Source organism: Hevea brasiliensis, chromosome 10 (genome assembly GCF_030052815.1).
Source record: "Hevea brasiliensis isolate MT/VB/25A 57/8 chromosome 10, ASM3005281v1, whole genome shotgun sequence".
Classification (NCBI taxonomy): domain Eukaryota; kingdom Viridiplantae; phylum Streptophyta; class Magnoliopsida; order Malpighiales; family Euphorbiaceae; genus Hevea; species Hevea brasiliensis.
The window spans coordinates 53,729,892-53,801,980 of record NC_079502.1 but is presented as its reverse complement, the minus strand read 5'-3'; positions in this window follow the sequence as shown (position 1 = coordinate 53,801,980).

Here is a 72,089-nt window from a genome sequence, read left to right as displayed (position 1 = left end):
CCATCGGTTCAAGAATCACCTAAATCCGAGTTTCCTAGAGAGAGTTATAGCCCTTCAAACATTACTGCTCAATGGTAATTCTGCAGAATCACAGGTACAGTAACTCAACTTTGTTCAATGATTTGAATGGGTTAATGGCATAATTTGGGTTGGTGTTCTTCATGAAAGTTTTAGATCAATATCATATCTAATTTCTGGTAAAATTGCAGGTCATTTTGACCTTCCTAACTCGAGTTATGATCGAATGAACAGTAACTATTCATTTGGTCAGTCTAGTGCAGTGGCAGCCTGCTCTCATTTCACTTTGGTCAATTGGTTCACCCAGTTTTGGTCAGTTTTTGGGCATGGTTCCTTAATGAAAATTGTGCCCTTTTATGTCTATTTTCATCCCCAATTGGTGGCATATCAATTGGGCTTGTAAAATTCCCGTTTTGGTCCTTCAAAATAGGTTTGGTCATGCTGCCAGCAGCATGACCATTTGACCTACGAATTTGGTTTTCATTCCAACAATTCCCACACATCTCTTTTGGTCATTATTGACCATTTTTCATCTCATAATAGACCAAAGTCATCATTTAAGAATTTCTCCAAAATTTGGTTCACAAACCCTAGCCTCCTAACCCTAATCTCACTTAATTGTTTCATTTAACCAATTCAATGCCTATATACATGCTTCTTTAACTCTATCAAGCTCATATACACCTTAAAGTCCATCAAATTCATGCACACACATCAAACCCTAGCTAGCATAAATTCAGCTTTGATCCCTCACAATTATTTTTGTTTCATTTTAAGTTACTTTCTAAGTTAATTAAACTAAGAACATAGAAATTTAGTAAAAGAATTCAAATTTATATACTAACCTTTGTTTGATTTTCCAATCACTAATTTTCTTCTCTTTTTTCTTCTTTCTTGCTTCTTCAATCTCCTCTTCTAGTAGCCCAACCAAAGCTTAATCATAATTTAGTAGAATTTTTGGGGAATTTATAGGGTTGATTCAAGCTTTGAAAGCTTGAATTTCATGGTTATGGAGAAAACAAAAGAGAAAAGAGAGAGAGAGGAGAGATACACGGTTTTGAAGAAGAAGAATGATTTTTTTTTCTTTTCTTTTATGTTTTTATCCCTTTTTGAAGACCAAAATTCCCAAATTAATAAAATAATTTAATTAATCTTTTATGACATCATTCAAGATGTCATCACCTTTGACTTTTTTAACTTCTTTCTTTTCTTTTTTTTTTCTATTTATTTTTTTCTATTAGTTCTTTAATTCAATTCTCGATTCTGAAATTTTATTTTCTCTGATTTTATTTGACAGTTAGGTCAGGAGTCAGCTCTCGAGGTCAATTGACCAAATTGCCCTTCGCCGATTCAACCCGGTTTGCAAATAATCCAATATTTCTTTCGGCTTCCTGACCTAATTATTTGATTGGCTTAACAGTTCTTTTTCATGATTTTCTCTTTTCCACTGTGTTCATAAGGATCCTAAGGACCGCAACGTCTCTTTTTACGGTTCGAAATTTGAGTTTAAAACGACTTCGCAGTCATTCCCGAGGAGGTCACTCATCGCTGTGACTCTCGGCTCGTTTAACCTCTTATGTTCTGTTTTTCTTATTTATAGTTAACTAATTAAATATTACTAATTATTTGTGTTTATGGCTTCTCTAGTTGTCTTAAGTATGGTTCTAATCCCCTTAATTTTCCGGACCGACACCGGTCACCGGAACAGTGAAATATACTAGGCTATACAAATAGGGGTGTTACAAGATGGAAGGTTTAGATTTAAAGGACATGATCTGATGCCTGAGAATTGAAGGGAATCAAAATGGACGGCTGAGATCATATTTAGAATATTTGTCCTTTCTCTTTTCTAATCCAATGGTTCAAAATCTTCTTGTCAAGGGAGATCTGAGGGCCAAGAATAAAAGATGCCGGTCTTGTTGTCTTCTCTTTGATCCAAGGGCTTCGGGCTTGTCCTTACAAGTAAGATCAATGGTGGAGATTGAGATGTACAGGACTGTCATGACATGTCCTAGCACCTATCAGCTATGTGGGCGATTCTGCAAATGAGGTGTGCGGTGAAGATTTGATCTCGTCTGCAACGTTTTAACTACCTCGACTCTGATTATGACGACAGTTATTGGAAGTTGTCTCATTCTCTCTTCGCTTTCTGATCTCCCATCCCTTCCGATCTTCCTATTACGACCCTTTTTCGATCTCTCATGCCGGGCCCCTCTCTTGATCTCTCCCATTCCAGAACCTTCCCCTCTATCCGGGCTGATTCAGTCAAAGCATTTATTCCTTCTGTTACCGAGGCATCCGCTTCGATTTTCGCTAGTAATAAATGCTCAGACCCTCTATATATATATGCCTTCAACGGGGAATTTCTCCCACATTTCATTCCTTCCTATTTCCATTTCTCTCTTCTTCTGTTCTAGCTGCTCCGGCAATAATCCCGACCATGGCGACTGCTCTTAATCTTTTTTCGATTATTCACTTTGTTTAACAACTGAAAATTTATGACCCCGGTGACCAGAAAATCACGATAACCACATCTGATGACAGTGAGAAAGCCGGACTAATTTACCTATCAAGATCGAAAATATCGATCGTACCGATCTTGAGTCGGTCTACCGATATAATCGGAGAACCGATTTCGGGCGAGAAGATTGCTAATTTCCCTCTCAACATTGGTGACCACCCCTTTGAAGTTCATTTGGCTCCTCACCACATCAGGCGTCCTGACTGCGACTCGGTTCTGGTCGATGACATCGACAATGACTCCTCGTATTATCATGAGAGTCATAGTCACTCCATCTGAGCTGTACATCTATCTGATGCCTATGGCTGACTTTCTGATCAGACACATCTTTTGATTCAGCTACGAGACTAGGCTTTGACATAGGTCCTTACTAGGTAGAATGTACTGCTGATCTCTAGAGATCGCCCAAATGATGTAATCTGACCTTTAAAGGATGTAATCCGATCTCTTGAGATCACCCAAATGATGTAATATGACCTTTAAAGGATGTAATCCGATCTCTTGAGATTGCCCAAATGATGTAATCTGCTCTTTTGGAAATGAAATTTTATTTTGACAATTATCATTTTACTATTATTGCATTGGTTATTTTCTGATCTCTAATGTGCATATCCGATCTGATTCCTAACTGAATAGCCCTTAGCCGATCTGTAATTCTGAACATCTACCTTAATTCACCGATCTTTAACTAGCCGATCTCCCCTTATTTATTTATGGAGTTTCTGGAATGTTCTTGCAATGTGTCAGAAAAGCTGGCGAATTCTACTAACCGATGCATCGCTTGGGACACTGTGAGCATTGAATGCTCAGACGGGTATAAATAGGGGAAGGGTCAGCCAGTTTCTCCCTTATGTCATTTTCAGCACCTTGCGAGCGATTCCAAAATTCTCTCATTTCTTCAAGTTCTTCCGACACCGATCACACTCCGGTAAGGGTTTTGATCTTTCTCTTAGTTAAATTTCTCTCTTTTCTTTGAAAATGAGTGGCGCCGAGGGTTAGAGAGTGAGAGCCCCCCTTCCGTCCATGTCTCATGGTCGTCAGATGAAGTTGAAGTGGTCAGACTAAGCGGGCGATCTGAACCTCCTACGACCTTCATTTCAGCCTGTGGTCAAGCGGCACCCTCAAAACGAACGCATTCCTCAGGGAGAGAAAACCTTCCCGTGGACGAGTTGCCGTCAATCCTCCAAGAAACTAATTTGCAGTCGATTAGCCAAGAATACAACCTTCGGACCGACTCATACAAGCTTATCAGATGTCATGGCGATCTCTGAACCGATCACTTCTTTGAAGAAAATGATGTGATCATGATATATGAAGAGCAATTGAAAGCCGGGCTGCGGTTTCCTCTTGATAATTTTTTCAAGGACGTTCTGAAATTCCACCAAGTATGTATAGCCCAAGTACATCCGAACTCATGGCGAATTCTAGTGGCTTTCAGAGGCTTATGCCGAGCCAAGAAGCTCGAGCCCACAATAAAGGTTTTTGCCGAGTTACATAGACTTACTCGTCGAAAGGATGATGAGTATTGGTTTTTCCAAGCCAAACCGCACTGTGGGCTTTTTACCGATCTCCCTTCTTCACTAAAAAATTGGAAGAATCACTTCTTTATTCTGAGGAGTAAGATTCCGAACGGTTTTGAGGGTTTCCCACATAGCTGGCTGCATCTGGGCCCATTAATTCCGAAGCATATCACCCTGAGTGGGGAAGAAGGCGCAATGGTGATGGAGCTAAAGGATCAGGAGACCACTCAGAAGTTCTCCTGTTTAGATGCGGTGATGGCTGAACTGCACCATTGGATGATGTAGCTAGTTATCGGCGAAGAACATGGGCTTCAACTCTCTGACTTCGGCTTTGGTACTTTCTACATCTTTGATCTCTAGGCCTTAGTGAACTCACTGACTTTTCTTTGTGCAGGTATGGTGGGCAGCGAGGCTTCCAAAGAGAGTCGAAAGCGTAAGAGAGAGGTCTCCAAGAAAGTGCAGGAGATGAAGCGCGCCGAGGCCTCACAGACGCCAAGGCATGATTTAGAAGAGGTGCGGGGAGGCTCGTCCCGACCCTCGGGACCACCGATCCCTAAAATAGAAGTAGTCCGGTCTCCTCCTCAATAAGAAGAACCACCGCCTCCACCTACTCGTTCGAGTGTGGAAGGTGGTCCTTCCCAACCTACTATAAGAACCCTTTCCTGCGACGCCCAAGTCCTCATTCATTCCTTGGAGAAGAACCGATCTGTACGGGAGAATCCGGGTTTGGCAAAGGTTCTGGGAGCTTCCATATGCCTCCAGGAGGATGGGCACAGGCTGACCCAGGGCAACATTGATGATCTCCTGGCCCAGACAATGAGCTTGACCGTGGAGAGCTTAGTGAACTAGCATATCATCAGGGAAAAGGCTCATCATTTGAGGCAGGAGATCCAGAAGGCGGGCCAGGATGCAGCTTCCGCTCGAGCCTAACTTTCATCCGCCTGGGACTATATAGCTGAAATTGAGGGGCGGGTGAAATTCTATGAGGATAAATTGGCCGAGCAGGCTCATGCTCTTGAAGAAGTTCGGGCTCTCCGAGCTGCTGATGTCGCTCGCTTCACTGAAGAACTTAGAGCAAAAGAAGAAGAGGTAGTGACGAGGGAGGCCGATGCTTATGTGAATGCCTATGGGGATCTTTTGGCCGAGCTTAAGAGGCATTATCCTGAGGAGAACTTTTCTTGGATGGTGGACCTGGCTCCCCAAGACGAAGAGGAGAGCGAGGAGGAAGCTAAGGGAAATAGAGACGGTGAACGAAATGTAGAATAGGCTGGGGATGATCCTCCAACCGAATGACTTGTATTTTTATTTTGAAATGAAATGAAATTCTCTCTTCTGTCCAATGACTTGATGAGATCAGAAAATATCTAAGTTGTACAAGCGCCTAATTGTTTGAACATGTTAGAACATCAAACTTGAAAGCGATTATTAATCTATTTATGAGAGGTCAAAAAAACATTACAAGCAAGAGATCGGCCAAAGCCGACAACAAACACTGAACGGAACGTAGGATTATTAAAATTGGAAACCTGATTTGAACACTTAAGATCGAAAGCACCATTAAGCTGGATTAAAACCCTAACTTTATTAAATGATTATCCACAATATTTATAAAAGGGAGATCGAAAACGAGACTGGATGGCACGAAGACCTAATATTGGTTTGATTTCATTTGGCGAGAGATCAGAAACGTGATTGACTAGCAAGGAGACTTGATAATTGGTTTGAGAGATCGGTAATGAATTGAACGACATGGAGACTTGGTGTTGGGGATCGATTTCAAAGTCTACTGATTTTGGGGATCGGCCAAAATATGGTGTCAATAAGAGTTTTTGAGTCTGAAGCAGGAGGATAAGACCATAGTTGAGTATGAGAGGGAGTTCTCCTGCCTAAGCCACTATGCGGGGAGTCTACTTGCTACTAACAGGGATAGATACAAGAGGTTTGAATCTAGTTTGGGACCTAGCCTGAGATTGCAAGTAGTTGGGTTTTGGCATGAAAACTTCAGAACTAATCTCCTAATCACTTGAATTAGAAAGAATTGAGTTAGAAAGGACACTTTGGGGGAAAACTTCTAGTCAAGCTTCAAAGAGTGGTTTAGGAAAGAGAAAACACTTTGGGGGACTAGTACTTATAGATTTGGTAGAGGGAGATCCTCACAACAGAAGCCACCTCGATCTAATTAGCAGATGGTCAAGGGAGCAACCTCAGTTCGCACCTGTGAAACTTGTGGAAAGGTGCATGGAGGGGTATGTTATAGAGCTATTGGAGCTTGCTACAACTGCGGTGGTATGGGGCATTTTGCTAAGGATTGCACCAGTGCCCGCAAATTTGGGCGACCTACAACAACTGAAGGGTCAGTCCAAGGTTTCACCTCCAGGGGTTCACAGATAGTCAATAGAGGCAGAGGCAGAGGAAGGGGCAATACTTCTGGTAGTTAGGATACAATGAATCAACCAAATTAGAGTGGTGCACCAGCCAGGGTATACATTATGCGCGAGAGGGAAGAGGCCGAGACTTCAGACATAGTAGTTGGTATATTCTCCATTTTTAAGCAAAATGTTTATGTGCTGTTTGATCCTGGCTCTTCACATTCTTATGTTAGTGCTAGTATTATTTGCTTTGCTGCTGTTCCTTGCATGAAAATAGATTTTGAGGTGCTAGTGACTAGTCCTTTAGGACAAGAGGTTAGGGTTAATAGACTGTATAAGGATTGTCTGTTGGTGATTCAAGGACATACATTCCTATTTAATCTGATTGAAATGCGCTTCAGAGATTATGATATCAATTTGGCCATGGATTGGCTAGCCAGGCAATATGCCATGATTGACTGTAGACTGAAGACAATCACTTTTGGTCTTTCCAAGTATGTAGACTGTAACATCCTCACTTTAGCCTAATCGTACATTCTACTGTTCCGATAACTAATGCCTGTCCAGACAGCTAGAATGTCTGGAACTATATTTAGATTAACGTGAGGAGTCATAAATAACTCAAATAATGATAAGAAAAATTTAGAAAAAATTTTAGAAATAAAATACAACAAAATTAAATGAGCCGGTGCCCCAATGATGGGTGACCAAACGGAAAGTGACTGTAAAGACAGTTGTTGACCCTATAACCGTGGGAAAACCCTGTGAAATAATTTTTGAGACTCCAGTGAAGAGTTATTGAGCCTTCGATGGCCTTAGAAGGCCAGGAAAATGCTTATAGAATTTTATCAATTAGTACAAACAATTTTAGCTCATTAAGCTAAACAAAGGGCATTTTGGTCATTTTGCCTTCAGAGATAATTTTTGATAGACATGCCCATTTAAGTAAGTGAATTATATGACCTAAAATATGAATTAATATTGATGAGAAAATAATTAAAAATGAGTAAAAGAAATGAGAAAAGAATTGAAATTAAATTTGAATTAATACTTAAGCATTGATGTCATAAACATTAAAAATTAAAATTCTCCAATAAAGAAATTGCTAACCAATGGGAAATTGCCAAGCCTTTTTAAAAGGATAAAAACTAAATACAATGAGATAAAAGCAAAAAAAAAAAAAACAACCATCTTCTTCATCCCATTGTGGCCGAACCAAGAGAGAGAAAGAGAAGGCAGAGTTCCATCATTAATGCTCTTCCATAAGCTTATCAAACCTTGATTTTCTATCATAGAATCACCTACTTTCTTCACTAAATTTGATCCTCACACCTTAGAACACCTCTAGGAAGCAATTTGAAGGAGAAATAAAGGAGATTGACAAGCTAAAGTTTGGTTCCAAAGAGGTTAGTGTCCAATCCCTTACCTTTCTTTTGAAATTCATGTTTAGAGGCTTAAATTAGTTTTAGAAATTAAGAGATATTTGAATGAAGTTGATGAGTAGGGAAACCCCCAATTTCAGCAGCCATGTGAAGGTTAGGGTTTTGATGGTTTTCTTTAAATTAAATTGGTATATGAGCTGCCCTTGACATGAATTGCATGATTAGAACCTAAATTGTTGGTGAAATGCAAGAATTAAAAATTTGAGAATTTGGGGTTTGAGTAAAATTAGGGTTTTCATCATGTGATGGTTGATGAACATTTTAAAGGTAAATTAGTGACCATATAGTAAGGTTTAACCATAAAATGAGGCAATTTGTGGCATTGGATTGTGAGTTGGGTACGCTACCCTTTGTGATCAATTCTGGACCACTGGAGTCTAGTGTGGTTGGAGAGCCTTAATTGAACTTGTGTAGCTCCAATTGGTGTAAGGCCAATTGGAGGTGAAACTAAACACATATTGAATGCCCAGAAAACTAACTTAGGTTGCCCTAAAAATTGACCTAATCCTGGTAACACACATGCTGCCCTGAAAAAGTGACCAAATGAACAATGTTTGTTCAGATGGTCATAACTCAGTGTAGAAATGTCCAATTGACTTGAATTTTATATCAAAAAAAAGATTAGACAATTTAGAACAACTTTCATGAAGAACACCAAACCAAATTCTGATCATAACCTATTTGAATTGCTAACTAAAGTCAAGGTATCAAAACTGCCAGAACCATTTCTGGCCAGAAATTCTGTGTAGAAACTAATTTGGCCGGCCTTAAAGAAATTAGTATAACTTGAGCTAGAAAACTCCAAATGGAGTAATTCAGAAAGGAAATTAAAGAAGAGACAATAAGAAACAACTTTGAAGAAGAGAGTTTTATCAAATTTTTACTGTTGTAAGGTCCAATGGAACAGTAAACATGGACATCAAATTATGGAAATTTGAAATAAAACCTAGGAGGCTATGAATTGTGTTTGGCAATCAATGCCAACAAAAATAAAATTTAAAATGTGGTATTTTGATGAACTTAGAATTAACAAATCTATTAAATATGAAAAAGTTAATATTTGTGTGAAATAGTCTAATAAATAGTAACCTCTACACTACAAATATAAGTAATTACATAATTTATTTTATAAAATGTCCTAGTATGCCTAGAAAGATTGGGTTGGATAGGTTGGCATGCCAATAGGGTTCTGTTAGCAGTACTGCATATGGTTTCACACCATTCTGTGTTTTATGGCCTTTCGTGCCATTCTGTGATATAATAGCCTTTGGCTATTTTGATTGCGTTTACTATACTTGGCTTCGTGCCTAATAATTATTACAGCTTATTAGCTGTTCTGTTGCACACTGGGAGACACTTTGTGACCGATGGTGTGATGGCCAGAGGTACTTGTTACCCAGTGCCAGTTTACCCGTTTATCCAGTCTGGTCTGCTAGTATAGGTTACTTGGGCATTCAAAATAAATCTTAACAAATTTTAATCAAATAATTAACATAAAAGTACCAGATTAATAATACTACAAAAAATTACCAGAAACTCAGTCTACATAAAAATTAGCATATATTCTGCATATCCACTTTATTTTAGCTATTTTATTTTATATTGGCACCACTAAGCTATATTGCTTAGCGCGTTGCTGTTTGCAATGCGTAGGTACCGGAGACGCGGAGTGAGAACCCAGCAGACTCTAGACTGGGTGAGAGTCTGATTTGCTAGAGTCCAGTGTTACCTCACATCTGCAGTGCATTAGTAGGACACTAGGCTACATTTTGTATTTTGTATTTTATAAATTTTTTTAATTAGACTTTTATTTTTCCATGTACATTATAAACTCCTGTAATTATGTTTTGATATAATTATCTATAAATTGTGTTAATTAATAAAAATTTGAGTACTTCTTCATAAATTAAACATGTGTATTATATGAAACTGAAGGAATGAGATTTGGGTTGATATTTGGAGTTGTGTGGGTTAAGAAAAATTATTGGAGGTATTTTTAACAGGTTTTGAAGAACTATTTTTCCAAATTACAACCGACACTCTGCCGAATTTTCTATAAAATTTGCGAAAACTCCGAATTAAATAAAATTTCAATAAATGACATAAATGGCAAAAATTTCACTTAGTGACTTTTAATAATTATATTAAGAATTAATAAATTAATTTGGAATATGGAATAAGACAAGATAAGGTGCTTTGACACTCTGTGTGACATGCCTTGCTCGGCTACACTGTAGACGGATGAGGGGTGTCATATTTAGTAGTATTAGAGCACGGTTTAGGCATTTTTGGGTCTAGATAGAGTGCATACCATTGCATTGCATTTGTAAGTGTTGAGGTGACATTGATGCGATCTGTTATTTTTGGTTATTTTGATTAGGATACAGACCCTTCATCGCAAAGGGCAGTCGAGGAAGAGGTGGAGAGTCATGCTCCACCCACGGCTGAGACGGGTGGCAGGGGGGAACCTGCTCCACCAGCACTAGAGGTGCCTGCACAGCCTCCACATGCCATGTTTCAGTAAATGGCCGAGTTTTTTAGACAGATGGCTGGGGTTATGCCACCGCCACCACTTACACAATAGAAATCTCCCTTGGAAAAGCTTAGAAAATTTGGAGCTGTGGATTTCTTGGGTAAGAAAGAAGATGACCCAGTAGCAGCTGAGAACAGGTTAGACTGAACCATAAGGGTATTGAAGCAACTTCATTGCACCCCAGAGCAAAACCTGGAGGGTGTTGTGTCCCTACTCCAAGATGATGCCTACCAGTGGTGGGACAGGTTATCCAGTGAGGTGCAGCCATAGCAAATAAACTGGGACTTCTTCCTTGTGGAGTTCGGAAAGAAGTATATGGGCAATGTGTATTTAGAAGAGAGAAGAAGGGAATTCATCAGCCTGCGGCAGAGGCAGTTATTAGTGGCTAAGTATGAGAGACAATTCGTCAGATTAAGCCGCTATGGAAGGGAAATAGTCCCCAATGAGGCTGAGAGGTGTAGGAGGTTTGAGGAACGGTTGAACGACAATATCAAGATAATGATTACCACTTTGGGGATTACGGACCTCACAAAACTAGTTGAAACTGCATTAAAGTTTGAAAACGTCAAAATAAATGAGCAGAACAGAAGGGATAGACAGCAGAAAAGAGGCCAAGGGCAGACCAGTTCATCCTCTGCTCCCAATAAGAAGTTTAGAGGTCCAACTGCCCAGAGTTCAAGTCAGCCTCAAGGTCAGGGTCAATCCCAGGGGCCCAGATCACACTTCACACTGAGGAGAGGCCAGTCCACACCATCAATGGGTAACTCTCCAGGGACGGTGTTTAGGGGACCAGCCCCAGCAGTATCTTCTGTCTGTCCACACTGCCAGAGGTGGCATAAGGGGGAGTGTTGGCTAGTGACTGGTGCTTGCTTACGGTGTGGGTCTACAGAACATCATATCAGAAATTGTCCAAAGAGGACTGCTACAGCTGCCCCAGCACAAGCAGATAGGCCTGCCTCTGCACCTCAAAGGGGTAGAAGGTCTGGTAAATCTGAGATAGCTAGTACATCACAGAGGCCAGCATTAGAGTCTGCTGAGAGGCTAGAGGCAAGGATACCAACCAGAGCATATGCCATGAGAGCTTAGGAGGAGTAGGACGCTCCAAATGTCATTAGGGGTATGTTCTTCCTCTACAACTTGCCTGTGCATGCATTGGTGGATCCAGGATTTACCCACTTATTTATCTGCATCAAGCTACCTGTAGAAAGGGGAATCTCAGTAGAGGAAAGTGACCAAGAGATTCTGGTCACTAATCCACTAGGCCATAGTGTGGTAGTGAATAAGGCGTATAAAGGTTGCCCGTTGAGGATTTAGGGGAAAGAGTTCTCGGTAGACCTAATTGAACTACCTTTTCATGAATTTGACGTGATTTTGGGAATGGACTAGTTGTCACGTCATCAGGCAATAGTGGACTGTAGATTGAAAAGAATTACTTTGAAAACTCTTGAGGGTGATGAGATCACAGTTGTGGGGAAAAGGATGAATTTTCTGTCTAATGTCATTTCAGCCACTGCTGCAAGAAAATTGATGAGAAAAGGTTGTGAAGCCTACCTCGCACACCTGGTTAATACTAGGCAGGCTAAGCCAGACTTGTGTGACATACCCATAGTAAGAGACTTCCCTGATGTGTTCCCTGAAGAATTGCCTGGTTTGCCATCAGAAAGGGAAGCCAAATTTGCTATTGAGGTACTTCCGGGTACAACACCAATCTCCATTGCTCCTTATAGGATGGCACCTACTGAATTGAAGGAGTTGAAAATCCAGTTGTAGGAGTTACTAGATAAGGGGTTCAAATGCCCCAGTGTGTCACCGTGGGGAGCTCTAGTGCTATTTGTGAAGAAAAAGGATGGGACCTTGAGGCTATGTATTGATTATCGGCAGTTGAACAAAGTGACGGTGAAAAATAAATATCCATTGCCTAGAATTGACGATCTGTTTGATCAATTGAAGGGAGCAGGAGCATTTTCTAAGATTGATTCTAGATCAAGGTATCATCAGCTGAGGGTAAAGGATGCAGATGTGCCAAAGACTGCATTCAAGACCCGGTATGGGCACTATGAGTTCCTGGTAATGCCATTTGGGTTGGCAAATGCACCAGCAGCTTTCGTGGACCTTATGAACCATATCTTTCTTCCATATTTAGATCGATTTGTAGTGGTCTTCATTAATGACATCCTGGTGTATTCCAAGACCAAGGAAGAACATGATGAACATTTGAGGATTGTTCTGCAAACTCTAAGAGAGAAGAAGCTGTATGCTAAGTTGTCCAAGTGTGACTTATGGTTGAGTGAGATCTCCTTCCTTGGACACATAGTATCAGCTGATGGGATCAGAGTAGATCCTAAGAAAATTGAAGCAGTGATGGAATGGAAGCCTCCCAGAAATGCAACTGAGGTCAGAAGCTTCTTGGGGCTAGCTGGTTATTATAGAAGGTTTGTGAAGGGGTTCTCTCTAATAGCTACTCCAATGACCAAGTTGTTACACAAGAATGCAAAATTCGACTAGAATGATAAGTGTCAGGCCAGTTTTGAGAAGTTGAAGGCTATGTTGACAGAGGCACCAGTGTTAACACAGCCAGTGTTGGGAAAGGACTTTTTGGTCTGCAGTGTTGCCTCACATAATGGGATAGGGTAAGTATTGATGCAAGAGGAGAAAGTGGTTGCCTATGCTTCCAGGCAGTTAAGGCCACATGAAAAGAACTACTCTACTCATGATCTGGAGCTAGCAGGAATTATCTCTGCACTGAAGATATGGAGGCACTACTTATATGGGGAAAAGTGCTACATATATATAGGCCACAAAAGTTTGAAGTACTTGCCAACCCAGAAGGAGCTCAACCTTAGATAGAGGTGGTAGATTGAGTTCCTAAAAGACTATGACTGTGTAATTGATTACCATACTGGGAAGGCAAATATAGTTGCTGATGCCTTAAGCAGAAAATCCATTACAGCCTTGAGATCACTGAATGCTCCTCTATCCTTGGCTCGAGATGGAGCTATTTTGGCTAAGTTGTAAGTGAAGCCAAACCTGTTACAGCAGATACAAGATGGGCAGAAAGCAGATGAGAAACTAATGGCTACTGTGGGAAAAATTTCAGAGGGGAAGGAACTCGATTATGAGGTAAAAGCATATAGGTGTCTGTACTACAAAGGGAGAGTGTGTGTACCAGATGATAGGGAATTGAAGACTAGTATTTTGAAAGAGGCACATACTAGTGCTTATGCTATGCACCCGGGAAGCACAAAAATGTACCATGATTTGAAGCCTCATTATTGGTGGCCTGGAATGAAGAAGGATATAGCTGACTATGTTACTAGGTGCTTGACATGTCAGAAAGTTAAAGCAGAACATCAAGTTCCATCAGGATTACTACAGCCTATAAGCATACCTGAATGGAAATGGGATCGGGTCACCATGGACTTTATAAGTGGTCTGCTTCTCACCCAAAAGAAGCATGATGTAGTATGGGTGATAGTGGATAGATTGACAAAATCAGCCTACTTTCTGCCAGTTAGAATTGACTACTCACTAGAGAAGTTAGTAGAATTGTATATCAATGAGGTAGTTAAACTACATGGAATCCCACTTTCCATAATATCTGATCGAGACCCAAGGTTCACATCGAGATTTTAGAAGAAGTTGCAAGAAGCTTTGGGCACACAACTCCATTTTAGCATGACTTTTCATCCTCAGACTGATGGACAGTCGGAATGAGGAATCTAGGTAAACACTGAAATCTATTAAATTAATACAAATATTAAACTGAAATGATAATAATAACATGTAATATGTGATAGGTCCATGAGGATATGCTGTGAAGTTGTGTCATTGAGTTTGAGGGGAGTTGGGATAGATATCTTCCACTGGTAGAGTTCGTATACAATAATAGCTACCAAGTTGTATGGGAAAAAGTGCAGAACACCGGTGTGTTGGACTGAGTTGGGTGAGGATAAACTCGTGGGACCAAACCTGGTGAAACAGACTGATGAGAAAGTGAAATTAATAAAAACCAATTTGAAAGTTGCCTTAGATAGACAGAAATCTTATGCTGACTTGAAGAGAAAAGAGATAGAGTATGCAGTTGGCGACAAAGTGTTCCTCAAAGTGTCACCATGGAAGAAGGTACTAAGATTTGGAAGGAAGGGTAAGTTAAGCCCTAGGTTCATTGGGCCATATGAAGTCATGGAGCGTGTGGGACCAGTGGCCTATCGGCTAGCTTTACTACCAGAGCTGGACAAGATCCACAATGTGTTTCACGTGTCCATGTTGAGGAGGTATAGATTAGACCCTTCACATGTCATCTCCATGGAAGAAATTGAATTTCAACCGGACTTGACATATGAAAAAGAACCAATATGGATCTTGGCTCGAGAAGTGAAGGAATTGAGAAACAAGCTAATCCCATTGGTGAAAGTGCTTTGGAGGCACTACAACACTGAGAAGGCAACCTGGGAAAGTGAAGAGACGATGAGGCAATAGTTCCCTCAATTGTTTGCATCAGGTAAATTTCGAGGATAAAATTTAAATTATAGGGGAAGAGCTATAACATCCTCACTTTAGCATGACCGTACATTCTACTGTTCCAGTAACTAATGCCTGTTCGGATAGCTAGAATGTCTGGAACTATATTTAGATTAAAGTGAGGAGTCATAAATAACTCAAATAATGATAAAAAAAATTTAAGAATAATTTTAGAAATAAAATACAACAAAGTTAAATAAGTCCGTGCCCCGATGATGGGTAACCTAACGGGAAGTGATTGTAAAGATAGTTGTTGACCCTATAACCATGGGGGAACCCTGTGAAATAATTTTTGGGACTCCAGTGAAGAGTTATTGAGCCTTCAAAGGCCTTAGAAGTCCAAGAAAATGCTCCTAGAATTTTATCAATCGGTACAGACAATTTTAGCTCATTAAGCTAAATGAAGGGCATTTTGGTCATTTTGCCTTCACAGATAATTTTTGACCGACATGTCCATTTAAGTAAGTGAATTATATGACCTAAAATATGAATTAATATAGGTGAGGAAATAATTCAAAATGAGTAAAAGAAATGAGAAAAGAATTAAAATTAAATTTGAATTAATACTTAAGCAATGATGTCATAAACCTTAAAAATTAAAATTTGCCAATAAGGAAATTGCTAACCAATGGGAAATTGCCAAGCCTTTTTAAAAGGATAAAAACTAAATACAATGAGATAAAAACAAAAAAAAAATAAACAACCATCTTCTTCATCCCATTGTGGCCGAACTAAGAGAGAGAAAGAGAAGGGAGAGTTCCACCATTGATGCTCTTCCATAAGCTTATCAAACCTTGATTTTCTACCATAGATCACCTACTTTCTTCACTAAATTTGACCCTCACACCTTAGAACACCTCTAGGCAGAAATTTTAAGGAGAAATAAAGGATATTGACAAGCAAAAGTTTGGTTCCAAAGAGGTTAGTGTCCAATCCCTTACCTTTCTTTTGAAATTCATGTTTAGGGGGCTTAAATTAGGTTAGAAATTAAGAGAAATTTGAATGAAGTTAATGAGTAGGGAAACCCCCAATTTCGGCAACCATGTGAAGGGTAGGGTTTTGATGGTTTTCTTTGAATTAAATTGGTATATGAGCTACCCTTGATATGAATTGCATGATTAGAACCTAAATTATTGCTGAAATGCAAGAATTACAAATTTGAGAATTTGGGGTATGAGTAAAATTAGGGTTTTGGTCATGTGATGATTGATGAACATTTTAAAGGTCAATTAGTGACCATATAGTAAGGTTTGACCATAAAATGAGGCAATTTGTGGCATTGGATTGTGAGTTGGGTAGGCTGCCCTTTGTGATTAATTCTGGACCACTGGAGTCCAGTGAGGTTGGAGAGCCTTAACTGAACTTGTGTAGCTCCAATTGGTGCTAAGCTAATTGGAGGTGAAACTAGACACATAATGCAACATTTTTGGTGAAGAAATCATGCCCATAAAACTAACTTAGGTTGCCCTAAAAATTGGCCTAATACGGGTAACACACATGCTACCCTGGAAAAGTGATTAGATGAATAGTGTTTGTTCAAATGGTCATAACTCAGTGAAGAAATGTCCAATTGACCTGAATTTTATAGTAATAAAAAGATTAGACAATTTAGAACAACTTTCATGAAGAACACCAAACCAAATTCTGATCATAAACCATCTGAATTGCTAACTAAAATCAGGGTATCATAATTGCCAGAACTATTTCTGCCCAGAAATTTTGGGTAGATACCAATCCGGCCAGCCTTAAAGAAATTAGCATAACTTGAGTTAGAAAACTCCAAATGGAGTGATTCAAAGAGGAAATTAAAGAAGAGATAATGAGAAACAACTTTGAAGAAGAGAGTTTGGTCAAATTTTTACTGTAGCCAGGTCCAATAGAATAGTAAACATGAACCTCAAATTCTAGAAATTTGAAATAAATTTACTGTATAAAATGTCCTAGTATGCCCAGAAAGATTGGGTTGGATAGGTTGGCATGCCAATAGGGTTCGGTTAGTAGTATTGCATAGGGTTTCACACCATTCTGTGTTTTATGGCCTTCCGTGCCATGCTGTGATATAATAGCCTTTGGCTTTTTTGATTGTGTTTACTATACTTGGCCTCATGCCTAATAATTATTACATCTTATTAGTTGTTCTATTGCACACTGGGAGACACTTTGTGACCGATGGTGTGATAGCCCAAGGTACTTGGTATCCAGTGCCAGTTTACCCATTTATCCAGTCCAGTCTACTAGTATAGGTTACTTGGGCAATCAAAATAAATCTTAATAAATTTTAATCAAATAATTAACATAAAAAGTACCAGATTAATAATACTACAAAAAATTACCAGAAACTCAGTCTACATAAAATATCAGCATACATTCTGCATATCCATTTTATTTTAGCTATTTTATTTTATATTGGCACCACTAAGTTATATTGCTTAGCACGTCACTGTTTACAACGCGTAGGTGCAGGAGACACAGAGCGAGAACCCATCAGACCCTAGACTGGGTGAGAGTCCGATATGCTAGAGTCCAGTGTTACTTTACATCTGCAGTGCATTAGTAGGACACTAGGCTACATTTTGTATTTTGTATTTATAATTAGACTTTTATTTTGCCATGTACATTATAAACTCCTGTAATTATGTTTTGATGTAATTATCTATAAATTGTGTTCATTAATAAAAATTTGAGTACTTCATAAATTAAACATGTGTATTATATGAAATTGAGGAATGAGATTTGGGTTGATATTTGGAGTTGTGTGGGTTGAGAAAAATTATTGGAAGTGTTTTTAACAGGTTCTGAAGAACTATATTTCCAAATTACAGCCGGCACTCTGTCGGATTTTCTATAAAATTTGCGAAAACTCCGAATTAAATAAAATTTCAATAAATGAAATAAATGGCAAAAATTTCACTTAGTGACTTTTAATAAATATATTAAGAATTAATAAATTGATTTGGAATATGGAATAAGACAAGATAAGGTGCTTTGACACTCTGTGTGACATGCCTTGATTGGCTACACTGTAGACGGATGAGGGGCATCACATAGACGTAGTAATATATGGGGAGAGGCAGTTATTACCATCAAATCTTATTTCAGCTGCACTGGCAAGAAGAATGATTCGGAAGGGGTGTGAAGCTTACCTAGCTCATGTGATAAACACCCAAGTAGGGAGTTAGGAATTGAAGGATATCCCTACAATGTGTGATTTTTTGAACGTCTTTCCTGAAGAATTGCCAGGATTGCCTCTAAAAAGAGAGGTGCAGTTTGAAATCGAGGTTATGCCTGGTGTGGAACCAATTTCTATTACTCCATATAGAATCGCACATGTTGAGTTAAAAGAGTTGAAGGTGCAGTTACAAGAATTACTTAATAAGGGTTTCATCTACCCTAGTGTGTCACATTGGGGAGTGCTAGTGTTGTTCGTCAAGAAGAAGGATGGTACTCTCCAACTGTGCATGAACTATAGACAATTGAACAAGGTGACAATAGAAAATAGATATCCTTTGCCAAGAATAGATAATTTGTTTGATTAGTTGAAAGATGCAGTTGTATTCTCCAAAATTGATTTGAGATCGGGATACTACCAATTGAGGGTGTAGGAGCAGAGTATTTCTAAAACTGCCTTTAAAACTCGTTATGGCCACTATGAATTCTTGGTTATGCCATTCAGGTTGACTAATGCTCCAGCTGCATTTATGGACCTGTTGAACACTATTTTTAGGCCATATTTAGATCAATTTTTTGTGGTGTTCATTAATGATATTTTGGTGTATTCGAAGAATGTAAAAGAGCATGATAGGCACCTGAGAATTGTGTTGCAGACTTTGACGGAGAAACAGTTGTATGCCAAACTATCTAAATGTGAGTTTTAGCTAAAGGAGATTACCTTTTTGGGGCACATTGTATTAGCTGAGGGTATCAAGGTGGATCCCAGCAAGGTAGAAGCCATTCTTAACTGGAAGCCACCCAGAAATGTTATAGAAGTTTAGAGTTTCCTTGGTTTGGCTAGTTATTACCATAGGTTTATGAAGGGATTCTCTATGTTAGCATTTCCACTGACTAAGTTACTTTAAAAAGATATAAAATTTTAGTGGACTGACCTGTGTCAAAAGAGTTTTGATGAGCTAAAATGATGTTTGATGGAAGCTTCAGTCTTAACTTTACCTACACCAGGTAAAGAGTACACCATATATAGTGATGCTTCTCATAATGGTTTAGGCTGTGTGTTGATGCAAGATAGAAACGTCATTGATTATGCTTCACGCTAGCTTAAGCCACATGAGAGGAATTATCCTACACATGACATGGAGCTAGCAGTAATAGTCTTTACCTTGAAAATTTAGAGACACTACCTATATGGGGAGAAATGCTACATATACACAGATCACAAAAGCTTGAAGTATTTGGGCACACAGAAGGAGTTGAATTTGAGACAGAGGAGATGGCTGGAGTTGATAAAAGATTATGACTGTTTAATAGACTATCAGCATGGGAAAGCTAATGTTGTAGCAGATGCCTTAAGTCGTAAGACCATGGCTAGTTTGAGAGTTTCACCTTTATCCATGGTGCGTGACTTGAGGGCATTACATGCAAATTTGGAGATAGATGATGAGGGATGGATGATAGCTACTTGGCAAGTGAAACCTGTGTTGATTGATCAAATTAAAATGGTAGCTCAGAATGATGATAAATATGTGAAGTTAGTGGAAGAGGTTCAGGATGGCAAGAAACCAAAATTTTCAGTGAATGATGAAGGTTTATTTCTTTACCAAGGTAAAATGTGCATTCCTGATGATGTTGATTTGAGGAAGATCATTTTGTAGGAAGCACATGACTCACCATTTACTATGCACCCTGGTGGAAGCAAAATGTATAAAACTGTTAAAGAACACTATTGGTGGATAGGCATGAAGAAAGATATTACAGAATATGTGGTCAAATACCTAACTTGTTAGCAAGTAAAGGTAGAACACCGAGTGCCAGCAAGGTTGCTACAGACATTGCCAATTCTCGAGTGGAAATGGGAAAGAATCACTATGGATTTTGTGATGGGACTTCCATGTACACAGAAGAATCATGATGTAGTTTGGGTTATTGTGGACAGATTGACTAAGTTTGCACACTTTCTGCCAGTAAGGATGGACTATAGCCTAGATGGACTGGCTAAGCTGTACATTAATGAAGTAGTGAGGTTGGGTGGAGTGCCAGTGTCCATTATATCAGATAGAGATTCGAGATTCACTTCTAGATTCTGGGGTAGTCTTCAAAAAGCCGTGGGAACTTGATTGAATTTCAGCATAGCATTCCATCCACAGATAAACGGCCAGTCTGAGAGAATTATCCAAATTCTAGAAGACATGCTTCGGGCTTGTGTGATTGAATTTGAAGGAAGCTGGGATACACACTTGCCTTTGATTGAGTTTGCTTATAACAATAGCTATCATTCAAGCATTGGGATGCCTCTATATGAAGCTTTTTATGGCAGAAAATGTAAAACTCCCTTGTGTTGGGATGAAGTGAGCAATAGAAAGTTGATTGGCCCTAAAATTGTTCAGTAAACTAAGAAGAAGATTAAGATCATTCGAGATAGACTCAAGCTGCATCAGATCATCAGAAGTCCTACATAAATTTGAAAAGAAGAGATATTGGGTATTCTGTGGGCGACAAGGTGTTCTTGAAATTTTCCCACTAGAAGAAGATTATGAGATTTGGTAGAAAGGGAAAACTAAGTCCTCGCTTCATCGAGCCATATGAGGTTTTAGAAAGAGTGGGTCCGTTAGCATATAAACTTTCATTGCCTCCAGAGTTGGAGAAGACTCATAATGTTTTTGTGATGCCCCTTACTCATCTACAGTGTAGTAGAGCAAAGCGTGCCACATTCGGTGCTAGAGCACCCTGTCATATCTTGTCCTGTTTATTATTAAGTTTAAACTTCATCTAAAGGGTTATCCATGTGTGAAATTGTTTTTTATCTCAGCTTATTTTATTGGAGACCCGAACAGAGCCTCCTCTATTTTATTAGCATCTAGTGGGTTCCACTATTTACTTGTTAATATAATTATATTCCATTCATTTCCTTATACATCATATCATTAACAAATTCTCATACAATTTCAAGAAAATGCTATTTATTTCATTCATATAAAAAGTTTATACACAATAATTTATAATTTCATTTACAATATCAAAATATAATTACATGATGTTTATGTACAATAAACTAAAATATAAAATCTAATACATGGGCCCTACCAATAAAATACAGATTGCTGAGGTGACTAGCAGACACTGGCAGATCTGGTTGAAGCTCTATCTGAGCATTACTGCTGTGGCTACTGCTGCTACGGCTGTGTCTGCTCTCCGGTACCTACGCGATGGAAAACCAATGTGCTAAGCAAATTGCTTAGTGGTGCATAATTTAAAATAAAAGTAAATAAATAATTAAAAATAATATATCTATGCTTAGTTTCATAAAATCTAAGTTATTTATAAATTTTCTGCACTTTGGAATCAATTAGATTTAACAGGATCTTTTCTGTTCATTTCTCTTATCTTCAGTTCTGTTCATTTCTCTTATGTTCAGTCTCAATTATTTTATAACAGTGCCGAAGTAACCTATAACTGATTATAGTGGCTGGATACCCGGGAGTATACTAGTCAGACATCCATATGTCTATCAAGCATACATCGGTCATATCAGGCACAAAGCCAGCGGTCAGGCATAAAGCCATAAATGATAATAGGCACTATGGCTAATGGGTAGGCATAAAAGCAGTAGAACAACCATTTCAGACATTTGTTATCTTTTAATGATCATTCATATAAGCAGTACTGCAATCTGTAGTTCCTAATTAGTATCCAAACTATATATATAAGTCTAGGCATACTTTGGGCAAATTAAACATTTTTACTTAATTTTGGACTTATTATTTCATGTCATGTATCATTATGTAGTGGGAAAGTAGGTCCCACTCTCACTTTCATGTAGTTTATGCATTAGGCAATTTATTAAGGCTAAGTCCCAACCACAAAATAAATTATTTCATGAATCTTTCCTTAGGTTCAGTTTTAGTGTCTTAACTTTAACTATCAATTTGATCAATTTATGGCCACTGTTTGGCCACACTTCCTTCATGGAAGTTAATCCTATATGTCTTATCTTTGTTTTCCCTTTTGAATCATGTCATTTGGAGTTTTAGAACTCAAGTTATGATCAAATATCCACAACTAGTTGATTACTAAATTCTGGTTCCATAACTAGGCAGCTTTTGGACTTAGAATTTACCTAATTAATTGAACATGTTGCAGCCACTTTTAGGCCTAGTGTTCTTCATAGAAATTATTGCCCTATGTCTTATGGTCACTTAGAATTTTGAATTGCAATTTTTCAATTTTTGAAGAATTAATTATAGCTAAATCACTGGGCCTGGACTCATGTACCCTATGCCAACAGGAATCCAGTTCAGGTAAGTGGGTTTAACTCAACTTTTAGGGTTCTTACGTTCATAATTTGAGGGAAGTGTATAAAAAAAAGTTAAAACCCTATTTCTTAGGTTTCTAGAACAGTATGGATCATCCCAATTGGAGTTTCCTAGTGGGAGATATGACTAAAAGACTGTTCTGGGGTCAAGTGGTCACTTAGGCAATTTCCAGAATTTGCATACTAAATTGACCTAGCCAATTGACCTAGTTCCCTTAATTTCTGGGTTTTGGTCAAAATACAATATTGTATATTTATGTCTTATGGAAAATTTTCCACTAGTTTCATTGCATTTGAATTTTTGTAGACCAAGTTATGGCCTTTTTGCCAAAACAGGTTAGGTAAGCCTATGTCCAGCAAATTTTGGACAGTTTGGTGACCTAACTTGGGCCAGCAATTTGGTTTATTTAGAGGCATTTATGGGCTCTGTGTTCTTCATTAAAGTTGTATTCCTATGTCTAAGCTTTCCAATGATATATAATTCAGGTCATTTGAACCCGTCTAGATTAAGTTATGACCAAATGAATGTGTACTGCTCATTTAGTCATTTTTCTAGGTTCATTGTATGGTCAGCCAGATTGGAATAGTAATTAGGTCAATTTGTGGATAGAATTTGGGCATGGTTTCTTCATGGAAAATGGAATATTTTGGCCCTAGTTTCATCTCCTATTGGCCTCATACTAATTGGAACAAAACAATTCAAGTTATGGCTCAAAACATACACTAGACTTATAGAGTCCCACAACCTGCACAAAGAGTACACTCCCAATTCATTTCCTCCAAACTCTCAAACTACTATTTGGCATACATTGCACTTCTAAATAGCAACAATCAATCTCAATAATGCTAATTACAAGCAATTTCACAAAATTTCTAATATTTAGGGCAAACCCTAAATCAAAGTTCCAATTTCATGCATAACACATGCAAATTACATCCAACTCATATCTATTTGTTAATGAACACCATTAATCATAATTATATTCATGTATTCCTCAAACCACCATCTCATCATGGCTGCTAAAATTTAGTCCTTCATATACCCAATTATTTTCTTAATTTCTCATGCAATACTAACTCATCTCAACCTCAATTCAAGAATTAATAAAATAAGGGAGAGAAATTATGCACTAACCTTATGTTGATCACTTCTTAAACTTGTGAAAACTCTAAAATTTCTACTCCTTGTGGCTGCCTAGAGCTTCCTTATAGTGTGAGGATAATTTTTAATGGAGAGATTTATGGAGAATATGGTGATAAAAGGGAAGATATTGAGCTAGAAAAAGAAAAATGGAAGAGGGAGAGGACTTAGGTGGTTCGGCCATGGAAGGTTTGAAGGAAGATGACTTCCTTTTTGTGTAATTTTTGTCTTTTATAATCTCTCTTATCTCTTTTAATTAGTTGTTGAATTTTCATTGGTTAAACTTTTTAAATGATGTCATTATGCATCATGCTTAGGTCATGGTAATGTAAAGCTTATGCAATAATTCCTTTTCATTTTCTTTTCTTCTTTTCCCATTTCAATTGCATTTTTCATGATTTTAATTTATTTTATGTGTTTTAATCTCTCTCATTTTAATTGACATTTAGGTCACAAATTTAACTCTGTGTTTGAAATGACCAAAATGCCCTTCATTATGCTTGTCAGGTTATTTTTATCTGTACCAATTAATAAATTTTCTTTGACATTTTTAATGTCGTTTATATGTCAGTAAACCTTTAATTACGTCCTAAATATTATTTTCTAGGGTTTCTCGCGGGTCTGGGGTCTGCAACTATTTTCGCAGTTACTTCCCGATACGGTAACCCATTGTCGGAACCTCGGCTCATTTAACCCAGTTGCATTTTATTTCCTTTATTTTCTCTTAATTTTTCTTTGACTTTATTAACATTTATGGAAGTGGACTTTGCTGTGAGGGTGTTACAGTTTTTCATGTCTCCATGTTAAGGAGGTGTAGATCAAACCCATCACACATCCTAGCAGTAGAAGAGATTGAATTAAATCCATACCTAACTTACGATGAAGAGCCCATAAAGATCTTGGCATATGAGCTGAAGTAGCTAAGGAATAAGCAGATACCACTGGTTAAAGTGCTGTGGAACCATTATTCAGGCTAGGAGACTGCATGGGAACGTGAAGAGGACAAGAGGAGACAACACTCACAGTTGTTCAGAGACTGATATCAGGTAAATTTCAAGACAAAATTTCTTTTAAGGAGGGGAGAGTTGTAACACCCTCATACTAAGTAGTTTTATATATCCTACTGTTCCGACAACTAATGCCTGTTTAGACAACTAGGATGTCTAGAGCCAAACTTAAATCACAGAGAGAAACTATAAATTAAACTAATAAAGATTAGATGAGGTTGGAGGAAAATAAGAGCAATGAAGCACAAATAGGTTAAATGAGCCAAGGTCCCAACGATGGGAGACCGACACGGAAAGTGACTGTAAGATCAATTGCTATCCTATATTTGTGTGGGACCCTATGGAGACCTTAATGAAGGAATTAATTAGAAATTATTACGAAATTGAAAATCAAAGAAATGAAAAAGGAAGAAGTACAATTAAGTTAATCCAAACTTAAGGACTCATAGGGTATTATGGAAAAAGATGGACTATAACCCGATGAGGGGCATTTTGGTCAATTCACTTCAAGAGTTGACTTTTAACCTAAATGTCCATTAATTTGGGTTACATGAAAACATTGAAAAAGAATTAAAAATATGAAGAAATGTATGAAAAGGAAGAAAAGAAAACAAAGGGATTAGGAAATAAAATTTTGTAATTATGACATCACAATGACATCATCATGACATAATTAAAAATTTAATTAATATACATATATATGTTAGATAAATGTAAAAAGAAGACAAAATCATTTAATTAAGAGTTATCATCTTCTCCTCCCAACTCTAAACCAGCCGGCCACCCTTGCCCGCCTCTCCCTCCATTGCTACACCTTCCAAGCTCTTGAATCTTGGATTTTCTTCCATAAAACTTATAGTCCCTTAATCAAGAATGTCTGTAACGTCTCAGACTTTTAGGCTATGAATAGTGCCATCCACGGTCAGTGAATAGTGCTATTCAAGCAAGGTTTGAGGACTAAAATCATATGAAAATAAAATTAAAGAGGCATGAAAATAAAATGAAATAGACAATATAAAAATTGCAGGACCATCGAGTCAAGGATAAAATCGATAATACTAAAAAAGTTGGACTTTGACCCGATGATGGGCATTTTGGTCATTTGGCACCTAGGGGTGACTTTTGACCAAAAAGTCAATTAAATTGAGTGAAAATAAAATTTAAAAATCCACTAAAATTATAAAGAAAAATGAAAAATTACAAAGTTAAAAGTAATAGTAAAATTAATAAAGGTAAAAAGGTAAATAAGATTCTAATTAACTTATTAATTATATATATATATATATATATATATATATATATATATATATATATATATATATATATATATATATATATATATATATATATAATATTCTTAAATCAAGGGATAAGTAGACAGCAAAGTCCACTTTCTTCTCCAAATTTTATTCTTGCCGTAACCTAAGAGTGAGAAAGTGAGAGAACGAAACTCCATTGATGGACCTTGGACAAGCTTCCATTCTCCATGCAAATTGACTCCAATTCCACAAGTAGCTTTATTAAAGTTTATCCTCACATCAAGAACAGTCCTTGGGCAGCCATTAGGAGAGGAAATAGTGGAGTTGTCAAGCACAGCAAGGGTCACGCATAAGAGGTAAGTGCAAAGAACCCCCATCCTTCCTTCTTTAAAGTTGATAAGCTTCATGACGTGAGTTGAATTCTCTTGAAATTTAAGAGAAATGGTAAGTCTGCACTCCTTCTAATTTTTGGTAACCTTGAGGAGAGCCAGGTTTAGATGGTTTTTGAATGATTAAACTTGCTTAATGATGCTTGAGAGTGAATATAGAAATGTATATAGGTTGAATTATATGTTTAATTGAAATTGAAAAAAAATTATTAGGGTTAATGTTAATTTGGGGCTATTGAATTATGATGAAATTTTGATGATGAATTGTTGAAATTGAGGCTATTTAATGAGTATTAGAAGTGCCATATATGCTTATTTGGAGTTTGGAAGAAGGAGGAGATTGAAATTTGGAGTGCTTATTGCTTGCAGGTTGAGTTGTTGTTGAATCTAGTAGCTTTTTATTGCCATTTCTCCCTCTGTGCTAGCCCAATTGGTATGAGGCCAATTGGAGATGTTTTGGGACATCCAAACCTTCATTTCTCAAGAAGAAACCCTGCCCAAATTTCGTTCATAAGTTAGTCAAATTTTGGCTTGAATAAGGGTAGCTTGCTGGAATAGACTCAGAATTGACTATATGAACAGTATGTGTTCATATGGCCATAACTTGCCCTAGGAAGGTCAGAATGACCTGAATTTCGAACCATTGAAAAGCTTAACATAAGGGAACACTTTTCATGAAGAACACTTGGCCCAGTTTTTCCTTTAACCAAGTCAAACTATTAGCACAATTTCGGTCACCAAAACTGCCAACCCAGAAATTGACCAAAACACTGTTCCATTGGTATGCTTGACCAGTTTTGGCAAAAATGTCATAACTTGGTCTCCAAAACTGAAAATTGAGTGAAACTAGTGCCAAAAGTTTTATAAGACATAGCACAACAATTTTTATGTTTTGACCAAGCTCCAGAACCCATTGCATCCTAGGAAAAATATTAGCCAAAATTAGGAATTGAAATCTAGAAAAGTTGAACCCAGAATGTCATTGATACCAGTGTGTTCATTTGGCCATAACTCCTATTAGGAAATTCCATTTGAGATGTGCCAATATGATCTGGAAACATAATATTTAGGGCTACAACATTGATTCAGACACCTTTACCAAATTCTAAGTGTAAAGACCCTAAAAAGAGGGTCAAACATACTGCCCTGAAGTTTGACTATTGCCTTTATAGGATTAAGAGTCCAGGTCAATACATTGACCATAACTCACTATACCAAGCTTGAAAAATTATGAAATTGTACCTGAGGATCCCTAAGACATAGAGGAACATATCTTATGAAGGAACCTAAGTCTAAAAATGATCATAAAATGATCAAATGACTGGTCAAAGTTTATTGACTAGGAATTGCCAATTCTGGATAGCTTGGAAGCAAATGGACCAGTTATGGTATTTTGACCATAACTTGAGTTCTATAACCCCAAATTGAGTGATTCAAAACTAAAATTCAAGTTTAAACATAGAGAAGCAATTGTTATGAAGGAAGTGTGACCAAATAGGCATCCTAACCTAGCCAAATTCCTAGATAAAGTTAATACATCAAAATGAACCTAAAGAAAGGTTCAAGGAAAAATGCTATACTTGATAATTAAAATACTCATAAGGATAATTAAATATAAAAAATGATATGAATATATAAATTGGGACTAATGTCCTACTAATATGAAATTAATGGTACCACTGAACTGTGACACCTCTCATCCGTCTACAGTATAGCCGAGCAAGGTGTATCACACTGTTTGTCAGAGCACATTTTCTTATCTTATTTCAATTTATTATTTCTTAATATATTTATTAAAAATCACTAAGTGAAATTTTTACCATTTATGTCATTTAGTGAAATTATGAATTAATTTGAAATTTTCAAAAGTTTTCTGAAAATCCGATAAAGTGCTGGCTAAAAATGGGAAAAATAGTTCTTCGGAACCTGTGGAAAACACTCCCAAATATATTTAACACATCCTCAAACTCCAAATAAATTTAACACAGTCCCAACATTTCTCATCAAATTTTTAATTTCCATCATTTAGTTCATATCATACTCATGCTCAATTTATGAAGAAATACTCAAATTTTATTTATGAACACAATTTACAGATAATGACATCAATACATAATTAAATGAGTTTATAGTGTACAGGGCAAAATGAAAGTCTAATTACAAAAATTTACAAAAATACAAAATACAAAATGTAGCCTAGTGTCCTGCCAATGCACTACAGATGTGAGGTGACTCTGGACTCTGTGCAGATCTGACAAATCACCCAGTCTGAGGTCAGCTGGGCTTCCCAACTATATCTCCAGTACCTACGCGTGGCAAAAGCGACGCGCTAAGTAATACTACTTAGTGGTGCCAATATAAAAGAAAAATAAACTAAAATAAATATTTATGTAATTTTGATGTTAATATCTTTTATAGACTATATTTTTAGTAATTTATAATAAGATTTTTTTAATACTTTTTATATCCTTATTTGGTAATAATTTATTAAGACTTAATTTAGTTGCCCAAGTAACCTATGTAACTGACTGGACTGGATAAATGGATAAACTGGCACTGGGTACCAAGTACCTAGGGCTATCACACCATTGGTCACAAAGTATCTTCCGGTGCGCAATAGAACAACTAAATAGTCGTAGTAATCATCAGGCACAAGGCCAAATATCTCAATAGTGTCAGAACGGCTTAAAGCCATGATATCACAGAATGGCCACAAAAACCATAAATCACAGAATGGTATAATGCCATATGCAGTACTGCTATCAGAACCCTATTGGCATACCAACCTATCTAAATCAATCACACTAGGCATACTATGGCATGTTATAAATTTTATTATGTAATTCTTTGCATTTGATGTACATTGGTTACTATTCACTTTGCTCATCAACCAAAATATTGACTTTTTCATACACAATAGGTAAGTTGGTTTTAAATACACCAACATACCACATTTTGCATTTTACAAATGTTGGCATTTGTTGCCAATTCCATTTCAAAACTCATTTAGCATTATTTCAAATTTCCAGATTTCATAGCTTATGTTTACTGTTCTATTAGTAATTGTTACAGTAAAAATTTAAGCAAACTCTCTTCATCAAAGTTGTTCCTTATTGTATCTTCTTTAGTTTTCTTTTTGAATCACTCCATTTGGAGTTTTCTAGCTCAAGTTATGCTAATTTCTTTAGGACTGGCCAGATTAGTATCTACCCAGAATTTTTGGGTAGAATTGGTTCTGGCAGTTTTGGTACCTTGATGATGGGTTATGATCAAAATTTGGACTTGTGCTCTTTATGTAAAGTTGTTCTAAATTGTCTAAGCTTTCCATTAACATAAAAATCAAGCCAATTGGACATTTCTACACTGAGTTATGACCATTTGAGCAAACACTATTCATTTAGTCATTTTCCAGGGACAGCTTATGTGTTACCCGGATTTAGGCAATTTTAGATCAACTTAGGTTGGTTTTCTGGGCATGGTTTCTTCACAAAAAAATGTTGCATTATATGTCTATTTTCACCTCCAATTAGCCTTGCACCAATTGGAGCTACATAAATTCAATTAAGGCTCTCCAAACACGCTGGACTCTAGTGGTCCAAAATTGATCACAAAGGGCAGCCTACACATTTCAATATCCAAAGCCACAATTTGTCTCATTTTATGGTCAAACCTTAACAAATGATCACTAATTGACCATTAAAATGTTCATCAACTATCACATGAGCAAAACCCTAATTTTGCTCAAAACTCCAATTCCTAATTTCCAATTTTTTTATACTAAACTCACAATTTAATGTTCCAAGCATGAAATTTATATTAATGGCAGCTGGTATGCTAATTTAATTCAAAGAAAATCATTAAAACCTTAACAAGTTCATGGCTACCAAAATCATAGGGTAAGCATACAAGTGGTTTTCATTTCAATTTCATGCAATTTCCAACTTAAATCAAGTCCTTAAACATGAATTAAGAGAGAGAAAGGGAGATTGGTCACTAACCTCTTGAAGCAAAGTTCCTATGGTTCCAATTCTTTACTTTCTTCTTAATTCTTGGCAGCCAAGCTCTTCATCAAGGTAAGAGAGCAAATTTTGATGAAAGAAATCATGGATTTTAGTGGTGAGAAATGAAGAAATTTGAAGGTATGAAGAAGAAATGGTTATGGAGAGAGGAGAGAGAGTAATCGGCCAAACCTTGAATATGAAGGAGAAATAATTTTTATTTGATTTAATTTCCTCTTTTTAACTTTTATGTTGAAGCTTATCAAAATATGATTTGTCACGCCCTACTCCCTCGTAAGATGTAACATGATCCCGTAGTACACCTAATGAATTACCGTACTTCGCCTACCGATAACCCATTAGATATACTACAAAGGATTTTAAAACAATTTTCGTGAAATTTAAATCATCGATTAAAATCTGGTGTTATAAAATTTTTTCAAAATTTCGGCAAAGTGCCGGTTATGTTTTGAGAAAACAGTTCTTCAAACCTGAAAAAAGAAAACACTCCTAACATGTTTTCTCAAATACAACTCCAATCACTTCAATTCACAATTCAAATCTCAATAAACAATCAATTCATTTTCAAACCAATCTCATCATAAAGAAACATTTCATTGATTACAAGACTCAAAATTTATATTACAAAACTATTCAAGTAAATGAAATCTCAAATTTACATTTAATTACATACCAAAATATTTTACAAGAGTTTTTATACAACTGCTCAAATAATTTACATACATATTATTACATGCATATATCAAAACCTGTGTACATGGGTATACCTGGAGCTGATCTGAATGTCTCTTCAAAGAAGCTTATTCAATTGCTCTATGCTCTTTTCACCTGCGATAGCATACAAAGCTATCGCTGAGTGGTGAACTCAGTGGTGCACAACTATAATTTAAAACATAGTACAATATACCTTAACAAAAATTACAATAATTAATTTGGAAATCTGGACACTCATCAAATTCCAAAACTCAAAATATTCATTGCCAATAATATAAATCATTTGTCACACCCTACCCCTCTGTAAGGCATGACATGATCCCGTAGTATACCTAATGAATTATCAACTTCATCTACTGATAACCCATTAAATACACTACAAGGGATTTTAAAACTTTTCTTACTTCTTTTTACAGTGGTGAGCACTATTTATTGGTGTTAAAAATTTTTTTTTTGAACTGAAGTGAAACAGCTAACACATTTGAAGAAATAATAATTTCTGTAAAAATTTTGGCAGAATGCCATTTGTATTTTGAATAAAGCAGTTCTTCAAAAACCTGTAAAAAGCACTTCAAATATATTTCTCAATCTCAAACTCCAACATTTAATCAACACAATATGTTTCTCAACTCAAAACCACAATAATTTTTCAATATTTCCAAAGGCTGAGATAAAAGAAATATAGTACAAATTTTACAAGCCTAAAATAATTTACAATTTATTTTACAACTTCAATGTACAACTTTAATTTACAACTGCTCAAAACCAAGAACACTATATACATACAGTGATCATACATTATAGCACAAAATGCAAAATATGGTATATTCAATATACCCGATGATCTCTCACTGAAGCACTAACAGCCTAATCTGTTGCCCTGTCAGTCTGTCTACCTACAACAGTAATTAAAAGCTATCGCTAAGTAAAATTTACTCAGTGGTGCACAATAACAATTTAAAATGCGATATATAAATCTTTTATTGACAATTCACAAATCAAATGATTCACAATTCCATTTCACAATTTACAAAGTTCATATAACACAAATTTGATCAAATAACTGAGTAACATAGTTTTGCCAATCAATAACACAATTTAATCAAATAATTGAACAATACAATTTTACCAATCAATAACACAATTTGATCAAATAACTGAGTAACACAGTTTTACCAATCAATAACACAATTTGATCAAATAACTGAACAATATAGTTTTGCCAATCAATAACACAATTTGATCAAATAATTGAATAACACAGTTTTACCAATCAATAACATAATTTTTCCACATATGCCGTGTTGTATACCACGACAAGACACACTCACCCCAATAATCGAAATCAATGAGGGAGGAAGCTAGCCAAATAATGAGTACTCATCCACACTCATCTTAGACTGACAAGTCAAAGAGGGAGGAATATAGTGTACTTATCAGAGCACTTGCAGGCGTTATGTATTGCCATCCCTACAAGCTCCTGGGTTCATGCGTGAGAGTTCCCAAGAATCGTAGGCGTTACGTATCGCCGTCCCTACTTTGCTTCGATACCACAAAACACAATTTATCTCAAAATTTCCATTTACAAAGTAGGCAACACAATAATTTTCAAATAATATTCCCAAAACCAAAAAAAAAAAAATTATTCATAACTCATTTCTCCAAATAAATTTGCTAGTAAAAGCAGTGAATATAAAAGTATTGTGCATGGACACAATTTAAAACTATAATGTTCAATTAAATTTTTAAGTAGAAAATGAGAAGTCAAAATTATTATGCACAAACACAATTTAAAACAATAACATACAAATAATCATAATTTATTTTAATTGAAAAATTCAAAAGAAATAACTATTGTGCACAAACATCTGATAACTGTCTCTTGCCTCTGACTCAGTGTTTCCTTCCCTTTCCCTGAGTCTTTACTAACTGAGAAACACAATTTGAAGTATTTCAGTACTCATTTAAACTATCTCTAAGAATAAGGTTCAATAATTAATTTATCGAATTATATTATTTTCTTAGTCAACCTAAAATGTCGACCCTCGATGCAGTCTAGGTGAATTAGGTTTCAATGTTACCAATATGTCACATTTTATAGCCTTTTAGTGTTGGTACATGTTACCCAATTCATTTCCATGTATAGTGCACTTTAGTGCAATTTATCGGATTCCGGTATACTAATTTGACCTAACCGGATGACCTAGTTTTCTCAATTTTCGGGTTTCGGTCAAAACTACAAACTTGTAGATCTATGTCTTATTGCACACGGGGCAAAACTTCAGGTCATTCTGAGTTTACTAGACCAAGTTATGGTCATTTTATTATTGCTGGTCAAAGTGCATTAAAATTGGTCACTTTAGGTCATTTTAGGTCATTTTAGGTTCGACCAGTTTTTGGACCCGAACTTATGCAAGCTATTTGACTTACTTATGGTCATTTTTGGGCTTTGGTGTCTTCATAAGACTTGTAGATATATGTCTCAACTATTCATGGTAAATATTTTAGGTCAATTGGACCCGTTTTGAGTGAGTTATGGCCAAAACACTAACTGCTGTCCAAATGGTCAATTTTCAGGCCTTAAATGCACTAATCTGGATTTGGTCATTTTTCAAGTTACCTTCCAAGCAGAATTTTGGTAAGCTTCCTTCATAAAAGTTAGCACATTTTGTGCCTAGTTTCACTTCCAATTGGTCTCATACCAATTGGAGCCACACACTTAAGGTTCTAGGCCAAATTACACACTGTCCTATTGCACATTGTCCATCACTCAATCAAAGGACACATTTAACATTACCAAGTTACACATTCATGCCATTTCTGTTTTGTACCATAACCTAAACATATTTCACAACACATTTTCGGTCACTTTGGCAGCTTATAACCACACTCAATATGCACCTTATAGTACATAATTTACCAAGTCCACTTTACACGTAATTTAACTACATAATATGGCTCATTTACATGTCAAAACTCAAACTCTTACATACATGTACAAGCTGCCACAACAAGTACCATAATTCAACCATACAATTCCATAAACCAAACCATGAAATAACATTTTTTTGGTTCACAATTCAAGCTGCCGATTTGTACCTCACTTTGAATAAAGTTCTAAGCTTCTAAATTCAAGTATACATTCACATATACTTAGTATACATCACCCAATTTATTCCTACACATATAAACACTTAATCAACCCTTTAATCTACCATTTAAAAGCAAGAATAAACTGTCCTTAAGGAGTTTCCATGCGGCCAAAAATACACATCTCCCTTAATACATCAATCTCCAAAAATCTCTCCACAATTTAAGTACCCATAACATCCTCACAAACTTTAATGAAGCAATAATAAAAAATACAAACTTACCACTTTGGAAACTCTTCAAAACCTCTCCAAAACTTGGTCTTCTTGTTGCCTATCTACTGCCCAAGGTGTATGGACAACTTTTAATGAAGGGAAGTGGAGAGAAAGAAGCTTGGATCACACTTGCATAGAGCTCCAAAACCATGCGGCAATGGAGTTTCTCTCAAGACACTTTCAACTGGTTCTTTGGGAGCTTGAGGAAGAAGATGAAATCTGTTCAAAATGATGAGTAAGTGGTCCACTTTGATGAGTGAGTGGAGCACTAAGTTATGTTTAATGTTTATTTATTCAAAAGTTTCATTTTCCCACATTTAACTCTCAATTTTTGCTATTTACATTAGGTACCACTAATTTAATTTTTTCATGACATTTTCCAAGTGTAATATCATTTATTTTTAATGGACATTTAGATCAAAAGACAACTCGGGGTGTCAAATGACCACATTGCCCCTGTTCGGGTTGCATTCCCGATTTTTAGGTAACACCGGGTTTTATCCTTTTTTGATTTCTCACTTTCCTTCGTACTAATTAATTAATTTTTCTTTGATATTTCTAATAGTACTTACACTTCAATAGACATTTATTTAATTCCTAAAAATATTTTCCACTGTTCCCCACGGTCCAGGGCTAGTCAACAGTCCATGTCGCGACTTCCCGGTGCTGTCACCCATCGCAAGGGTTCTCGGCTCGTTTAACTTGGTTACATTTCATTGCTATTGTTTTTCCTTTGTTTTTCTTGTATTTTCTTTTCTTGTATTTCGTTATTTTATGTCTCCTCATCCATATCTAAGTGTAGTTCTAGGCATCCTAGCTGTCCGGACAACACTGGTCACTAGAACAGTAGAACGCACTACCGAATATAGGGGTGTTACATCATTTGTATAAAATGACTTTGATCACGAAATTCAATTTATCAAATCATAACTAACCATTTAAGGTAATTTCAACAAAATCAATTATATATAAATCATAATTGAAATCACAATTCTTTACTATTCAAAAACCATTCTTTATCTCAAAAACTATTCTTTATCTCACTAACTATGCAAGACTAATCCGAAAGGGCCATCTTCGGGGTGATTCTAACTTCCTATGGTCGGGGAGGTTGAATCATCATGCACAATACATATCACAATAATGAATCTTCCGAAAGGGCCATAACATAAAAAACTTAGATCTAACCTCTAATAAGAGGAGACTCTAAGCCTGTGGACGTACCATGGTAATCAAAACACAACTAACTCCATTGTCTTCTCAACAAATGAGAGAGATGGGCAATAACCTAGTCAAGCATCTATAGTGAGATATAAAACAATATCACAATCTTTTTAGTGAGCATAAATCACAATACAATTCGATTCAAAGTCAATTCCAATATCCAATAATTTTTATGCTCATCACAATTCAAATCATAAATTTGCATTTTTCCATGCAAATTGCCCATCACAATTCAAAACATGTTCTATCACAATTTTCCAAAACATAATTTATTCAATTCACAACAATGCTTAATAATTGTGGAAATACCATTTCACAAAGCTAAATTCATACATACTATAACAATTTCCAATAATTATTGAATTAAATCTAATGCTTGTTAAACATAATACATAAGAAAAATATGTCATTTAATCATATGAAATATTCAGAACAAAATCAGTTAAAAACTAGTTGTGCACAAACCTCTAATAAATGCCTCTTGGCTCTGACTCAGTGTTTCCTTCCCCTTCCCCTGAGTCTTTGCTAACTGAAACACACAATTTGAAGTGTTTCAGTACTCATTTAAACCGTCTCTAACAATAAGGCTTAATAATTAATTTATTGAATTCTATTATTTCCTTAGTCAACCTAAGATGTTGACCCTCGATGCATTCTAGGTGAATTAGGTTTAATGTTACCAATATGTCACATTTTGTAGCCCTTTAGTGTTGGTATATATTACTAATGTCATTTTTAAGTATATTGCATTTTATTGCAATTTGCCGAATTTCGGTATACTAATTTGACCTAGCCGGATGACCTAGTTCTCTTGGTTTTCGGGTTTTGAACCAAACTATAAACTTGTAGGTCTATGTCTTATTGCATGCGAGGCAAAATTTCAGGTCATTCTGAGTTATGTAGACCAAGTTATGGTCAATTTACCAATACTGGACATAATGCACCAAAATGGTAACTTTAGGTCATTTTTAGGTCACTTTTGGTTCGGCCAGTTTTGGTACCCGAACTTGTGCAAGCTATTTGGCTTGGTTCTGGCCATTTCTTGGTGTCTTCATAAGAATTGTGGATATATGTCTCAACTAGTAATGGTAAAAATTTCAGGTCAATTGGACCTGTTTTGAGTAAGTTATTGTCAAAACACTAACTACTGCCCAAATGGTCAATTTTCAGGCTTTCAAGTCACTAATCTGGATTTGGTCATTTTTCAAGTCACCTTCTAGGCAGAATTTAGGTAAGCTTCCTTCATGAAAGTTGGCACATTTTGTGCCTAGTTTCACCTCCAATTGGTCTCATACCAATTGGAGTCACACACTTAAGGTTCTAAGCTAAAATGTACACTGCCCTGTTACACATTATTCAACACTTACCAATTACACATTCAATACTTACCAAGTTTACCTTTCATGCCAAATCTGATTTGGTACCATAACATTAACACACTTTACATCACATTTTGATCATTTTAGGCAGCTTGTAGCCACTCTCAACATACACATTATAACTCAGAATTTTCAAAGTCCAATTATAATAATTTAACCACATGAACATACCCCATTTATATGTCCAAATCCAAACAATTATTCACATACACATGCTGCCACCATAAGCAACATAATTCAACAATATTTCATGAACTTAAACACTTCAATCTTCTTCATGAGGCTACCACAAGTTTACACATACCCATCAACTTCCATTTTCACTTTTCAAGCTTACAAATCAAACTTTACACATGGAATTCAACTTTCATACATATAAGCACTTAATTTAACATCATTACCCATCAAATTCATATAAGAACAAACCACTTACCTTACACTTCCTTGGCTGCCAAAAATGGACAGTCCATAACTCAACCATTTCTTCAAATTTCTTCACCCAAAATACTACCCATAACCTCAACATAAGTTTTAATTAAGGAAGGGAAGAAAATAAGCACTTACCTCTTATTGGAGCTTACTAAAACCTCACCCAAACTTCTTCTTTTTGCTGCCAATGTCTTCCCCAAGCTGAGTATGCAAGGTTTAATGAAGAAACTTAGTGTAAAAGAGGGCTAAATGTGGAGTGCATGGAGGTAGAATGAGGTTTGGCTATGAAGGATTTTCTTTTGGGAGGATGAATTCAGCTGGTCTGTTTGAGAGGTTGAAGATGACAGATTTTCTGTCCCAAAATGTTGTATTTTAATGTCCCTTAATTCCCCTTAGTGGAGCACTAACTTAGCTTTAAGATTTAATAATCCAAAATTTCCAATTTTACAATTTTGTCACCATTCTTCCACTATTTACATTATGTACCACAATTTAATTTTTTTTATAACATTTTCAAAGTTTAATATCATTTATTTTTAATGGAAATTTAGGTTAAAAGGCAACTCGGGGTGTCACACCCTACCCCTCTGTAAGGCATCACATGATCCCGTAGTATACCTAATGAATTACCAACTCCGTCTACTGATAACTCATTAAATACACTACAAGGGATTTTAAAAACTTTTCTTACTTCTTTTACAGTGGTGAGCACTAATTACAGGTGTTCAAAACCTTTGGTTAACTGAAGTAAAATAACTAACTCATTTGGTTTATTTGGAATTTCTGTAAAAATTTTGGCAGAGTGCCCTCTGTATTTTGGATAAAACAGTTCTTCAGAAAACCTGTAAAAAGCACTTCTATAATTTTCCAAATCTCAACTTCAATACATTTCTCAACACAACAATTCATCAACTCAATTCCATAGAAAATTTTTTTAAGTCTGAGATAAGGAAATATGATACAACTTTTACAATCCAAAACACTCATAATTAATTTACAACTTCAAGTACAATTTAATTTACAACTGCTCAAAACCAAATACAATATGTACATACAGTGTCATACATTACAGTACAAAAAGCAAAAGCGGTATACTCAATATACCGGTAATCCCTCGCCGGATGTATATGCAGCCTAGTCTGCTGCCCTGTCGGTCTCTCTACCTGCGACAGCAATAAAAAGCTATCGCTGAGACAATGTCTCAGTGGTGCACAACATTAACCAAATCCAATTTAAATCACAATTCATAAGTCATGTAAATAGTGGATACTTAAAATCATAATTAAATTCAAGACAATAATTGTCAACAAGAATTTAAACTCCATTTCTCAATATCACAATAATTTTCCATAAGTCAGATCAGGTTTGAATTCAAAAGACAATATATGTCAATGAGAGTTTAAATCCATTTCACAATCTCACAATACACATCAATAAATCACACACAGCTTAATCATGATCCATAATTCAATTCATCCCAAAAGCCGATGGCTAATGAGGTATTCAATTCATCCCAAAAGTCGATGACTAATGAGGAATAACATGGCTAGCTAGCAAAAATATGAGTACTCATTCTATTCGTCCTCAACAGGCACACACCTCAACACTTCAGCCAGAGAGGGAATTCAATTCATCCCACTAGACAAGCTAGAGAGGAATACAATCAATATACATGATAGCTGTGGTTTCAAACCATGTACCTTGCTTTTCAATCAATAAGTATCCATCAATGTCATTCAAATAGTTTTTCAGCTTTCAAACCATTCACAATATTTTTCAATCAATAAGTGTCCATCAAACACATTTCCACAATTTAAAACAATGATATACAAATAAATAATATTTATTTCCATTGAAAATAATTCAAAAGAAACAGTTGTTGTGCACAAACACAATTTAAAACAATAATATACAAATATTCAATATTTATTTCAATTGAAAAATTCAAAAGCAATAGCAGTGCACAAACCTCGATATTTGTCTCTGGTCTTGACTCAAGATTTCTTTCCCTTTGTTTGAGTCCTTGTTAATCGAGAAACACAATTTGAAGTGTTTCAGACCAAATTAATTTGCCTCTAACGATAATGTTCGATAAATAATTCACTAAATACCTTTATCTGCTAAGTCACCTAATATACCGACCCTTGTTGCGTTTTAGGTAAATTAGGTCTTAGTGTCATTAATATGTCATATTCGATAAGGTTTTAGATTTGGTATGTTTTACCAAAGTCATTTCCTTGCTTAGTGCATTTTAATGCAAATTCTCGATTCCGAACACTGGTTTGACCTAACCGACGATCTAGTTCCCTCGGTTTTCGGTCTCGGTCGAAACTACAAACTTGTAGATCTAGGTCTTATTGCACGCGTGCAAACGTTCAGGTCAATCCGAGTTAAGTAGACCAAGTTATGGTCATTACACTATTGCTGGTCAAGTGGTACCATTTTAGGTCAATTTTAGGTCAAAGTGGTCAATTCTGGTTCGGCCAGTTTTTGGACCCGAACTTGTGCAAGTTGTTTGACTTGCTTATGGTCATTTCTGGGCTTTGGTGTCTTCATAAGACTTGTAGGTATGGGTCTTAACTATTCTTGGTCAAAATTTCAGGTCAATTGGACCTGGTTTGAGTGAGTTATGGCCTAAACACTCACTGCTGCCCAATTGGTCATTTTTCAGGTCCTAATTGCATCTAATCCGAATTGGTCAAATTTTTAGGTCACCTTGCAAGCAGAATTTTGGCATGGTTTCTCAATGAAAGTTGGCACATTTTGTGCCTAGTTTCACCTCAAATTGGTCTCATACTAATTGAGGTTACACATTCAAGGTTATAGGCCAAAATATACACTGCCCTTAATATGCATTACACACCCCAACTTCAAACACATTATTTACCTTGCAAGGTTTACTTCCATACCCTACCAAACTGTTTTGGCATATTACCAACAACATTTACTACATTACATTAGCATTATTTTGGGCAGATTCCAATCACCATCAACACACCAATTATCATTCACAATCAAAATTCTAAGTACCATTACAATTACCCCTAAACACCACAAACATTACATACACTTTACAACTTTAATTTACATACTTAACATCAATCCTTCTAGGTCAATATGCTGCCCACACTTCCTTCAATATACACCCTTTCTCAAGTGTCCACAAGCTGCCACAAATCACTCATCAACATCACATTGCCGTACCATAAGTTAATTTCCATCAAAGTGTATAATTCACCATATATACATGCATTAAATTACTAGGTTACTAAATCACCATGAACAACATTATTTCTCAACAATTATATGCACAATTTCCTCATCAAAAACGTGACCATGGCTGTCCAAAATGACAACAACAATAACCCTTCAAACTCAAAATTTTCCTTCACCAAACTAACACCCATAACATGCACATAAACTTTAACAAAGAAATTCTCAAAATTATGAACTTACCTTATGCTTGGAGCTTGTTAAACCTTGCTTAAACTTCCCAAAATTGGTATCAATATCTTCCTTGTGGTGTGTAGACCATTTTTCATGAAAGGACCTAAGAGCTTGGAGTTGAAAATGGAGGATGGATCAAGCTCAAAGAAAACGTTAATGGAGGTTTTCAAGGGTTCATCAATTCGGCAATGTTGGGAGGTTTTGAGGAAGATGGGATTTCAGGTGGTTAGTGGACCACTTCAGCCATATTTCATGTTTAATAAATCCCTTAGTGCTCCACTAAGTAAAATAATTCATATTATAAACTTAACTTTCCCATAATCCACATTTAACCCATTATTTCCACTATTTATTTTAGGTACCACCAAATTAATTTTTCATTCCATTTTCTAAGTGTAATACTATTTATTTTTAATGGACATTTAGGTCAAAAGACACTTCGGGATGTAGAATGACCATAATGCCCCTGTTCGGGGGGTTTTCCTGATTTTTCGGTAATACCGTATTTTGTCTGTTTTTCGATTTCTCACTTTTCTTTGTACTAATTATTTAATTTTTCTTTGATCTTTCTAATAATATTTATTCTTCAATAATGGTCTATTTAAGTCCTAAAAATGTTTCCCAGGGTTCCCCGATCAGGCTAGTCAACGGTCCACGCCGTGACTTCCTGATCACCCATCGCTAGGTTTCCTACTGCTTAACTTGATCACATTTCTTTGCTATGATTTTTCCTTTGTTTTTCTTGTGTTTTCTTTTCTTGTATTTCATTATTTTATGTCTCCTCACTCATATCGAAGTACGGTTCTAGGCATCCTAGCTGTCCGGACAACACTGGTCACCGGAGCAGCAGAACGCACTACCGAACTTTGGGGTGTTACAATTCTCCCCCCCTTAAATAAATTTCGTCTCAAAATTTTACCCGCATTAGTCTCGAATAGCCGTGGGTGTTGTCTCCTCATATCCTCTTCACGTTCCCAAGTAGCTTCTGGCACGAATGATGGTTCCACAAAGACTTTAACCAGTGTATCTGTTGTTCCTCACCGCTTCACCTCATAAGCCGTAATTTTTACGGGTTCTTCCTCATATGAGAGGTCCGGAGTTACTTCAATCTCTTCAACCGATAGTACATGAGATGGGTCCGATCTGCACCTCCTTAACATGGACACATGGAAGACACGTGTATCTTTGCTAGCTCGAGGTAATGCCAACCGGTATGCCAAGGGACCCACTCTTTCCGTAACTTCATATGGTCCGATGAAACGAGGACTCGCTTTCCTTCTCGCCAAATCTCATAATCCTCTTCCAAGGAGAAACTTTGAGGAATACCTTATCACCTGCATACTCAACATCTCTTCTCTTGAGATCAACATAGGACTTTTGACGGCCCGATGCACTTGAGTCTATCTCTCGATCAACTGATCTTTTCCTCTGTCTGCTGGACAATTTCTGGTCCAATCATCTTCCTTTCACCTACTTCATCCCAACATAAGGGAGTTCTACACTTTCTGCCATACAAAGCTTCATATGGAGGCATCCCTATGCTTGATTGGTAGCTGTTGTTATAAGCAAACTCAATCAAAGGCAAGTGTGTATCCCAACTACCTTCAAATTCAATCACACAAGCCCGTAGCATATCCTCCAATATCTGAATAACCCTCTCAGACTGGCCATCTGTCTGTGGGTGGAATGCTGTGCTGAAGTTCAATCTAGTTCCTAGGGCTCTCTAAAGACTACCCAGAATCTAGAAGTGAACCTAGGATCTCGCTGACACAATTGCTACTGCACTCCATGCGCTTTACAATCTCATATATGTACAATCCGCCAATCTTTCCATGCTATAGTCCATCCGAACTGGCAAAAAGTGAGCAGACTTAGTCAATCTGTCAACTATAACCCATACTGCATCATGACTACTCTGTGTCCTTGGAAGTCCTGTAACAAAATCCATAGTTATCCGTTCCCATTTCCACTCTGGTACTGACAAAGGATGTAACAAACCAGCTGGAACTTGATGTTCGCCTTTACTTGTCGACAAGTTAAGCATTTGGAAACTAATTCAGCTATATATCTTTTCAAGCCCATCCACCAAGAATGTTCTTTCAACCCTCTCAGACATTTTAGTTCCACCAGTGGTGCATAGCAAATGGAGACTCATGTGCTTCCTTCAAAATGGTTTGTCTCAATTCCACATCACTAGGAATGCACACTGCTTCGATGTAGCAATAAACCATCATCTCTCACAGAGAATTCAGGTTTCTTGCCCTGCTGAACTTCTTTCAGCAGCTTCTGATATTTTTCATCACACTGTGCAGCCATTCTGATCTGATCAATCAACACTGGCTGTACATGCCATGCAACTACTGTCTGTCCCTCATCATCAACCTCTAAACTGGCATGCTGTGCTTTCAATTCATATACCATGGACAAAGGAGAAACTCTGAGACTTGCCATAGTCTTGCGACTTAAGGCGTCAGCCACCACATTTGCTTTCCCTGGCTGATAGTCTATTAAGCAATCATAGTCTTTAATGAGTTCTAACCATCTCCTCTGCCTCAAATTCAATTCCTTCTGGGTACCTAAGTACTTCAAGCTCTTGTGATCTGTGAAGATGTAGCATTTCTCTCCATACAAATAGTGTCTCCAGATCTTTAGAGCAAAAACAATAGCTGCTAACTCCAGATCATGTGTTGGGTAGTTCCTCTCATGCGGTTTCAGCTGGCGTGATGCATAAGCAATGACATTCCGATCTTGCATCAGTACACCTAACCCATTGTGAGAAGCATCACTATAAATCGTGTATTCTTTACGGAGTAGGTAAAGTGAGAATTGGAGCTTGATTAAGCACCTCTTCAACTCATCAAAACTCACGACATTTATCACCCATCAAATTTTACATCTTTCAAGCGGCTTGGTCAAGGAGAAGATAACATAGAGAATCCTTCACAAACCGACGGTAATATCCAGCTAAGCCTTAAAATCTGACTCGTGATGTTCCCGGCGGTTTCCAATTAAGGATAGCTTCTACCTTACTGGAATCTACCTTGATCCCTTCAGCTGACACAACATGTCCCAAAAAGGAGATTTCCTTCAGCCAAAATTCACATTTCGACAATTTGGCATACAGCTGTTTCTCCCTTAAAGTCTGCAGTACAATCCGCAGATGTCTATCATGCTCCTCTGCACTCCTCGAGTATATCAAAATGTCATCAATAAACACCACCACAAATTGATCAAGATATGGTCCAAGATAGTGTTCATCGATCCATAAAAGCGGTGGAGCATTTGTCAACCCGAATGGCATTACTAGAAACTCATAGTGGCCATACCGAAGTTCAAAGCGCTTTTGGAATACTCGCTCTTGCACCTTCAACCGATGATAACCAGATCGCAAATCAATTTTGGAGAATCCGCTGCACCTTTCAATCGATCGAATGCATCATCAATGCGAGGCAATGGATATCTGTTCTTTATTGTCACCCTATTCAACCGCTCGTAGTCAATGCATAAGCGGAGAGTACCATCCTTCTTCTTAACAAACAACACCGTGCTCCCCAAGGTGACACACTAGGGCGGATGAAGCCCTTTTCAAGTAATTCTTGTAATCAGATCTTCAACTCCTTCAACTCACTGGTGCCATTCTCGTATGGCGTTATGGAGATTGGATCCACACCAGCGTAACATTAATTTCAAATCGCACTTCTCTTCCGAGGTAATCCTGCAATTCATCAGAAACACGCCCGAAAGTCATGTCGTAGGGATGTCCTTCAATGCCGGACTCCCACTTGGGTGTCTACTACATGTGCCAAGTATGCTTCACACCCTTTTCTCGATCATTTTTCCGGCTAGTGCAAATTAAATGATGTTGGATGGCAATAGTCGCCTCTCCCCATGTATCACCACATCATCACATCGAGGAGACCAAAAGTGACTATCTTCGCCTCTGATCCAATCATGGCATGATGCCTAGCTAACCAATCCATGCCCAAGATGATATCATAATCTCTGAAGGGCATTTCAATGAGATCGACAGAAAGTGTGTCCTTGGATCACCAAAGGACAATCTCTATACATTCTATTAACCCTGACCTCCTGTCCTAGCGGACTTGTTACTAGCACCTCAAAGTCCATTTTTGTACATGGAACAGCAATGCAATCAATGATGCTAGCACTCACATAAGAATGGGTAGAACCCGGATCAAATAGCACAAATACATTCTGGTTAAAAGTTGAGAAGGTACCAGCCACAACATCAGATGTCTCTGCCTCTTCTCTCTGTCTCATGGCATAGACTCGATCGAGCACCGCCTTGTTCTCGACTGCTTTATCGTGCCTTGGCTGCACTGGTTACCTCTACCCCGCCTCTACCTGCTAGGTGGTTGTGAGCTTCGTGACAGGGCTCGAATCGACCTTCTGCAGTAGTAGGAGGTGGTCCAACTCGCGACCATCGGTGCAGTCCTTGGCAAAGTGTCCTGTGCCTCCACAGTTGTAACAGGCTCCAATAGCCTTGTAGCAGATCCCACCATGATTTCTTCCACATGTTTCACATTGGCGAGGAGGATAGGAACCTCTGGTACTCTGCTGTCCAGATGGGGGAGGTCTCTGTCCTAAATATCTTCCCCTTCCAGACTTCTTGCCACCTCTGCCATGTCCCCCATAGTTCTTCCTCTTTCCAAGATGACCACCGAACTCGATCTACCGATTTTCCCTCTTTCTCTGTCTTCTCTGACCTCTTCTTCTCAGGAGCAGTCTCAAACTCAACTCTTTCCAACTCTAGGGCTTGAGAAACAAGTTCAGAGAAGTTAGTGTGTTTGAAGCCGAGTACTTGTACTCTGATACTAGGCTTCAAGCCAGTTTCAAACCTCTTGCATCTCTCCCTGCTGGTAGAGAGTAGACTCACTGCATAATGGCTAAGGCGGGAAAATTCTCTTTCCTACTCACCACCGATCCGCCTCTGCTTTCAAACTTAAGAATTCTTGTAGCTTCGGTCTACATAAGCATCGTGGATGTATTTCTCAATTCCCGAGGAAGTCATTCCAGTGTCAAGATCGCAGTTCTACTGCATCGTGGGGAATGGTTTTCCACCACCATAAGCATCCCCTTGTAGTAAGGATACCGAGTATTCAAGTCCGAGCTCCTCTGTACAATGAAGTTTCTTGAACACCCTATCCATCCTTTCTAACCACTGCTCACCTTCTAGAGGATCTATCGTCCCTTGAACTCAGAGCCCCATACTTCATCAATTTATCATATTGTCTCAGAGGAGATCGTGGTTGTACCACGTGTCCGAATTGGGACTTGAGTAGGTGCATTACCACCATTTGTTGGAATATTGCGAGCCGAGCGAATCGAGCAGAAATCACAGATCTGCAGTAGTCTTCTTTGAACCATCGACATTTTGTACACTGGGCATCCTTGCACCTCAGCCTCAATAGACTGATCGATCAACGATCACCCTCTTCCATATTCAATGCGAGGATCTTAGCTTTCTGAACAATAACACAAGAATATTCACTCGTTAGTGCAAATTTATCTCAGAATGTCTCGTATGTATCAAACAATGATATTGAGCAGTTGTACTATGCAGAAAGAACATTCAAATAACAGGTGAAAACAGAATTTAAAAACCAGGCTCTGATACCACTAAAACATGTCACACCCTACCCCTCTGTAAGGCATCACATGATCCCGTAGTATACCTAATGAATTACCAACTCCGTCTACTGATAACTCATTAAATACACTACAAGGGATTTTAAAAACTTTTCTTACTTCTTTTACAGTGGTGAGCACTAATTACAGGTGTTCAAAACCTTTGGTTAACTGAAGTAAAATAACTAACTCATTTGGTTTATTTGGAATTTCTGTAAAAATTTTGGCAGAGTGCCCTCTGTATTTTGGATAAAACAGTTCTTGTAAAACTCAGAAAAGCACTTCTATAATTTTCCAAATCTCAACTTCAATACATTTCTCAACACAACAATTCATCAACTCAATTCCATAGAAAATTTTTTTAAGTCTGAGATAAGGAAATATGATACAACTTTTACAATCCAAAACACTCATAATTAATTTACAACTTCAAGTACAATTTAATTTACAACTGCTCAAAACCAAATACAATATGTACATACAAAGGTCATACATTACAAGACAAAGCAAAAGCGGTATACTCAATATACCGGAAATCCTCGCCGGATGTATATGCAATTAGTCCGCCTGCTGTCGGTCTCTCTACTGCGACAAAGAATAAAGCTATCGCTGAGACAATGTCTCAGTGGTGCACAACATTAACCAATTCCAATTTAATTCACAATTCATAAGTCATGTAAATAGTGGATACTTAAAATCATAATTAAATTCAAGACAATAATTGTCAACAAGAATTTAAACTCCATTTCTCAATATCACAATAATTTTCCATAAGTCAGATCAGGTTTGAATTCAAAAGACAATATATGTCAATGAGAGTTTAAATCCATTTCACAATCTCACAATACACATCAATAAATCACACACAGCTTAATCATGATCCATAATTCAATTCATCCCAAAAGCCGATGGCTAATGAGGTATTCAATTCATCCCAAAAGTCGATGACTAATGAGGAATAACATGGCTAGCTAGCAAAAATATGAGTACTCATTCTATTCGTCCTCAACAGGCACACACCTCAACACTTCAGCCAGAGAGGGAATTCAATTCATCCCACTAGACAAGCTAGAGAGGAATACAATCAATATACATGATAGCTGTGGTTTCAAACCATTTACAGTGCTTTTCAATCAATAAGTATCCATCAATGTCATTCAAATAGTTTTTCACAGTTTCAAACCATTCACAATATTTTTCAATCAATAAGTGTCCATCAAACACATTTCCACAATTTAAAACAATGATATACAAACAGTCAATATTTATTTCCATTGAAAATAATTCAAAAGAAACAGTTGTTGTGCACAAACACAATTTAAAACAATAATATACAAATATTCAATATTTATTTCAATTGAAAAATTCAAAAGCAATAGCCGTTGTGCACAAACCTCTGATATTTGTCTCCTGGTCTTGACTCAGTATTTCTTTCCCTTTTGCTGAGTCCTTGTTAACTGAGAAACACAATTTGAAGTGTTTCAGTACCAAATTAATTTGCCTCTAACGATAATGTTCGATAAATAATTCACTAAATACCTTTATCTGCTAAGTCACCTAATATACCGACCCTTGTTGCGTTTTAGGTAAATTAGGTCTTAGTGTCATTAATATGTCATATTCGATGAGGTTTTAGATTTGGTATGTTTTACCAAAGTCATTTCCTTGCTTAGTGCATTTTAATGCAAATTGCTGGATTCCGGAACACTGGTTTGACCTAACCGGACGATCTAGTTCCCTCGGTTTTCGGGTCTCGGTCGAAACTACAAACTTGTAGATCTAGGTCTTATTGCACGCGGTGCAAAATTTCAGGTCAATCCGAGTTAAGTAGACCAAGTTATGGTCATTACACTATTGCTGGTCAAGTGGTACCATTTTAGGTCAATTTTAGGTCAAAGTGGTCAATTCTGGTTCGGCCAGTTTTTGGACCCGAACTTGTGCAAGTTGTTTGACTTGCTTATGGTCATTTCTGGGCTTTGGTGTCTTCATAAGACTTGTAGGTATGGGTCTTAACTATTCTTGGTCAAAATTTCAGGTCAATTGGACCTGGTTTGAGTGAGTTATGGCCTAAACACTCACTGCTGCCCAATTGGTCATTTTTCAGGTCCTAATTGCATCTAATCCGAATTGGTCAAATTTTTAGGTCACCTTGCAAGCAGAATTTTGGCATGGTTTCTCAATGAAAGTTGGCACATTTTGTGCCTAGTTTCACCTCAAATTGGTCTCATACTAATTGAGGTTACACATTCAAGGTTATAGGCCAAAATATACACTGCCCTTAATATGCATTACACACCCCAACTTCAAACACATTATTTACCTTGCAAGGTTTACTTCCATACCCTACCAAACTGTTTTGGCATATTACCAACAACATTTACTACATTACATTAGCATTATTTTGGGCAGATTCCAATCACCATCAACACACCAATTATCATTCACAATCAAAATTCTAAGTACCATTACAATTACCCCTAAACACCACAAACATTATATACACTTTACAACTTTAATTTACATACTTAACATCAATCCTTCTAGGTCAATATGCTGCCCACACTTCCTTCAATATACACCCTTTCTCAAGTGTCCACAAGCTGCCACAAATCACTCATCAACATCACATTGCCGTACCATAAGTTAATTTCCATCAAAGTGTATAATTCACCATATATACATGCATTAAATTACTAGGTTACTAAATCACCATGAACAACATTATTTCTCAACAATTATATGCACAATTTCCTCATCAAAAACGTGACCATGGCTGTCCAAAATGACAACAACAATAACCCTTCAAACTCAAAATTTTCCTTCACCAAACTAACACCCATAACATGCACATAAACTTTAACAAAGAAATTCTCAAAATTATGAACTTACCTTATGCTTGGAGCTTGTTAAACCTTGCTTAAACTTCCCAAAATTGGTATCAATATCTTCCTTGTGGTGTGTAGACCATTTTTCATGAAAGGACCTAAGAGCTTGGAGTTGAAAATGGAGGATGGATCAAGCTCAAAGAAAACGTTAATGGAGGTTTTCAAGGGTTCATCAATTCGGCAATGTTGGGAGGTTTTGAGGAAGATGGGATTTCAGGTGGTTAGTGGACCACTTCAGCCATATTTCATGTTTAATAAATCCCTTAGTGCTCCACTAAGTAAAATAATTCATATTATAAACTTAACTTTCCCATAATCCACATTTAACCCATTATTTCCACTATTTATTTTAGGTACCACCAAATTAATTTTTCATTCCATTTTCTAAGTGTAATACTATTTATTTTTAATGGACATTTAGGTCAAAAGACACTTCGGGATGTCGAATGACCATAATGCCCCTGTTCGGGTGGTTTTCCTGATTTTTCGGTAATACCGTATTTTGTCTGTTTTTCGATTTCTCACTTTTCTTTGTACTAATTATTTAATTTTTCTTTGATCTTTCTAATAATATTTATTCTTCAATAATGGTCTATTTAAGTCCTAAAAATGTTTCCCAGGGTTCCCCGCAGTCCAGGGCTAGTCAACGGTCCACGCCGTGACTTCCGGCATGTCACCCATCGCTAGGTTTCCTACTGTTTAACTTGATCACATTTCTTTGCTATGATTTTTCCTTTGTTTTTCTTGTGTTTTCTTTTCTTGTATTTCATTATTTTATGTCTCCTCACTCATATCGAAGTACGGTTCTAGGCATCCTAGCTGTCCGGACAACACTGGTCACCGGAGCAGCAGAACGCACTACCGAACTTTGGGGTGTTACACGGGGTGTCAATTGACCACAATGCCCCTATTCGGGTTGTATTCCTGATTTTTTGGTAACACCGAGTTTTGTCGTTTTCTCGATTTCTCGTTTTTCTTTGTACTAATTACTTAATTTTTCTTTGACATTTCTAATGTCATTTATACTTTAATAGATGTTTATTTAAGTCTAAAAAATATTTTCTAAGGTTCCCCGCTGTCCAGGGCTAGTCAACAGCCCACACCGTAACTTTCCGGTGCGGTCACCCATCGCTATGGTTTTCGGCTCGTTTAACTTGATTACATTTCATTGCTATTATTTTTCTTTTGTTTTTCTTGTATTTTCTTTTCTTGTATTTCATTATTTTATGTCTCCTAACCCATATGTAAGTGTAGTTCTAGGCATCCTAGCTGTTCGGACAGACACTGGTCACCTGAACAGGAGAACGCACTACCGAACATAGGGGTGTTACATGATTGGTGGATAAAATTTTAATGACATAATAATGATGTCATAATTAGGTTTTCTTTTATTTTTTTGTTTTCTTCTTTTTTTTTCTTTCTTCTTTCTTTACTCAGTTTTAATAAATTTCTCATCAATATTAATTTATATTTTATATCATATAATTTATTTAATTAATTGGATAAGTTGGTCAAAAATCGTCTCTAAAGGCAAAATGATCAAAATGCCCTTCGTTTTGCTTAATGTGCTAAAAGTGTCTGTATCGATTGAATAAATTTTCCTTGGCTTTTCTTAGCAATTTATTATCATTGAACCCTCAATAACTCCTCCCTGGAGTTTCAAAATTTATTTCACAGAATTTCCCTAGGGTTTAGGGTTGCTAATTGTCTTCATAGTAGCTTCCCGTTAGAGTCACCCATCGCTGGGGCACTGGCTCATTTAACTTCATTGTATTTCATTGCTAAAATTTTTTCTTACCATTATTTATGACTCCTCACTCTAGTTTAAATAGAGTTTCAGGTATTTTGGCTGTCCAGACAGATATTGGTCATCGAAACAGTAGAATGTATGAACTAGCAAAAGTGAGGGCGCTACATGAACAGTAATAGAAAATAGTGACAGCGAATAGTACTAAAATAATTAAAATCATATTTAATTGCCCAGTGTATGCCTAGACTTAAGTATATAGACTGGACCGATTGGTATACCAATTAGGGATTACAGATATAACACCCTCCCGGTAACCACTCCGTACATTCTACTGTTCCGGTGATCGGTGTCGGTCCGGACAGCTAGAATGTCCGAAAAAATATTTAAACTAAAGTCAGGAACCATAATTAACTCAAATATTAATAAGAAACACTTAGTAAAAATTTTAGAAATAAAATACAATCAAGTTAAACGAGCCGGTGCCCTAGCGATGGGTAACCAGAGGGAAGTTGCGGTTCTCGCAACGAGGAGCCCTAGACCCGGGGGAAAAATTATAAAATAATTTTTGGGACTCCAGAGAAGGGTAATTGAGGTTCCCATGGCATTATAATGCCAAGAAAATACCTAGAAAAATTTTTCAATCGGTACAGACGATTTTGACCCGTTAAGCCAAACGGAGGGCATTTTGGTCATTTCGCCTTCCGAGGTGATTTTTGGCCGACTTGTCCAGTTGAGTAAATAATTAATATGACATAAAATATGAAGAAACATTACTAGAAATTAAATTGAAAATGAGTAGTGGAGGAAAGAAAAGAAAATGCAAAAAAATGGCTATTTATGACATCAAAGTGATGCCATTTAAAATGTTCAACCAATCACAATTAATCTACCATTTGACTAACTAATAAAGAGACAAAATGAAGACTAAATAACCACAAAACCCAGCAGCCACCATCCTCCCCAATTGCAGCCGAAATCAACCTTGCCCTAAACCTCCATTGCCAACTTCCATCAAGCTTATTTTCTCTCTTCTTTTCACCACTAAACCCTAACTTCACTTCATTAAAACTTTATCCCACATCTTAAACAAGCTCTAGGCAGCCAAGAAGGAGAAAGAAAGTGAGGTTTAAGGGCTTGGAAAATTCTGCCACTTGAGGTTAGTGCACTTATACCTATTAAACTCTTTATTTCCATGATTTTGGACTTGAACTTAGTAAGATTTGTAGTTTAAATGAACAAAAACCTATGGGTATGAACACTTGAATTTCGGCTGCCCTAGTAAAAGAATATGTAGGAATGTTTTTAATGGACTTAGCATGAAGTGGAGGTTATGTTTAAGCTATATACCTATATAGATGTTGAAATAGGGTGCTAATTGAGGCTTATGGGTAAATTGTATTGGATATTAGGGTTTTGAGGCATGAAAAATTGACTTGACTTACTAAACTGTTAAAGAACAAACTAATGGTCAATAAGTGACCATTTGAGGTATGTTGAATACAATTTGGACTGAAAAATGGTATGGCAAAGTCAAGGTATAAACTGCCCTAGGACAGCAGCATAGGGACTGAAAATTCAGTCCCTTTGCACTGCCATAACTTGGGCTGTGTTAGTCCAATTGAAGTTTGGCCAATTGGACATGAAACTAGGCTTATAATAGCACATTTTTGCTGAAGAAACCTTGCCCAAAAGACCAAAGCAAGAGGACCAAAACTTGGCCCCAATCCGGAACCCTGAAACTGATTCAGCAGAATTTGCCAAATGAACAGTAACTGTTCATTTAGCCATAACTCACTGTAGATTTGGTCAATTGACCTGAAATTTTTACAGCAATAGGTAAAGACATAGACAAACAACTTTCATGAAGGAACCTACCCCAAATTATGGCCATAACCCATCCAACCAAGTGACTCTAGTTACTGTTCATGCACTGTAGATATGGTAATTTTCTGCAGAATGCACATTCGGCCAGCTTGGGTCTTTGGACCATATCTAGAGGTACAAAATTCCAAATGGAGTGATTCAAAAAAAAAAAAAATTCAACTAGACAAAATAAGGAACAACTTTCATGTTTTACATTTCTTCAAATTCCCACAGTAACAGTGTCAAATGGAACAGTGAAGTTATGGTACAAAATCTGAAAAATCTGCTCCTTTGGTTTAATGCTTAGAAATGGTATTAACACTTAATGCCAACAAGTTTTAAACACCAAATGTGGTATGTTGGGAGTGCCAAAGTCAATGTACCCATTTTTATTCTAAAAGTCAACATTTTTGTTGACTAATGATGAATAGTGACACCAAAAAAATTGAAATTCACAAATTGAAGAATTTAAAAGTTTTAAATGCCCTAGTATACCTAACAAGATTGGTTTGGATAGTTTGGCATGCCAATAGGGGTCGATTAGCGATCGCACATGGCAAAAATGCCATTCGTGATTTCATAGCTTTTAGCCATTCGACTTTGCATTGAGACTTGGCCTTGTGCACGAGATTATTCTGACTTGGTAGGCTGTTACATTTGCCTGCCGGGTGATGCATATGCCACCGATGGTGTGACGGCCCGAGGTACTAGATACCCAGTGCCAGTTTACCCGTTATCCAGTCCAGTCATCTAGTGTAGGTTACTTGGGCAACCAAATGAATGAAAATGAGCAATGTAGAAGAAATAAATGAATGGATATACAAATACATGACAAACAAAATATGTACATGCAATACATATTTATATCTGTTATTTCTTGTTATTTTATTATTGCACCACTAAGCATTATTGCTTAGCACGTTGCTTTTACCACGCGTAGGTACTGGAGATCCTGATCGTGAGCCCAGTAGACCACAGACTAGGTGAGTCCATCCTGCAGTTCTGCGCAGTGTCCGTGTCACCTCACTACCTACAGTGCATTGGTAGGGCACTAGGTGTCATTTTGTCATTTTGATATTTTGTAGTAGATTTTTACTTTTTCATATGTATTTGAACTCATGTAATATATTTTGATGTCCATGTAAATAATGAAAGTTATGACTATGAATGCAAAATTTGAGCATGTATTTATCGCTTGTATATGAGAAATGGATGTTTGTGAAATGAAAAGATTATTGAGAATTTGCTATTGAGAAATATTGTTGAGATTTTGGATATTGGAGTTTGAGATGATGGAATAAAAATATTGGAAGTGTTTTTAACAGGTTCCAAAGAACGGTTTTCTCCATTTTTAGCGGTACTCATGGATTTTCTTAAAAATTTTGGAACCTTAAATGAATGATACTTTTGATAAATGGTTTAAATAAATTGTATTTCATAAATTATATGCAAAAGCATTGTCTAAATTAATTGAGGAATATTAGAGTGTCTTGGGTACACGGTGGCATTACTTACTCGGGTATCTTGTACGGGTAAGGGGTGTCACATTTAGTGGTATCGAGCACGGTTTAGGCGTTCGGGCCTAGATTGAGTCCATACCATGCATTGCATTTGTAAGAGTCGAGGTGACACTAACGCAGATCTGTTTATCTTTCTTATTTTGAATAGGATATGGACCCTTCATCTCGAGAGCCGTTGAGGAGGAAGTGGAGAGTCATGCTCCACTGCGGCGGTGAGGCTGGGGCATGAGAGAATCTGCTCCACCCGGCTCAAGCGAGCACGCTCGGCCTCCATGGCCATGTTCCAACAAATGGCCGACTTCTTGGACAAATGGCCGAGTAATGCCAAGAAGACCACCACCACCACCACCGGCTCCACAGTAAATCACACGGAAAGGCTAAGGAAGTTTGGAGTGTGGACTTCTATGGCAAGAGAGAAGAAGACTGCATTGCGGTAGAGAATTGGTTGAGCAGGCAGCGAGTCTTAAAACAACTCCACTCGCACCCAGCAGCGTAACTTAGAAGTCGCTATATCCTTGTTACAAGACGATGCCTACGGATGGTGGGACATTGTGTCCAGTGAAGTGCAGCAGAAGTCAGTAACTTGGGACTTCTTCCTCTCTGAGTTCAAGAAGAAATATGTGGGTACTGTATACCTGGAAGAGAGAAGAAGGGAATTCATTAACCTGAGGCAGAGACAGTTGTCAGTGGCCGAGTATGAGAAGGAGTTTGTTCGGTTAAGCCGCTATGGAAGGGAAATAGTCCCTAACGAAGCTGAAAGGTGCAAGAGATTTGAAGAGGGACTGAATGACAATATCAAGATACTGACTCACGCCTTGGGAATCACGAATTTAGCAAGCTAGTGGAAGCTGCAATAAGGGTTGAAAAAGTGAGAATCAATGAGCAGACCTGAGAAGGAGAGACAGCAGAAGAGGGGACCAGGTCAGTCTAGTTCCACCCCTGGATTTGGGAAGAAGTTTAAGGGTCCTCCTGCACAGAGTTCGGGTCAGCCACAGGGTCAGGGTCAGTCTCAGGGGCCCAGGCCACAGTTCACCCCTAGGAGAGGTCAGTCCACACCATCAGTGGGCAGCTCTCCAGGGATGGGGTTCAGGGGACCAGCCCCAGCATTTTCTACGTGTCCACACTGTCAGAAATGGCATAAGGGGGAGTGTTGGAGAGTGACTGGTGCCTGCTTGAGGTGTGGGTCAACAGAGCATCAGTTAAGGAACTGTCCACGCAGAACTACTACAGCCGCTCCAACACAAGCAGAAAGACCTGCTCCTGCACCACAGAGAGGTAGAAAATCTGGCAGATCTGATGCAATGGGACCATCACAGAGGCCTACATCTGAGCCAGCAGAGAGGCGGATAATGCACCACGCGTAAATTATGCCTTGAGAGCTCGGGAGGAGCAAGATGCCGGGCGTCATCGAGTGCGTTCTCCTCTACAATACTCTGTGCATGCATTGGTGGATCCAGGATCCACTCATTCATACATCTGCATCAATCTACCCGTAGAAAGGGGGATACTGGTAGGGGAGAGTGACCAAGACATTCTGGTCACTAATCCATTGGGTCACAGTGTGGTAGTGAACAAGGTATACAAGGGTTGCCCTTTAAGGATTCAGGGGTATGAATTCTTGGCAGACTTGATTGAGTTGCCTTTCCATGAGTTTGATGTGATTTTGGGAATGGACTGGTTGTCACGTCATCAGGCAATAGTTGATTGCAAATTGAAGAGAATTTCTTTGAAAACCCCTGAGGGTAATGAAATTACAGTTGTGGGTGAAAGGACAGATTTTCTGTCTAATGTCATCTCGGCCACTGTTGCAAGAAGAATGATGAGAAAAGGCTGTGAAGCCTACCTAGCACATGTGGTAGATACTAGGCAGGCTAAGCCAAACTTGAGTGACATACCCACAGTGAGAGACTTCCCAGAATTATTTCCTGAAGAGTTGCCTAGTTTGCCACCAAAAATGGAAGTAGAATTTGCTATTGAAACACTGCCGGGTACAGCACCCATTTCCATTGCTCCTTATAGGATGGCACCCACTGAATTGAGGGAGTTGAAAACTCAGTTGCAAGAGTTGCTTGATAAGGGGTTCATACGCCCCAGTGTGTCACCATGGGGAGCTCCAGTGCTGTTTGTGAAAAAGAAGGATGGGACTTTGAGACTTTGTATTGACTACCGGCAGTTGAATAAAGTGACTGTGAAGAACAAATATCCGTTGCCTAGAATTGATGATCTGTTTGATCAGTTGAAGAAGCGAGTATTTTCTAAGATTGATCTCGCATCGTGGTATCATCGATTGACGGTGAAGGATGTAGATGTGCCCAAGACTGCATTCAGGACCCGGTATGGGCATTATGAGTTCCTGGTGATGCCCTTTGGCCTAACAAATGCACCAGCGGCATTCATGGACCTTATGAACCGTATCTTCCATCCATACTTAGATCGGTTCGTAGTGGTCTTTATTGATGATATTCTGGTGTACTCCAAGACCAGGGAAGAACATGATGAGCATTTGAGGATTGTTCGCAAACCACGAGAGAAAAGAAGTCTGTATGCTAAGTTGTCCAAATGTGACTTTTGGCTGAATGAGATTGCATTCCTTAGACACATAGTGTCAGCTGATGGGATTAGGGTGGATCCCAAGAAAATAGAAGCAGTGATGGAATGGAAGCCTCCTAGGAATACAACTGAGGTCAGAAGCTTCTTGGGGCTAGCTGGGTATTACAGAAGATTTGTGAAGGAATTTTCCCTAATAGCTGCTCCAACGACCAAGTTATTACACAAGAATGTCAGATTTGACTGGAATGACAAATGTCAGACCAGTTTTGAGAGGTTGAAGGCTATGTTGACAAAGGCACCAGTGTTAACACAGCCAGTGTCAGGAAAGGACTTTGTGGTCTACAGTGATGCCTCTCATAATGGGTTAGGGTGTGTATTGATGCAAGAGGGGAAGGTGGTCGCCTATGCCTCCAGACAGCTAAGGCCACATGAACAGAACTACCCTACCCATGATCTAGAGCTTGCAGCAATTATCTTCGCACTGAAGATATGGAGGCATTACTTGCATGGGGAAAAGTGCTACATTTACATAGACCACAAGAGCCTAAAATATTTGCCAACCCAGAAGGAGCTCAACCTTAGACAGAGGCGATGGATTGAGTTCCTGAAGGACTATGACTGTGTAATTGATTACCATCACGGGAAGGCAAATGTAGTTCTTGATGCTTTGAGCAGAAAGTCCATCATAGCTTTGAGATCATTGAATGCCCGTCTAACCTTGATTCGAGATGGAGCTATTTTGGCTAAGTTGCAAGTGAGGCCAAACCTGCTACAGCAGATACTAGATGGGCAGAAGGTAGATGAGAAGCTAATGGCTATCATGAGCAAAATCCCAGATGGAAAAGCAACTGACTATGAGGTGGAAGCAGATGGGTGTCTGTATTACAAAGGAAGACTGTGTGTACCAGATAATGGGGAATTGAAAGCCAGTATTCTAAAAGAGGCACACACCAGTATATATGCTATGCACCCAGGAAGTACAAAGATGTATCATGACCTGAAGCTTCAGTATTGGTGGCTTGGTATGAAAAAGGACATAGCTGACTATGTGACTAAATGCTTGACATGTCAGCAAGTGATGGCTGAACATCATGTTCCATCAGGTTTGCTACAGCCTATACGCATACCTGAATGGAAGTGGGATCGGGTCACCATGGATTTTGTAAGTGGTCTACCTCTCACCCGGAAGAGACATGATGCAGTATGGGTGATAGTTGATAGATTGACTACATGATGCAGTATGGGTGATAGTTGATAGATTGACTAAGTCAGCACATTTTACGCGATTAGGATTTACTCCTTTGGAGAAGTTAGCGGTGTATATCAGTGAGATAGTTAGACTGCATGGAATTCCACTTTCCATCATATCTGATCGAGACCCAAGGTTTACATCGAGATTTTGGAAAAAGTTGCATGAGTCCTTGGGTACACAACTCCATTTCAGCACAGCTTTCCATCCTCAGACGGATGGGCAATCAGAAAGAGTAGTCCAGGTAAACAATTGAAACCCATGAAATTGATACAAATATAGAACTGAAATGATAATAATAACATGAAATATTTGTCGGTCCTTGAGGATATCTTTGAGTTGTGTCATTGAGTTTGAGGAAAGTTGGGATAGATACCTCCCACGGCGAGTTTGCATACAACAATAGCTACCAAGCTAGCATTCAAATGGCCCCGTATGAAGCTGTATGGGAGAAAATGTAGAACTCCAGGTGTCTTTGGACTGAATTGGCGAAGACAAGCGGTAGGGCGGACACAGTGAAACAGTGAGGAGAAGGTGAAACTAATCAAAGCCAACTTGAAGGTTGCCTCAGACAGACAGAAATCCTATGCCGACCTGAAGAGAAAAGAAATAGAATATGTGGTTGGCGACAAAGTGTTCCTCAAGGTGTCACCATGGAAGAAAGTGTTGAGGTTTGGAAGAAAAGGTAAGTTGAGCCCTAGGTTCATTGGCCCATATGAAATCATTGAACGTGTGGGTCCAGTGGCCTATAGGCTAGCTTTACCACGGAGTGGACAAGATTCACAATGTGTTCCACGTGTCCATGTTCGTAAGATACCGCTCGATCCTTCGCATGTCATCTCCAGAGAAGAAATTGAAATACAAATGATTTGACATATGAAGAAGAACCTCTACGGATCCTAGCTCAGGAAGTGAAAGAGTTGAGGAACAAACAGATTCCACTGGTGAAAGTGCTTTGGAGGCACCACAATACCGAGGAGGCAACTTGGGAAAGTGAAGAGTTGATGAGGCAACAGTTCCCTCAACTGTTTGCAGGAGTAAATTTCGAGGACGAAATTTAAATTAGAGGAAGAGTTGTAACACCCTCCGGTAACCACTCCGTACATTCTTCCATGCTCGGTGATCGGTGTCATCCGATGACTAGAATGTCCTAAAAATATTTAAACTAAAGTCAGGAACCATAATTAACTCAAATATTAATAAGAAACACTTAGTAAAAATTTTAGAAATAAAATACAATCAAGTTAAACGAGCCGGTGCCCTAGCGATGGGTAACCAGAGGGAAGTTGCGGTTCTCGCAACGAGGAGCCCTAGATCAGGGGAAAATTATAAAATAATTTTTGGGACTCCAGAGAAGGGTAATTGAGGTTCCCATGGCATTATAATGCCAAGAAAATACCTAGAAAAATTTTTCAATCGATACAGATGATTTTGACCCGTTAAGCCAAACGGAGGGCATTTTGGTCATTTCGCCTTCCGAGGTGATTTTTGGCCGACTTGTCCAGTTGAGTATATAATTAATATGACATAAAATATGAAGAAACATTACTAGAAATTAAATTGAAAATGAGTAGTGGAGGAAAGAAAAGAAAATGCAAAAAAATGGCTATTTATGACATCAAAGTGATGCCATTTAAAATGTTCAACCAATCACAATTAATCTACCATTTGACTAACTAATAAAGAGACAAAATGAAGACTAAATAACCACAAAACCAAGCAGCCACCATCCTCCCCAATTGCAGCCGAAATCAACCTTGCCCTAAACCTCCATTGCCAACTTCCATCAAGCTTATTTTCTCTCTTCTTTTCACCACTAAACCCTAACTTCACTTCATTAAAACTTTATCCCACATCTTAAACAAGCTCTAGGCAGCCAAGAAGGAGAAAGAAAGTGAGGTTTAAGGGCTTGGAAAATTCTGCCACTTGAGGTTAGTGCACTTATACCTATTAAACTCTTTATTTCCATGATTTTGGACTTGAACTTAGTAAGATTTGTAGTTTAAATGAACAAAAACCTATGGGTATGAACACTTGAATTTCGGCTGCCCTAGTAAAAGAATATGTAGGAATGTTTTTAATGGACTTAGCATGAAGTGGAGGTTATGTTTAAGCTATATACCTATATAGATGTTGAAATAGGGTGCTAATTGAGGCTTATGGGTAAATTGTATTGGATATTAGGGTTTTGAGGCATGAAAAATTGACTTGACTTACTAAACTGTTAAAGAACAATCTAATGGTCAATAAGTGAACATTTGAGGTATGTTGAATACAATTTGGACTGAAAAATGGTATGGAAAAGTCAAGGTATAAACTGCCCTAGGACAGCAGCATAAGGACTGAAAATTTAGTCCCTTTGCAATGCCATAACTTGGGCTGTGTTAGTCCAATTGAAGTTTGGCCAATTGGACATGAAACTAGGCTTATAATAGCACATTTTTGCTGAAGAAACCTTGCCCAAAAGACCAAAGCAAGAGGACCAAAACTTGGCCCCAATCCGGAACCCTGAAACTGATTCTGCAGAATTGGCCAAATGAACAGTAACTGTTCATTTGGCCATAACTCACTGTAGATTTGGTCAATTGACCTGAAATTTTGACAGCAACAAGTTAAGACATAGACAAACAATTTTCATGAAGGAACCTACCCCAAATTATGGCCATAACCCATCCAACCAAGTGACTCTAGTTACTGTTCATACACTGTAGATATGGTAATTTTCTGCAGAATGCACATTCGGCCAGCTTGGGTCTTTGGACCATATCTAGAGCTACAAAACTCCAAATGGAGTGATTCAAAAAAAGAAATTCAACTAGACAAAATAAGGAACAACTTTCATGTTTTACATTTCTTCAAATTCCCACAGTAACAGTGTCCAATGGAACAGTGAAGTTATGGTACAAAATCTGAAAAATCTGCTCCTTTGGTTTAATGCTTAGAAATGGTATTAACACTTAATGCCAACAAGTTTTAAACACCAAATGTGGTATGTTGGGAGTGCCAAAGTCAATGTACCCATTTTTATTCTAAAAGTCAACATTTTTGTTGACTAATGATGAATAGTGACACCAAAAAAATTGAAATTCACAAATTGAAGAATTTAAAAGTTTTAAATGCCCTAGTATACCTAACAAGATTGGTTTGGATAGTTTGGCATGCCAATAGGGTTCAGTTAGCAGTACTGCACATGGCAAAAAAGCCATTCTGTGATTTCATGGCTTTTAGCCATTCTGACTTTGCATTGAGACTTGGCCTTGTGCCTGAGATTATTCTGACTTGGTAGTCGTTACATTGCCGGTGATGCATATGCCACCGATGGTGTGACGGCCCGAGGTACTAGATACCCAGTGCCAGTTTACCCGTTATCCAGTCCAGTCATCTAGTGTAGGTTACTTGGGCAACCAAATGAATGAAAATGAGCAATGTAGAAGAAATAAATGAATGGATATACAAATACATGACAAACAAAATATGTACATGCAATACATATTTATATCTGTTATTTCTTGTTATTTTATTATTGCACCACTAAGCATTATTGCTTAGCACGTTGCTTTTACCACGCGTAGGTACTGGAGATCCTGATCGTGAGCCCAGTAGACCACAGACTAGGTGAGTCCATCCTGCAGTTCTGCGCAGTGTCCGTGTCACCTCACTACCTACAGTGCATTGGTAGGGCACTAGGTGTCATTTTGTCATTTTGATATTTTGTAGCAGATTTTTACTTTTTCATATGTATTTGAACTCATGTAATATATTTTGATGTCCATGTAAATAATGAAAGTTATGACTATGAATGCAAAATTTGAGCATGTATTTATCGCTTGTATATGAGAAATGGATGTTTGTGAAATGAAAAGATTATTGAGAATTTGCTATTGAGAAATATTGTTGAGATTTTGGATATTGGAGTTTGAGATGATGGAATAAAAATATTGGAAGTGTTTTTAACAGGTTCCAAAGAACGGTTTTCTCCATTTTTAGCCGGTACTCCGCCGGATTTTCTTAAAAATTTTCGGAACCTTAAATGAATGATACTTTTGATAAATGGTTTAAATAAATTGTATTTCATAAATTATATGCAAAAGCATTGTCTAAATTAATTGAGGAATATTAGAGTGTGCCGGTACACCAGGTGGCATTACTTACTCAGGTATACTGTACACGGGTAAGGGGTGTCACATTTAGTGGTATCAGAGCACGGTTTAGGCGTTTCTGGGCCTAGATTGAGTCCATACCATGCATTGCATTTGTAAGAGTCGAGGTGACACTAACGCAGATCTGTTTATCTTTCTTATTTTGAATAGGATATGGACCCTTCATCTCAGAGAGCCGTTGAGGAGGAAGTGGAGAGTCATGCTCCACTGCGGAAATGAGGCGGGGGCATGAGAGAATCTGCTCCACCGGCTCAAGCGAGCACCTCGGCCTCCACGAGCCATGTTCCAACAAATGGCCGACTTCTTGGACAAATGGCCGGGTAATGCCAAAAGACCACCACCACCACCACCGGCTCCACAGTAAATCACACTGGAAAGGCTAAGGAAGTTTGGAGTGTGGACTTCTATGGCAAGAGAGAAGAAGACTGCATTGCAGTAGAGAATTGGTTGAGCAGGCAGCGAGTCTTAAAACAACTCCATCGCACCCAGCAGAACTTAGAAGCTGCTATATCCTTGTTACAAGATGATGCCTACGGATGGTGGGACATTGTGTCCAGTGAAGTGCAGCCCGAAGCTGTAACTTGGGACTTCTTCCTCTCTGAGTTCAAGAAGAAATATGTGGGTACTGTATACCTGGAAGAGAGAAGAAGGGAATTCATTAACCTGAGGCGAGACGGTTGTCGATGGCCGAGTATGAGAAGGAGTTTGTTCGGTTAAGCCGCTATGGAAGGAAATAGTCCCTAACGGCTGAAAGGTGCAAGAGATTTGAAGAGGACTGAATGACAATATCAAGATACGACTCAACGCCTTGGGAATCACAGAATTTAGCAAGCTAGTGGAAGTCGCAATAAGGGTTGAAAAAGTGAGAATCAATGAGCGGACTGAGAGAGAGAGCGAGAAGAGGGGACCAGTCGGTCTAGTTCCACCTGGATTTGGGTAGAAGTTTAAGGGTCCTCTGCACGAGTTCGGGTCGCCACCATGTGGTCGGTCTCGGGGCCTGGCCATAGTTCACCCCTAGGAGAGGTCAGTCCACACCATCAGTGGGCAGCTCTCCAGGGATGGGGTTCAGGGGACCAGCCCCAGCATTTTCTACGTGTCCACACTGTCAGAAATGGCATAAGGGGGAGTGTTGGAGAGTGGCGGTGCTCGCTGAGGTGTGGGTCAACAGAGCATCGATTAAGGCGTCACGCAGAACTACTACAGCCGCTCCAACACAAGCAGAAAGACCTGCTCCTGCACCACAGAGAGGTAGAAAATCTGGCAGATCTGATGCAATGGGACCATCACAGAGGCCTACATCTGAGCCAGCAGAGGCGGATAATGCACCACCCGCGTAAATTATGCCTTGAGAGCTCGGGAGGAGCAAGATGCCGGGCGTCATCGAGTGCGTTCTCCCTCTACAATACTCCTGTGCATGCATTGGTGGATCCAGATCCACTCATTCATACATCTGCATCAATCTACCCGTAGAAAGGGGATCTTGGTAGGTGAGAGTGACCAAGACATTCTGGTCACTAATCCATTGGGTCACAGTGTGGTAGTGAACAAGGTATACAAGGGTTGCCCTTTAAGGATTCAGGGGTATGAATTCTTGGCAGACTTGATTGAGTTGCCTTTCCATGAGTTTGATGTGATTTTGGGAATGGACTGGTTGTCACGTCATCAGGCAATAGTTGATTGCAAATTGAAGAGAATTTCTTTGAAAACCCCGAGGTAATGAAATTACAGTTGTGGGTGAAAGGACAGATTTTCTGTCTAATGTCATCTCGGCCACTGTTGCAAGAAGAATGATGAGAAAAGGCTGTGAAGCCTACCTAGCACATGTGGTAGATACTAGGCAGGCTAAGCCAAACTTGAGTGACATACCCACAGTGAGAGACTTCCCAGAATTATTTCCTGAAGAGTTGCCTAGTTTGCCACCAAAAATGGAAGTAGAATTTGCTATTGAAACACTGCCGGGTACAGCACCCATTTCCATTGCTCCTTATAGGATGGCACCCACTGAATTGAGGGAGTTGAAAACTCAGTTGCAAGAGTTGCTTGATAAGGGGTTCATACGCCCCAGTGTGTCACCATGGGGAGCTCCAGTGCTGTTTGTGAAAAAGAAGGATGGGACTTTGAGACTTTGTATTGACTACCGGCAGTTGAATAAAGTGACTGTGAAGAACAAATATCCGTTGCCTAGAATTGATGATCTGTTTGATCAGTTGAAGGGGGCAGGAGTATTTTCTAAGATTGATCTCAGATCAGGGTATCATCAGTTGAGGGTGAAGGATGTAGATGTGCCCAAGACTGCATTCAGGACCCGGTATGGGCATTATGAGTTCCTGGTGATGCCCTTTGGCCTAACAAATGCACCAGCGGCATTCATGGACCTTATGAACCGTATCTTCCATCCATACTTAGATCGGTTCGTAGTGGTCTTTATTGATGATATTCTGGTGTACTCCAAGACCAGGGAAGAACATGATGAGCATTTGAGGATTGTTCTGCAAACCCTGAGAGAAAAGAAGCTGTATGCTAAGTTGTCCAAATGTGACTTTTGGCTGAATGAGATTGCATTCCTTAGACACATAGTGTCAGCTGATGGGATTAGGGTGGATCCCAAGAAAATAGAAGCAGTGATGGAATGGAAGCCTCCTAGGAATACAACTGAGGTCAGAAGCTTCTTGGGGCTAGCTGGGTATTACAAAAGATTTGTGAAGGAATTTTCCCTAATAGCTGCTCCAACGACCAATTTATTACACAAGAATGTCAGATTTGACTGGAATGACAAATGTCAGACCAGTTTTGAGAGGTTGAAGGCTATGTTGACAAAGGCACCAGTGTTAACACAGCCAGTGTCAGGAAAGGACTTTGTGGTCTACAGTGATGCCTCTCATAATGGGTTAGGGTGTGTATTGATGCAAGAGGGGAAGGTGGTCGCCTATGCCTCCAGACAGCTAAGGCCACATGAACAGAACTACCCTACCCATGATCTAGAGCTTGCAGCAATTATCTTCGCACTGAAGATATGGAGGCATTACTTGCATGGGGAAAAGTGCTACATTTACATAGACCACAAGAGCCTAAAATATTTGCCAACCCAGAAGGAGCTCAACCTTAGACAGAGGCGATGGATTGAGTTCCTGAAGGACTATGACTGTGTAATTGATTACCATCCTGGGAAGGCAAATGTAGTTGCTGATGCTTTGAGCAGAAAGTCCATCATAGCTTTGAGATCATTGAATGCCCGTCTAACCTTGATTCGAGATGGAGCTATTTTGGCTAAGTTGCAAGTGAGGCCAAACCTGCTACAACAGATACTAGATGGGCAGAAGGTAGATGAGAAGCTAATGGCTATCATGAGCAAAATCCCAGAGGGAAAAGCAACTGACTATGAGGTGGAAGCAGATGGGTGTCTGTATTACAAAGGAAGACTGTGTGTACCAGATAATGGGGAATTGAAAGCCAGTATTCTAAAAGAGGCACACACCAGTATATATGCTATGCACCCAGGAAGTACAAAGATGTATCATGACCTGAAGCTTCAGTATTGGTGGCTTGGTATGAAAAAGGACATAGCTGACTATGTGACTAAATGCTTGACATGTCAGCAAGTCAAGGCAGAACATCAAGTTCCATCAGGTTTGCTACAGCCTATACGCATACCTGAATGGAAGTGGGATCGGGTCACCATGGATTTTGTAAGTGGTCTACCTCTCACCCGGAAGAGACATGATGCAGTATGGGTGATAGTTGATAGATTGACTAAGTCAGCACATTTTCTGCCAGTTAGGACTGACTACTCACTGGAGAAGTTAGCAGAATTGTATATCAGTGAGATAGTTAGACTGCATGGAATTCCACTTTCCATCATATCTGATCGAGACCCAAGGTTTACATCGAGATTTTGGAAAAAGTTGCATGAGTCCTTGGGTACACAACTCCATTTCAGCACAGCTTTCCATCCTCAGACGGATGGGCAATCAGAAAGAGTAGTCCAGGTAAACAATTGAAACCCATGAAATTGATACAAATATAGAACTGAAATGATAATAATAACATGAAATATTTGTCAGGTCCTTGAGGATATGCTGAGGAGTTGTGTCATTGAGTTTGAGGAAAGTTGGGATAGATACCTCCCACTGGCAGAGTTTGCATACAACAATAGCTACCAAGCTAGCATTCAAATGGCCCCGTATGAAGCGCTGTATGGGAGAAAATGTAGAACTCCAGTGTGCTGGACTGAATTGGGCGAAGACAAACTGGTAGGGCCAGACCTGGTGAAACAGGCTGAGGAGAAGGTGAAACTAATCAAAGCCAACTTGAAGGTTGCCTCAGACAGACAGAAATCCTATGCCGACCTGAAGAGAAAAGAAATAGAATATGTGGTTGGCGACAAAGTGTTCCTCAAGGTGTCACCATGGAAGAAAGTGTTGAGGTTTGGAAGAAAAGGTAAGTTGAGCCCTAGGTTCATTGGCCCATATGAAATCATTGAACGTGTGGGTCCAGTGGCCTATAGGCTAGCTTTACCACCAGAGCTGGACAAGATTCACAATGTGTTCCACGTGTCCATGTTCAGAAGATACCGCTCAGATCCTTCGCATGTCATCTCCAGAGAAGAAATTGAAATACAGCCGGATTTGACATATGAAGAAGAACCTCTACGGATCCTAGCTCAGGAAGTGAAAGAGTTGAGGAACAAACAGATTCCACTGGTGAAAGTGCTTTGGAGGCACCACAATACCGAGGAGGCAACTTGGGAAAGTGAAGAGTTGATGAGGCAACAGTTCCCTCAACTGTTTGCATCAGGTAAATTTCGAGGACGAAATTTAAATTAGAGGGGAAGAGTTGTAACACCCTCCCGGTAACCACTCCGTACATTCTTCTGTTCCGGTGACCGGTGTCAGTCCGGACAGCTAGAATGTCCGGAAAAATATTTAAACTAAAGTCAGGAACCATAATTAACTCAAATATTAATAAGAAACACTTAGTAAAAATTTTAGAAATAAAATACAATCAAGTTAAACGAGCCGGTGCCCTAGCGATGGGTAACCAGAGGGAAGTTGCGGTTCTCGCAACGAGGAGCCCTAGACCCGGGGGAAAAATTATAAAATAATTTTTGGGACTCCAGAGAAGGGTAATTGAGGTTCCCATGGCATTATAATGCCAAGAAAATACCTAGAAAAATTTTTCAATCGATACAGATGATTTTGACCCGTTAAGCCAAACGGAGGGCATTTTGGTCATTTCGCCTTCCGAGGTGATTTTTGGCCGACTTGTCCAGTTGAGTAAATAATTAATATGACATAAAATATGAAGAAACATTACTAGAAATTAAATTGAAAATGAGTAGTGGAGGAAAGAAAAGAAAATGCAAAAAAATGGCTATTTATGACATCAAAGTGATGCCATTTAAAATGTTCAACCAATCACAATTAATCTACCATTTGACTAACTAATAAAGAGACAAAATGAAGACTAAATAACCACAAAACCCAGCAGCCACCATCCTCCCCAATTGCAGCCGAAATCAACCTTGCCCTAAACCTCCATTGCCAACTTCCATCAAGCTTATTTTCTCTCTTCTTTTCACCACTAAACCCTAACTTCACTTCATTAAAACTTTATCCCACATCTTAAACAAGCTCTAGGCAGCCAAGAAGGAGAAAGAAAGTGAGGTTTAAGGGCTTGGAAAATTCTGCCACTTGAGGTTAGTGCACTTATACCTATTAAACTCTTTATTTCCATGATTTTGGACTTGAACTTAGTAAGATTTGTAGTTTAAATGAACAAAAACCTTTGTGTATGAACAATTGAATTTCTGCTTCACTAGTAAAAGAATATGTAGGAATGTTTTTAATGGACTTAGCATGAAGTGGAGGTTATGTTTAAGCTATATACCTATATAGATGTTGAAATAGGGTGCTAATTGAGGCTTATGGGTAAATTGTATTGGATATTAGGGTTTTGAGGCATGAAAAATTGACTTGACTTACTAAACTGTTAAAGAACAATCTAATGGTCAATAAGTGAACATTTGAGGTATGTTGAATACAATTTGGACTGAAAAATGGTATGGAAAAGTCAAGGTATAAACTGCCCTAGGACAGCAGCATAAGGACTGAAAATTTAGTCCCTTTGCAATGCCATAACTTGGGCTGTGTTAGTCCAATTGAAGTTTGGCCAATTGGACATGAAACTAGGCTTATAATAGCACATTTTTGCTGAAGAAACCTTGCCCAAAAGACCAAAGCAAGAGGACCAAAACTTGGCCCCAATCCGGAACCCTGAAACTGATTCTGCAGAATTGGCCAAATGAACAGTAACTGTTCATTTGGCCATAACTCACTGTAGATTTGGTCAATTGACCTGAAATTTTGACAGCAACAAGTTAAGACATAGACAAACAATTTTCATGAAGGAACCTACCCCAAATTATGGCCATAACCCATCCAACCAAGTGACTCTATTTACTGTTCATGCACTGTAGATATGGTAATTTTCTGCAGAATGCACATTCGGCCAGCTTGGGTCTTTGGACCATATCTAGAGCTACAAAACTCCAAATGGAGTGATTCAAAAAAAGAAATTCAACTAGACAAAATAAGGAACAACTTTCATGTTTTACATTTCTTCAAATTCCCACAGTAACAGTGTCCAATGGAACAGTGAAGTTATGGTACAAAATCTGAAAAATCTGCTCCTTTGGTTTAATGCTTAGAAATGGTATTAACACTTAATGCCAACAAGTTTTAAACACCAAATGTGGTATGTTGGGAGTGCCAAAGTCAATGTACCCATTTTTATTCTAAAAGTCAACATTTTTGTTGACTAATGATGAATAGTGACACCAAAAAAATTGAAATTCACAAATTGAAGAATTTAAAAGTTTTAAATGCCCTAGTATACCTAATAAGATTGGTTTGGATAGTTTGGCATGCCAATAGGGTTCAGTTAGCAGTACTGCACATGGCAAAAAAGCCATTCTGTGATTTCATGGCTTTTAGCCATTCTGACTTTGCATTGAGACTTGGCCTTGCGCCTGAGATTATTTACAGCTTGGTAGTCGCTCGCTGCACACCGGTGATGCATATGCCACCGATGGTGTGACGCCCGAGGTACTAGATACCCAAAGGCGCTTTACCGTTATCCAGTCCAGTCATCTAGTGTAGGTTACTTGGGCAACCAAATGAATGAAAATGAGCAATGTAGAAGAAATAAATGAATGGATATACAAATACATGACAAATAAAATATGTACATGCAATACATATTTATATCTGTTATTTCTTGTTATTTTATTATTGCACCACTAAGCATTATTGCTTAGCGCGTTGCTTTTGCCACGCGTAGGTACTGGAGATCCTGATCGTGAGCCCAGTAGACCACGCATGTGGTGAGTCCATCCTGCAGTTCTGCGCAGTGTCCGTGTCACCTCACTACCTGCAGTGCATTGGTAGGGCACTAGGTGTCATTTTGTCATTTTGATATTTTGTAGCAGATTTTTACTTTTTCATATGTATTTGAACTCATGTAATATATTTTGATGTCCATGTAAATAATGAAAGTTATGACTATGAATGCAAAATTTGAGCATGTATTTATCGCTTGTATATGAGAAATGGATGTTTGTGAAATGAAAAGATTATTGAGAATTTGCTATTGAGAAATATTGTTGAGATTTTGGATATTGGAGTTTGAGATGATGGAATAAAAATATTGGAAGTGTTTTTAACAGGTTCCGAAGAACGGTTTTCTCCATTTTTAGCCGGTACTCCGCCGGATTTTCTTAAAAATTTTCGGAACCTTAAATGAATGATACTTTTGATAAATGGTTTAAATAAATTGTATTTCATAAATTATATGCAAAAGCATTGTCTAAATTAATTGAGGAATATTAGAGTGTGCCGGTACACCAGGTGGCATTACTTACTCGGGCATACTGTACACGGGTAAGGGGTGTCACAACAGATAGCAGTACTGCCACATGGATGATCATTAAAAGACAACATATGTCCTACAGGATTATTCTATAGGCATTATGCCTGCCCTATGGCTACTGTGCCTAATTATTATTTCTGGCTTCATGCCTACCCGCAGGCTTACATGTATGACATGACAGATGTATAAAAGTTAGATATATGGCTATCTAACTAGTATACTCAAGTGTATCCATACTTTAAAGTCAGTTATAGGTTACTTGGGCACTGCAATGACATAAGTAAATTTTAAATTATATGAATGACTAGAAAAGATCCCTATTAATTTATAAACTTCCAAAGTTAAATAAAAATGGAAATAATCCAAAATATAGAAAATAAATATTATACAAATTGATACAAGTATTAAGAATTTCTCTTATGCATTTAAATTGCTTTTATTTTATTTTATTGCACCACCAAGCATTATGCTTAGCGCGTTGCTTTTTGCTACGCATAGGTACGGAAGATCAGCCACTGTAGCAGCAGTAGAGCCCAGGCAGTGACTTCATCAGATCTGCTATTTTGTCAGAGTCACCTCAGCAGATCATATTTTGGTAGGTCCCATGTACATGTAGTTTTGCATTTTGGACCACTGTATATGTAAACAGTTATAATAAAATTTTGGATTGTGTATAAATTTGTAATGTTATGTACATAATTGTTATGAATGAAATGAGTAAAATTTCTTTTAAATAATTATTTAACATAAAATGATATGATGATATGATAAGAGATTATATGATGGTATATATATGAAATTATTTTACAGGTAAAAGGTAACTCATCACATGTTAATAAAATAAAGGGAACTCTGTCCATTTACCCAAAAAAAAAATGGACTTAAAGCTAATAATGTACAAGATAAGATGGATAGGGTGCTCCGACACCAAATGTGGCATGCCTTGCTCGACTACACTATAGACTGGGTAAGGGGTATTACATTTAGTGGTATCAGAGCAGAACGGTCCTAGACCTAAATAGCCATAAAGAGATAGTTTTCATTACATGCATGGGCCACTAAGTAAGAGTCGAGGTGACACTAACGCAGATCTTTTCCTGTCTGTTTTATAGGTAATATGGCTTCTGATCCTTCAGAGCATGGGTCTTTGAGACTTATAGAGGAGGAGGTAGAGAGTCACGCCCGTGCTTGTAGTTGAGAGTGAGGTAGTAAAGTGGAGTCATCACGCGGTGCCAGTGGTCAAGCATAGGATGCGTTTCTAGAGCAGATGACCATATTGCTCTGTCAGGTCACTGGAGCTATGCTCTAGGCACAGCCATAGCCACCACCACCACCTCCACAACCACAGCCACCTCCACAGCCACAGCTTGTACAGAGGTCCCCACTAGAGAGGCTACGTAAGTATGGTGCTTTTGACTTTAAGGGGAAGAAGGAGGATGACCCCACTGCAGTAGAGCACTAGTTAGAGCATACAGAGAGAGTCCTACAGCAGCTCCAGTGTGCCCCCGAGCAGCGGTTGGAGTGTCATTATCACTGCTTTAGGAGGATGCCTACCAGTGGTGGGTGACGGTATCCCGAACTATGCAGCTAGCAGTAGTCACATGGGATTTCTTCTTGGCTGAGTTTAGGAAGAAGTATATAAGCCAGGTGTGTTGAGAGGCTAGGAGGAGTGAGTTCCTACTATTAAGGCAGAGGCAGATAACGATTTCTAAATATGAGAGAGAGTTCGTTAGGCTCAGTAGGTATGTCTGGGAGTC